The sequence below is a fragment of the Manis pentadactyla genome, chromosome 13 (assembly GCF_030020395.1).
Source record: "Manis pentadactyla isolate mManPen7 chromosome 13, mManPen7.hap1, whole genome shotgun sequence".
Classification (NCBI taxonomy): Eukaryota; Metazoa; Chordata; class Mammalia; order Pholidota; family Manidae; genus Manis; species Manis pentadactyla.
This window is the reverse complement of record NC_080031.1, coordinates 69,109,960-69,170,907: the sequence shown is the minus strand read 5'-3', so window position 1 is coordinate 69,170,907 and position 60,948 is coordinate 69,109,960. Positions and strand designations below refer to the sequence as shown.

Here is a 60,948-nt window from a genome sequence, read left to right as displayed (position 1 = left end):
ATTTAAGGACAAAAAATGGGGATGAAGGAGTGGGAATGGGCAGAGAACTTCCTCCACAAACATTAGTCCTCTCTAAGGAATATACTTTTCCTGGAGGACATTGTTTTAATCAAAAAGCACCTCATTGACAACTTACATGTGGTCTTTTAAGGATGCCATGTAGCAAGAACAAATCCTTGAATGTTCTTTTTTGTATCTGTCTCCAAAAGGGAAGAAAATGACAGAAAGTGGAATTTGCTAGACTCTGCTTAAAACCATTGCAATTTTGCTAACTGCCATTATAGTCTAGCTTAGTGATACCTCTTCTAAGAGCCTACCTCAGTGTGAGTGATATATAAATATACTGGAGAGGTATAAGATATGCTCATAGAATGATAGCACATTTAAGAGCTGGTTTGGGGAGCAGGGTGGGTGTCTCGGAACTAGTCATGTCCAAGAAGAATCTTGAGGATAGGTGAGTTCACCAATTCTTTTGAGTCTTTCAGAACAGTCCCGTAATGCAAGTGTTGTTCTTATTTCACGGATGATACAACACTTCAGCTTTGTGAGAATACATTACTCCCCCAAATTCATGCTCTTCCTACTATACAAGCATTTTACGTTTTTTTGTTTTAGCCTGCCTGTTCCTTTCACCAGATTACATACTTGTGAACCTATTCAGGACTGTTGTAATTATTCTTTCAGTTTTTTATATAACAAGCTATTTTTTGAATTCTGTAATATTTTGCTAGGCGAGTGTAGTATTCATGGCCACATTGTAGTGTTCAAGTATAATTTTTATAATCTTTGACTACTTTTATAACATAATTAACTTTGGTCCATTTAATAAATATTGTATACTGTTTAACTTACTACCAAAAATGTAAGAGAAATAGGATTTGGCTATAAGTAAATTTATAAATATTACATCATCTTTGATTTAGAGATTGAAACCACAATAAAATACAGATTCAGTCTAATTTTCCATTTAAAAATCAGTTAATTTGGTAATTTTTATGTTTTATTTACAAATAGGGTACATTGGAAGGTGCTAGGCTGCTGTTTACCAATGTTTACCAGAAACTTAGACATTTCAGAGGTTGGTAGCCTTAATTGCCAATAATTAAAAAGCTAACTCAGTTAAAATTAATCACTGTGCTTTCTTTTTTTCTGTGTTTTCTTTCTTAGCAGAGACTTTCTGCTGGCCTATATTATGAGCATATACGTCTGACATACAGACCTGGTGACAAAATCGCACATACTGGTGGCTTTGTCTCTCTCACAGTTCTGGTGGCTGGAAATCCAACATCAGCATGCCAGCAGGTTCGGTTCCCAGGAAAGGACCCACTTCCTGGCGTGCAGATTACCACCTGTGTCCTCACATGCTGGAGAGACAGAGAACTCTGGCATCTCTTCCTCTTATAAGGACATTCATCTTGTCATGTGGACCCATCCTCATGACCTCATCTAACCTAAGTACCACCCAAAGGCCCCACGTCCAGAAACCATCACACTGGGGGGTAGGGCTTCGGCTTCAGCATAGGGATTTGGGGGGTGGAGGTGCAAACCTACAGTCCACCCCAGCCCACTTAGAGAAGTCCTTTGGCTTGGATAGGAGGGGTCGTACGTCCTAACAGGGTGAGGGACTAGCAGGGCCAGCAGGACATGGACACCCAGAGCCCATTCTCTCCCAGGTGACACTGAATGCCTGGGACTCCATAAACTTCCTGCCTAAACAGCCTGTACCCACTTCCAGGACCTGCAAGGCCCTTTCCCCTTTGACCTCTCCCTGCTGAAGTACCACCGTGGGACTCCCCTCCCCATGAGGTGGCCAGCGGGTGGCGGTCTGGATTCGGAGGAAGAATGGTCGGAATTTTTAAAGTGCTGGCCGGGTGTCCACAGACATGGGCACAAGGGGGAATCTGGGAGAGAAGAGAGCTGGTTCTGGCCACGCCACCGTGTTCCGGCACCATGCTGAGAAGTGCAAGAATTCTACGGGCAACGCAGCCTCACCTTCCAGGTTATTAAGAAGGTACAGGTGTGAAGGTAAGAGATTAGAACATATTTAATTTTGATGATGAGGTAGATTTGTAACTTAAATATTTAGACATTGTGCCCTGGCTGTATTCTTCACAAGCCTTAGGAGTGGTTCTGTGAGTAACGCTTCTCATTAGTGTGTATTTTAATATTAGTAATTTTATGCACCTTTAACTAGTATTTAATGTAAATTAAACAGTATGTGACCGAGAATAAAAGCAACTGTGAACTGAGTACTGGTCAAAACTATCTCGGTGGCCGGCAGTGTTGAGCTGAATGATAAACCAACTGACTGAGCCATGAGCTTACTTGTCAGAAGTTCCGCTAATGGCCGTGGGGATTAATTTGATATCTACTAAATGTAACACAAATCGCCCCATTATGAAAGGAAAATATATACACGATAGTAATTTGAGTCCTTAATTTTAAAAAGTTTTCTTTCATCTCTGTTGGCTACTCCCGTGCTCTTATAGTCTGTCCCTCGGATGTATTTGTCATATGACCTGGAATTTGCACTCTTAGAAAAAGTTACACAAAGGTGATTAGCTTGACATTGCTTTTATTCTTCCTTTTCTTCACTGAGTTCTATCCATATTGCTGTAGGGTTGAGTTTATTGCTTCTGATTGCTGCATAGTGTTCACAGAGCACATGTATCCTCTTTAAGTAATCCATTCCCCTGGTGATGGGCATCTAGATGGCTTCTCTTTATTTTCACAAATAAAATATGAACATATCATATGTGCTCCTTACCAACCCATGTGAGAATTTATCCAAGGTCTTTACTGGTAGGGCTTAAGCAAAGTTACTACATGAAATATTGCTGGATTGTTTCCCAGAACTGTGGGACCTGATTTAACTTCTGTAAACAGCTTATGTGTGTTCTCATATATCTACATCTTCCCCAACACTTAATGTTATCTGCTTTTCAAAACTTTGCGATTCTGATGCAGGGGAGCAGCATCTCATTGTTTTAATTCATTGGTATCTATTTTGATCTACAGTGCTTTTCCCAATCATTATTGACATTAACAAGTAAGTGTTAACAAAATTATACTCTCCTTTTTCAGCCTTATGTTGTTTGTCTAACTTGTGTCTGTTCTTACAGGTTCTTGTTCTCAATGGATAGTTGAGATACGTCTTTTTTTTATGTGCAACTACTATGTGCCAGGTATGTATAAACTAATTTGACAGCTGCATAAAATAGAAAGTGCTGGTAGTAGAAGTGGTCATGGCATTGTGCTCAAAATATCATTCTGTTCCTTTTTCTGCCTTTATTCCTCCTCTTTCCCTTTTTAATTAACAATGAATTAGGTAATTAGTATACAGAGCAAGCAACATGGGTATTTCTTTCAGTTTTTACTTGTTTTTAAGCATCTGTTGAGCTTTGCCAGTAGAATATTCTGCAGATGAATTCCATAGGGAAAAGTGGAGTTGTAAGAGGAAAAAGAGTTAAAGATGTGGTGAAACAATTATGAGACAATGTTCCTTTAAGAAGAGAAAATGGTATTAAGGGGAAAATGTGTCTAGAACCAGGTCATTCACCTGTTTTGAGATACAAAGGCTGAGCAAGTTCCCCAGGGAAAGGTTTGATGTTGATCAGACAGCTTGATATGGTCAACTCTGGTTTTTATGTCCATACCATGGGCTTTTAATTTGGATAATAAATCTACATGGCTTTCTTTTCTGCTATTTGTCTTTTATACTGCTACTTAGTTGACTTTCAAGCTGTATTTTCCCCTACTAGCCAGGAAAAGTTCTGAGTGTGGGTAGAGAAAGGGGATTTCCGAATTCTGTGTGGTGGTGATCAATGTGTGGCTGGTCACAATCTTGAAATATGACTCTTCTGCAAGGCAAGACCTGATCTGGAGTTTGTGGAAGAAATCTTTTTTTTGAAAATTTGAAATTGTACTGCTGGGTGTTGACAGAACTACTTGACCTTGAGAACAAGGTCCCTACACTTGAAAGTATCGTCTCTTATTGCTAAAACTATTTTTGCAGTTGACGCAAATATCAATTTCACTTCTGGCCTCTCTTCTGTGCATTCCAGAAGTTCCAGCAAGTAGAACTTCACCTTGAGATGGAATTGTGTTCTCCATAAAAGCAAACCGAAGAGCCACACTGGGTAAAGGGCTTTGTGGCCTGAACTGGAATCCTGTCCATGCTAAGTTTGGTAGGTGATCTGCTGCTTTCTTATTGCTAAATGTTAGTTCTCCACCCACTGTGTCCCTTTTGACCAGTATGACAACATTGAAGGAGCCAGCAAAATCTAGAAATAGAAAAGCATTTATCTTAGGGTGGTGTTTGAAACTCTCTATGAGCTATTAATTTCCTAAGGTAACATCTACTTTTGCTTCTGTCTGCTAGCTGTCCTCACATGCAATCATCTTGCCTATCACTAGCTGAGAGAAAATAGGTATCAACCTCCAGCTTTTTTCTCAAAGCTCTGCTCATTAATAAACACTTCTAGAAAACAAACAAAAAATCAGCTTTAAGATGCAGAAAGGATCATCAGTATAGGCTCCTCTCAAATCCAGTTTAGGATCATCTGAATGAAGTAGGCAGGGAACCTCACATTGCCATCTAGTGGGAAACAGTTTCAAGTGGATGGGCCAAGGTTTCTCCTCGGCTGCTTACCTGTCCTGACCCCACCCTGTTAGCTGCTACAGGAGGTTAAGCCATTACATTCCTCCTTTAGTATGAATGTATTCATCACATATTTCCTTGAGGGGAGTTTTCCAGGGTGAAGGAGAGAGTGGGTAAAGCTTAGGACAAGAGAGGATGCCAGACACACTTCTCCTTGGGCCAGCACTTGACCTTATGTAACGGGGCCTCGTGCTCCAACTTGTTTTCTTTGATTCTTGCTGAAGGATTTGTGTGGTGGATTGTGACTTAGTGTTTTCAAATCCTGGATTCAAGTTTTACCTCCCACCTAATCTGTTGTTTCATCTTCTACAACATGAGAAGATTATTTTATCTCAGTGTGATGAAAGGTAATACTAAGTCCACAAAAATATTCCCTATTACTGCATTTAATACTAAGTCTACAAAAATATTCCCTAATACTGAATTTTTACTGAAGTTTCCCCTTGGCAATGGTAGGCTCTCCATCACAACGTGATGGAGACTGCCTCAGGATGCCGCATAGCCCTGGCCCCCCCTTGCTAGTGCTTTGATGTTTGATGTCTTAGAGAACTTTGTTGCTGTGGTTGCTGTGTGGACTGTGTGTGTTCTTAGAATAGCACTAGCATAATTCTATACCTCTTTAGATTACTTTACTTTTGCAAGCATTTTGTTAATAATGTGGGTTTGGAGAAATCTCATTTTCGTAACTATCTGATAAAACCAGAGGTGGTTAGCAGTAATTAGACTTCCCCAAATACCAACTTGCCTTAAGTCAAATTCACACCCAGTAGGTCTGAGTCTCTCCCTTGGCACAGTGTGGTCCAGGACCAGCAGCACCCAGGAGCTCATTAGAAATGCAGGCTCATGGGCCTTACCCAGATCACATATTTAGCAAGACGTTCATGTACGTGGACGTTCAAGAACACTGCCCCGTCAGACCTAACTCCTAGTTTTCAAAAGGGGTGAAGGTAAGAATTATTTGCTATGCTGTTCTTGTCACTTGCTCAGCTATGTAGACTGGCCAAAAGAAATACATTTATAGTCACCATATTAAGTTAAATAGAATGTATTAGATACCACCTTCATGTCAGACCTTATTTTAGGTGGGAGGGAAGCAAAAAGGAAGATATACATCATTTTAAAGCTGACACAGTATTACAATAAATGGCATGTAAGAGAGCATCGAACATTGCCCAGAGCAGGAAGACAGTGTCAGGCTTAAAAGCATGCATTCTAGAGAGAAATAGAAGCCTGCTCCAGGACTTACCTCTGAAAGAGTAATTTGTAGACACTGATCCCATTTGACCCCAAGAAAAAGAACATTTTCTTATATAATTAGGGTGTAATTATCAGAGTTAGGAACTTTAAACCAGGTTTGTTTTTTTGTAATCACAGTCCGTATTCAAATTTTGTCAGTTAAGGTGGAAACACAATGACCTTATTGTCTTTGGCTCTCTTGCAGGTGCTTCCATAGGCTGGACTTAACAGGAAGTGGACAAGCAAGGCAATCCAGATGATTTCATTCTTAGCGGTCAGCCTCTGGGAGGAGAGCAAATGGATATCAGTGGGATTAGAGGAAACAGAATTACCAAGTAAATAATTGCAGACAGCACTGCAAGCAGAGGGAGCAGTATGTACAGAGGCAGTGAGGTGTGAAAGACCAAAAATTGTTGAGAAGCAGTCTGGAGTGCATTGTTGTCAAACCAGCTAAGATTGGGTCATTGGTAGAAGGATTACATATCAAGCTCTGAGGCCTTTGGAATTGTTTTTTGGGCAGGGAGTAGTAACAGTTCAGGGCAGAGATGAAGAAAGATTTGCTAAATTAGTTGCAGAGAAAAAGGCAAGGTATTTGGGACATTTATTTAAAAAACGTGATAATGGCAGCTGCCAAATGGTGGGGGTTGAAAGGAAGGGAGCGACACACAGCAGCAATTCACCGGAGAATTCCGCTTTATTAGGGAAAGGTGCTGGGTTATATAGGAAGAGGCATGGGGTGATTGAGGTGTCACTTCTATGGGGCTGGTGGCTATTGGCTAGGTGCTGGGATTAGGGGGGCAAGGGGTGATTGGGGTTCAGATGGCGCTGGCGGGAACCGAGGACCCGGAAGAGAAGCAGGAAGTTCACCATCTTATGGGTGGGGGCCCTTCATTCCCCCCCTTTCTCCTCTATGGGGTTGTGGACGTTGCTTTCTCTCTGACTGCTTCCTGCTGAACGGGGGCAGAGAAGGGAGTGAGGGCTTGAGGACTGGGAGGAAAGGGTTGATAGGACTCCCCACAGTAAGGACGAGTAGATGTGGACTTCTTCAGGTTGGAAATCAATTAAGGTTCCCTGTAACCATAGGTCGAGGACTTGTTGATTCCAATGGTGCCAAGAGGATACGGGTGCCAGAAGCCAGGTGTCTGCGACCATTGTTTCCAGGAACAGTTTCCAGCGGGGAGAGGGGTCCATCTCAGCGTGTGGTGAGGAGGTTACGTGAGGGTGAGGGATCTTCTGTGGCTAAAAGCTGGTAGTTCCTGAGTAAAAGCTGGTTGAAAGTTTGATTAGAGATTTTACCGACTTGGGATTTGATAAACTTTATTATGCAAGGCAAGAAGAGACAGGCGAGGAGAATGATTATTATAGGGCCTGCAATGGGCCACAGCCAGGTGAGGAAGGGGTTTGTTAGTATTGAAGAGAATGGGTTGGAATTGGAAGCAGAGTGGAGGCTGGAGGCAAGGTTGGTGAGTTTGGTAATGTCAGTTTCTACAATGCCGGATTCGTTGATGTAATAGCAGCACTCCTCTCAAAGGAAGACGCAGGTGCCACTCTTTTTGGCTGTAAGCAGATCTAAGGCCCGCCGGTTTTGAAGGGTGACCTTAGCTAGCGAAGTGACTTGTCTTTGGAGAGAGGCCAGGGAAACGGCAGTGGATGTCAGGGCTCCCTCAAGTTTGGCATTGAGATCTTTAATTGCCCATTGAGAGTGACCCAAGGCTCCTCCCGAAAACCCTGCCCCAATGGCTGAGGTGGTCAAAGAGATACCGACCATGATGGGAAGGAAAGCAGCCCTTTTTGTGCGTGAGGGCAAGGGAGGTTGGAGCTCAAGAAATTCTGCCATGCTGTAAAGTGTAACCTGTGGGATTAGGGTGACGAGAATGCAGGGTATATTGGAGTTGGGAGGCAGTGAGTTGAAAAGACTGCCATTGCACCAAAATAAGTGACCTGGTTGCGTAAAAGTCTTAGAGCCGGAGGTAGGGGTGTAGATAGAGAGACAGTGAAGTGCACTGGAGGGGGGAGGGGTTGGGCCTACACAGTGGTGGATGGTGAGATTATCTGTGTATTCTGGTTCCCATAGGGGTATGTCTGCCAGGGGACAGAAGGGTTGTCCTTCTGCATGGAAGGAGTAGTTGGAAATATTAAGGGGCACGGCGGTCAGCAGTGGGCGCTATAGTGATGCGCACAAGAAACAATTGGTGGTGTTGAGGGTGTGGTTGAGAAAGATGGTGGTGTCTTGAATGAGCTGTAACCAAGAGTAGGAGCGGGGGTAAGAAGATGAAGAGGCGCCGTCAAGAGTTTGAACAATAACCTTTTCAGAATGTCCGATGTCTGATGCAACTTGAGAGATCTGGGAATGAGAGGGAACATACTCTCAAGAGATATGAAGGGTACCATGGGGAGGACCCCCCATAGTAAACTGAGGCTGTGACTCTGGTGGCCCATCGAGAGTCCCAGGGATCTGGGATTGATAAGGAGAATGAGCTGTTGGGATATTTTATGAAATGGTTGGAGGAGTAATACTGTGGGTACCGGGAGTTACCCATGTAGTGAATGGCTCAAGACCTGTAGGGACATCCCCCGTAGGTGTCTGGCCATCGCCTGCAATAGGCTTGTTTTTGGTCATAGAGGAAGCAGAGGTAGGGAGAATAAAGGTAGCTGCTAGTGAACACTTCGGTGGAGGGAGGAAAGTGGAGGTATAAAGGCTCGGAGCAGCCTTTCAGAGGGCAGTCTGATGTGGCAATGAGGGTAGTAACTTTTGTTTGATGCTGTGTGTAAGTGTCTGACTTTGAATCGCCATACAAAGGAGGCTGGGGTGGCGAGGAAGACAACAGGAATGAGGAAAAAAAGCGAGAGAGCAGTAAAGGAGGAAAAAGTCATGATTCGGGTATGGATGGCAAAGGGGGTGAAAGGGAGATGCGGAGTTTCAAGGGAGCAGAGGGATGAGGCGTGGTAGAGTAGACAGCGTCTTGGGCTGTATCCGAAGGACTCTGGATTGTGACCGATGGGTCTTGAGTATCCAGAGAAGGTGGGTCCTGGGTGTTTGGTTTAAACCTGGAGATATGAATCCAAGGGGTGACAGAGTTATCAGGCAGTAAGAGCTTGGCGGCTGAGGGGGTGCAGAGAATAACTGGGTGTGGACCTTCCCATTTTGGGGTGAGAGAGGGCCGATCCTCTGGCGGCTTATAAAACACTAGTTGGCCAGGCTGTAAGACAGGAGGATTTTGGGAGGTGGATGGATCAGGAAGGAGCCAATCCTGATATTTCCACAATTCGGTGCAGAGGAGAGAGAGTAGCGGAAGGGCCATATTGGGAGGAATCAGTCCTTTGTGGGAAGGGAGCCCTGGGGGTAGAATTGGGCGGCCGTACATGATCTCAAAGGGTGACAAGAAGGAAGGTTTCTTTGGGAGGGCCCGAATGCGGAGTAGAGCTAAGGGAAGTAGGCGAACCCAGTCAAGGTGTCGTTCTAGAGATAGTTTGGTCAGGATGTCTTTTAGAGTCCTATTGGCTCTTTCTACTTTTCCCGAAGCCTGTGGTCGACAAGGACAGTGTAGATGCCAAGGGAATGAGAGTGACTTGGAGAGGTTCTGCATAATTTGGGCAGTGAACTCAGGGCTGTTATCTGATTGGAGGGAAGTGGGCATCCCGAACCTAGGAAAGATCTGGGTGAGGAGGATAGAGGCAACTGCGGACGCTTGTTTGTTAGTGGTGGGGAAAGCCTCGACCCATCCTGAAAATGTATCTACCAACACGAGTAGGTATCTGGTGCGCCGTACAGGGGGCATGTTAGTGAAGTCTATTTGCCAATCTGCAGCGGGGACATTACCCCGTGCTTGATGAGCTGGGAAGGGTCGGGCCTTGAGGGGGGTATTAGGGTTAGTGCGTTGGCAAATGGTGCACCCGTGGGTGATTTGGTCAAGTAGGGTTTTGTCTTCAGGAGAGAGAGAAAAAAAGGATTGTAAAAAATGGATTAAGGATTGGGGGCTAGGATGGAACAGATCATGTAAGAGGTGGAAGAGAGACTCTCTGTCCTGGGAACAGAGGGTGTCTTATGATAAGGCTGAAACTGCAGGGGCAGACGGATCGCTGTCTGGTGCTTCTTCTGATAGGGCAATCGACCGGGCTACTCTGTCAGCTTTATTGTTACCTCTTGTAATGGGGGAGTCGTCCTTTTGATGTGATTTGCAGTGGACTATGCCCAGTCGGTGTGGGAGTTGTGAAGCCTCTAGAAGTTTAGTAATTAAGGCTGAATTAGTGATGGAATTCCCTTTTGTGGTGAGGAGGCCTCATTCTTTCCATACTGCCACGTGAGACAAGAGAATGTGGAATACGTATTTGGAGTCAGTGTACAGTGTGAGAGACGTGTCCCGGGCCAGAGTGCAAGCTCTGGTGGCTGCAATGAGTTTGGCCTGTTGATTGGTTGTACTGGGGGGTAGGGCTCGTGCCTCGATGACATCTTCGAGGGAGACTATTGCGTATCCTGTGTAATGGGTGCCCTCATGTTTAAAGGAGGACCCATTAGTAAACCAGATGAGGTCGAAGTGTGAGAGGGCTCCTTCGGAGATCGTGGAGTGGCACGGAAGGAAGTTGTGAAGGGCTTCCAGGCAATCATGTGAGGGAGTATGAGGAGAGTAGGGTAGAGGAAGAAGAGTGGCCGGATTCAGGGGCGGGCAGGGGAGGAAAGAAATGTCTGGATTTTGGAGGAAAGAGGACAGTAAGGTCAGGAGTCTGGAGGGAGGGAGAGTCTGTAAACTTTTGTAGGTTAAGAGGTCTTTTAGGTGATGTGGGTACAGAATGGTAAGGGGCACCCCGAATGTCAGTTTATGAGCTTCCTTCTGCAAGAGCTGTCCAGCGGCTAATGCCCGTAGGCAGGGGGCCCATCCCCGAACTGTGGGGTCTAATTGCTTGGAAAGATAAGCTACTGGGGCAAAGGATGGGCCATAATATTGGCCTAGGACTCCTAGAGCTTGACTGGACCTCTCATGAATATATAATGAGAAGGGCTTCGACAAATCAGGAAGATGGAGAGCTGGGGCTTCCACAAGGGCTCGACGGAGCTTAATGAATGAGTGTTGGAGTGAGGAGGATAATGGTTCTTCAGGGGGGCCCTTGCTGAGGTTGTATAGGGGTCTTGCCAACAGGGAGTAGTTAGGGATCCACGCTCTAAAATACCCAGCCAGGCCTAGAAAGGAAAGGATTTCTGTCTTGGTTTTGGGAACGGGCAGGTCAGAGAGGAGCCGTTTTCTGTCTAAGGTAATGGACTTTCTTTGTTGAGATAGAAGAAATCCGAGGTAAGTGACAGAAGGGGAAGAGATTTGAGCTTTGACAGGGGATACCCAGTAACCTCTGGAAGCTAGAAGGTTAAGTAGGGAGGCAGTGTCAAGTTGAGACTGTTCCCACGAGGGACTGCAGAGTAGAAGATCGTCCACGTATTGTAATAAGGTGGACTCAGAGTGATCATGATGAAACTGTTTGAGGTCTTGAGCTAGGACCTGTCCAAAAATATGGGGACTATCTCGGAAGCCTTGTGGCGAAAGTGTCCAAGTGAGTTGTTCAGAATGTCTTGTGTATGGGTCCGTCCAGGTAAAGGCAAAAAAATCTTGGGAGGAGGGGTCCAGAGGGATAGAAAAAAATGCGTCCTTGAGATCTAGGACTGAGAAGTGGGAGGCCGAGGCAGGGATCTGCGATAAAAGGGTGTATGGATTTGGGACTAAGGGATGGATAGGGACGATGGCCATGTTGATGAGGCGAAGGTCTTGGACGAGGCGGAAAGATCCGTTGGTTTTTTTAACAGCTAATATGGGGCTATTAAACGGGGAGTGAGTGGGTCTGAGGTAATTTTTGTTTAAAAGATCTTGAATGATGGGTTGAAGGCCTATGAGGGCTGAAGTGGTTAGGGGGTATTGGGCCTGACAGATATACTGAGAGGGGTCATGTAATTTGATAGAGGCAGGAGGACATAGAGCTACGGAGGGGCTTGCAATGTCCCAAACTTTGAGATTTACAGGGTGTATGAGGGCGGAACTGGAGCTTTCATTGGGTAGAGGGGGGTCGTTGGCTATGAGGGCCATCAGAAAGGGAGTACTGGGGGCTGTGGGAGTGGATATAGTTATGGAAACATGGAGGAGAGAAAGGATGTCCCGTCCTAGTAAGGGGATGGGACACTGGGGCATAACCAGGAAGGAGTGGGAGAAAGGTATGGGATTGTCTTGGATTGTGCATAAAAGGGGGGGGTTTAATGGGAAAATCTGTTTACCTCCTACCCCGACTATAGGAGTAGTGGCAGGTGTGGTAGGGCCCCGGTATTCCCACAAGACTGACTGAGAAGGTGGCTCCTGTATCTAGGAGGAAGGAGATGGGGCGACCATCTACTATTAAGGTAACCCTGGGCTCCTGTTTGGTGATGGAAATGGTCGGGTGAGAAGCCCCCGGGCCCCGTCAATTTTCTTCTGCCAGCCCCACTACAGCGGGCTTAGGATGGGGGTTGTTCGTCCAGCCTCCCCTTTGGGTGGCTGGGCAATCAGACCTCCAGTGGCCCTTTTTGTGGCATCTGGGGCAGGGTGTGGTAGGAGATCTGGGGGAGGGGCACACCCTTGACCAATGTCCTTCTTGTCCACACTTGAAACAAGCTCCTGGGGGGGGCTTGTTTGTAGAAGAGCGCCCAGGTTGTGGTTTTATCAGCTGGGCCAACATTTGGAAATTGGCCTGATCAGCCTTTTGTTTACGGCGTTCTTTCTCCTCCTCCCGGTTATGGAAGACTTTAAAGGCCACTGTTAGGATCTCAGTCTGTGGGGCAGCGGGGCCCTGTTCTAACTTTTTGAGTTTAGCTTTAATGTCGGGGTAGCTTTGAGCTAGGAAGTATGTCATAAGGACATGTCTCGCGTCAGGCGTTTCTGGGTCCAGGCTGGTAACTGTAATAGGGCTTGAGTGAGTCTGTCTAAGAACTTGGAGGGAGTCTCGTCCCTCCTTTGAATTATGTCTTGGAGCTTTTGGAAATTGACTACTTTACGAGCTGCCTTTTGCAGACCTGCTATTAAGCAGGAGGCGAAAATATCTCGAGAGCGGAGACCCACGGCGGTGTTATAATCCCAGTGTGGGTCTTGTTTGGGGACAGCGGTGGGGCGAGGGGGATAGGTGGGGTCAGTCCTGTGGGTTTCGGTGGTGTGCATTTGGGCGAAGTCCCAAACTTGTCTATGCTCTTCAGGAAGGAGGGTATTGGCCAGGAGCATGAAAATGTCATGATGTGTGAGGCTGTATGACTGGAGGGTCCATTGAAACTCCGTGATATATGTCGTGGGATCAGTGGAAAAGGAACCAAGGCATTTCTCAAGTTGGGCTAAATCTCCTAAGGAGAAAGGGACGTGAACGCGCACGATGCCTTTGGATCCTGCTACCTCCTGGGGGGGGGGGCGATAATTTTGGGAGGCCCTCGGGACTGAGTCTGAGGGGCACTGAAGGGTTCAGGCTCAGTCTGTGGGGGAGAAACAGGTGATGGGGGCAAAGACGGAGGAGGCTCCTGGAACTTAGTTAGAGGGGGGCTGAAAGGCTCAGGCTTGATCTGCAGGGGGGTGAGGTGGGGGAGGAGATGGTGGTGGAGGAAGGGGGAGGGGCTGTTGTAGGAGAGGAGGAGGAGGTGGCGGCCACGGCGGCAGAGGGCGTAGGGGTTGTAGGAGGGGGAGGGGCTGAAGGGGGACGCCTGTATGGCGGAGGTTCGTCGGCTGGGTCAAAGGTAATCGAGGAGGGACTGGGAGTGTGTTGAGGGGAGGGAGACGGTTTGCAGGCTAGAGGAACTTGGGGTGGGGAACAGGTGGTACAGAGGCTGGGATTTTGAGCTAGGAGGCGAAAAGCTTTGGTATAGGGAATCTCCTTCCAGTTTTTCAGGCGCTGGCAGTAGTTAAAGAGATCGCGAGTGATGTTAGGGTCAAGAGATCCCCCTGCGGGCCATTGGTTGTGATTGTCTAGAGGGCATGTCGGCCAATCTTGGGAGCAGTATTTATGGAGAAGTTTTGGTTTTATATCAGGCGTCAGGGAGAGGGTGGCTAGATGCTTGAGCAGGCATTCAAGAGGCGAACCTCCAGGGAGGGATGAGGAGGCTCCCATGGCTAAAGGACAGAGAAGGAGACAAACAGGGGAAGACGAACGGAGACCCTCGGACTGGGAGCAGACGGCACGGAGACAAAGGGCGTCCCCGATGATCCTTGGGGGTCTGTGGAAACTCGTATACGAGTCGGTTTCTTAGGAAGTGTGGGTCGTCTCCCAGACTTCTCTAAGAAGGCAGAGTGCCGGAGTCCGAGGTACCTGTACTAGGAGTTTTCAGCGGAAGGAATTTTCAGCAGAAGGACCGGAAGGGGGGTGGGGAAGGGAGCATTCTCATCTGCAAAGGAGTCACCTCGTTTATGGCTGTTGGAGGAGGGGCTGAGGGTCCTCCGCAGCCGTGAAGGCCTAAGGCGGGGAGAGCTCCCCCCTCGTCCCCGAGCATCAGGGCCTTGCCGTATGATCACAGTCAATGGCACTGCAATAGCTCGGGGAAGAGCGGCCCACTCTGGGGGAAAACTTACCCAAAAGCCAGAGAGGAGTGGTGAGTGTGAGGAGCCAGTGCCAGAAAAAGAGGACGAGGGCAAGCTGCTGCTGGTGTCGGGGGAAGACGGGGCCCAGTTGGGGTGTCCCGTCTCCCGGGTTTTGGCACCAATGAAAGGAAGGGAGCGACACACAGCAGCAATTCACCAGAGAATTCCGCTTTATTAGGAAAAGGTGCTGGGTTATATAGGAAGGGGCATGGGGTGATTGTGGTGTTACTTCTATGGGGCTGGTGGCTATTGGCTAGGTGCTGGGATTAGGGGGGCAAGGGGTGATTGGGGTTCAGATGGCGCCAGCGGGAACTGAGGACCCAGAAGAGAAGCAGGAATTTTGCCATCTTATGGGTGGGGGCCCTTCAGGGGTGGGGTGCCTTCCTGTTCTCATCAACTCTGTGAGACAGGTATTTTTCTCATTTTCTCAGTTTTAATTATAAGACATAAAAATTGCTTGGAGTTGCCAGTGGGGGCATACCAGGAGTTCTAACCAAAGCTCTTGGAAAATGGGAGAGAGAGGCAGATCTGGACTTGGGAGACATTCACCTTATCCATGTAAGAGTTGCAATCAACAATCAGGGTACTATTTTGTTGGTTCAGTATTTATTCAGGTTATTTTTATTGTTGGTATAATTGGCCTATCCAACATGGCAGGGCAGCTGGGAGATCACAGAGGCTGTGGTTCAGCATGGCAACAGCAGAAGACCCTGGAGCATCTTACTGAGAAGCAAAGGGTTTATGTCCTATATTAGGGAACTAAATGTAAATGGTATAAAATAAAATAATTTATAAAAACAAAACTGGATAAATCACAGATACATGCAGAAAAACAACATGCTACTGAACAACCAATGGGTCTAAAGAGACTGACACATTCACAAAAAGGAAAATGGAAGTACAACATACTAAAACTTATGGGGGTTGGGGAATGCATCAATAGCCATTCTAAGTAAGAGGAAGTAATAAAGATCAATGAAAGTAAGAGCTGACTCTTTGAAAAGACTTAAAACTGACAAACCTTTGGCTAGACTCCTCCAGAAAGAAAGGGCTCAAATAAAAGAGGGAGCATTATGACATGCAAGCAACTATATGTCAATAAATTTTCTCACAGAAATGAAAATAAGACTACCCACCTAAAAATGGCTGATGTTACCTTAAGGAGCCTGAAAAGAACAGGGATCCCTGAGAAGAAATAAATTTCTTGAAACATACAAGCTACTAACAACGAATCATGAAGAAATGAACTCTAAAGAGACCGGTTACTAATCAAGTACCAGACAGTTTCACAGCAAATTTTATTAAACATTCAAAGAATTATTAATATCACTCCTCAGAGGCAATACTTTCAGACTAATTTTGCAAGCCCTGCCTTACCCTAATACCAAACAAGGACACGAGAATTTATAGGCCAATATCCCTAATGAACACAGATACAAAAATCCTCAATATTAGCAAACAGGATAGAATGACACATTGAAAGGTTCATACACTAAGATCATTTCAATAGCTGCAAAAGAAGTATTTGACATAATTCAACAGCCATTTATGATAAAAACTCTCAACATTGTACTGGAAGTCCTAGTCAGAATAATTAAGCAAGTGAAAGAAAGGCATCCAAATTGGAAAGGAAAAAGTAAACTCTTTGCACATGACATGATATATATGTATATAGACATCCCTAAAGAGTCCACCAAAAATACTGTAAGAATAAAAGAATTCAGTAAAGTTACACACTAATAATAAATATCAGAAATTAGAAAATGATGCCACTTACAAGTACATCAAAAAGAATAAAATAACCTAGCAGTGAATTTAACCAAGGAGGTGAAAGACCTGTATATTGAAAACTATGAAATTGGTGAAATAAAGGGAAATATGTTCCATGTTTATGGATTGGAAAAATTATTAAAATATCCATACTACCCAAAGCAATCTACAAGCTCAGTGTAAGTCCTCTGAAAATTGCAATCACATTTTTTTCACAGAAATAGAGCAGTAAAATTTGTGCAGAACTAGAAAGGACCCTAAGTAATGAAAGCAATCATGAGAAAAAACAGCACAGCTGGAGGTATTATGCTTCCTGATTTCAAACTATATTGAAAAGCTCTAATAAGCAAAACAATATGGCATTGGCATTAAAACACACACAGGGATTACTGGAATAGAGAGCCCAGAAATAAACACAAGCATATATTGTCAATTAGTTTATAACATAAATCAAGAAAATATCAGGGGGAGAAGACAGTCTCTTTAATAAGTGCTGCTGGGAGAACTGGATAGCTGAATGCAAAAGAATGAAACTGACCGTTCTCTTACACCATACAAAAATAAACTCAAAGTGGGTTAAAGACTTAAATATAAGACTTGAAACCAAAAAAAACTCCTTGACATTGGTTTGATGACTCTTTGCATTTACTACCGAAAGCAAACACAGACAGCACAAGCAACAAAAAAAAGAAAAGCCACAAGTGGAACTATATCAATCTAAAAATCTGCAAAAGGAAGCCATTAATAAAATGAAAAGGCAGCCTACTGAATGGCAGAAAGTATTTGAAAATGAAATACCTAAGCACTTAAGACCCAAAATATATAAAGAACTCAGGCAGTTCAATTTTGCAAAAAAAAAAAAAAATCCAATTAAAAAATGTGCAGAGCATCTGAGTAGACATTTTTTTCCAAAGATGACACAGAAAGAGGGTCAACAGATACACAAAAAGATTTTAACATCGTTAAGCATCAGGGACATGCCAGTCTAAAACCACAATGAGATATCACCATGTGCCTGTTAGAATAACTCTCATTAAAAAGATGAGATAACCAGTGTCGGCGAGGATATGGAGAACAGGGAAGGAACCCTTGTGCACTGTTGGTAGGAATGTAAATCGGTGCAGCCACTCGGGAGGCTATTCAAAAATTATAAGTAAAAACCACCAGAGGGTCTAACAATTCCATTTACTTGGTATTTATCCACAGAAAATGAAAACACTAACTCAAAGAGATAAGTGCACCCCCCACGTTCATTACAGCCTTATTTTCAATAGCCAAGATAAGGAAACAACTTAAGGGTCCATTGATGGATGAATGAGCAAAGAAAATTGGTATTTATAGACACACCATGAACTATTACTCAGCCATAGAAAGAAAAAAATTTTGCGATTTTGTGACAACAGGGATGGCCCTTGAGGGCATCATGCTAAGTAAAATAAGTAAAACAGAGACAGACAGATGCTGTATAATCTAAAAAAAAAGGCCAAGCTCATAGATTTGGGGACCCGATTGGTGTTTGCCAGAGGCACGCTGTGGAGGGGGAGGGAGGTGAAGACGGGGGATGCTGTGGGCCAAATGGCTGGAGGAGGTCAAGAGCTTCAAACGTCCACTTGTAAAATAAATACATCATGAGGGCATAATATACAGCATGGTCACTATTCTTAATATTACTATGGTACATATTTTAAGTGATAAAGAATTAGATCTTAAAAGTTGCAAGAAAAAAATTAACACTATGTGTTGATAGATGTTAACTAGACTTAGGGGAATCATTTTTCAACACAGGCTTACCTAGTTTTATTATACTCCAGATAACAGCCTTTTTTTTTTTTTTCAACAAATTGAAGGTTTATAGCAACCCTACATTGATCAAGTCTGTTGGTGCCATTTTTCTAACACCATTTGCTCACTTTGTGTCTGGCTCACATTTTGTTAATTCTCACAATATTTTGCACCTTATTATTGTATTTGTTATGGTGATCAGTGACCTTTGATGTTACTACTGTGATTGTTTGGGGCACCATGAACTGCACCCATTTACTATGGCAAACTTAACTGTTAAGTGTTGTGGGTTTTCTGACTGTCCTGCTGTTTCCCATGTCTCTCCCTCTCATCCAGCCTCACTGTTTCCAGACACAACAATATTGAAATTAGGCCAATTAATAACCCTACAATGGCCTCTTAAGTGTTCAAGCAAAAGGAAGGGCTTCATGTCTCTGACTTTAAATCGAAAACTAGAAATGACTAAGCTTAGTGAGGAAGGCACGTCAAAGCTGAGAAGAGAGAAGCTGAAAGCTAGGCTTTTTACTCCAAACAGCGAAGTTGGGAAGGCAAAGGAAATTAAAAGGGAACATATGAATGATGAGAAAGGGAAACAACCTTAGTGCCGATATGGACAAGGTTTTAATGGTCTAGATAGAAGAGCAAGACAGCTCTTAAACTGGTTAAACATTTCCTTAAGCCAAAGCTTAATCCAGAGCAAGACCCTCTCTTCAACTCTTTGAAAGCTGAGAGGGGAAGAAGTTGCAGAGGAAAGGTTGGATGCTAGCAGTTTGGTTTGTGAGGCTTAAGGGAAGACCTTTCTCCATAACACAAGGTGAGGTAGCAAGTCCTTAAGAAAATCTAGGTAAGATAATTCAGGAGGGTGCCTATACTAAACAACAGATTTTCAGTGGAGATGAAACAGCCTTCTATAGGAAGGAGATTACAGTAGGACTTAAAGAGTTAGAAAAGTCAGTGCCTGGCTTCAAAGCTTCAAAGGACAGGCTGTCTCCCTTGCAAGGAGTTGATGCAGCTGGTGACTTGAAGTTGAAGCCAGTGCCATTCATCATTTTGGAAGTCTTAGGACACTTAAGAATTATGCTTAGTCTACTCTTTCTGAGCTCTGTAAGTGGAAAAAGCCTGGATGACTTTACAGCATGGTTTGCTGAGTATTTTAAACCCACTGGTGAGACCTAGTGCTCAGAAAAAAAGGTTCTTTTCAAAATATTACTGCTCATCGACCATTCGTCCAAGAGGTCTGTTGGAGGTACACAACGAGATTCATGTTGTTTTCATGCCTTTTGACCCAACATCCATTCTGCAGTCCATGGATCAAGGAGTCATTTCAATTTTCAAATCTCATTATTAAACAAGTCTAATGGTAAGGCTATAGCTGCCCTAGATAATGATCCCTCTAACGGATGTGGGAAAGTAAAATTGAAAACCTTCTGGAAAGGATTCACCATTCTAACTGCCTTCAAGAAAATTTGTAATGCGTAGGAAAAGGTCAAAATACCAACATAAGCAAAACAGAAAAGCAGTTTGGAAGAATTGATTCCAGCCCTCACAGATGACTTGGAGGAATTACAGACTTCAGTGGAGAGGTAACATCAGATACAGTAGAAACAGCAAGAGAACTAGAAGTGGAGCCTGAATATGTGGCTAAGTTGCTGCATCTCATGATCAAACTTTGATGAGGAGGTATTGCTTATGGTTGAGCATGGAAAATAGTTTCTTGAGATGGAATCTCCTCTTGGTGAAGATGCTGTGAAGACTTTTGGAATGACAGGAAGGAATTTAGAATATTACATAAATTTATCTGATAAAGCAGCAGCAGGATTTGACAAGATCGACTGGAAGAACTGTGGGCAGAATGCTATGAAACAACATTGCACGCTACAGAGAAATCAGTCGAGAAAGGCAGGGTCCATCATGCGGCCCACTTCATGGCTGTCATATTTTAAGCAACTGCCACAGCTGCTCCAACCTTTACCAGCCGCCACCCCAGTCAATCAGCGGCCATCAACATCGAAGCAACACCCTCCACCAGCAAAAAGACGACAGTTTGCTGAAAGTTCAGATGGTGGTGAGTATTTCTTTCGGCAATAAACTATTTTAAAATTGAATGCCTATACGTTTTTCAAGACATAATGCTACTGCACCCTTAATCAAGTCCAGTAGCATATAAACCCAACTTTTATATGCACTGGGACACCAAACAATTCATTTGACACACTTTCCTGTGGTTGTCTGGAATGAAACCTATGATTTCTCTGAGATGTGCCTGTATTATAAAAATATTGTATCATTATGTTATACACCTGAAACTAATATAATATTATGTGTCATTTATACCTCAGCAAAAATAAGAAAATAGATAGCTGCTCTGACAAGTTATTAGTCTCTAGGAACAATGCCTCCAGCTCATTACTGAAGGCATAGCTTGCCTTGAATGAAGCATACCTGATTTGTTCTAGACTCTGCCACTCTTTTATTTTATGACCTTTCAAATGCCACTCAACCTCTCCCTGGGAGTTAGGGCTTTTTGAGCTCTTGAACTAAGAATAGTATTTTCCAGTCAGAAAGTTATTTCAGCAAAATATTTCAAAGTTCTTGAGTTAGAAGGAATGGATGTTTAAAATGTCTCACACAAGATGGTGGCTAGATTTTGATCAAAATTCAAAGGTTCCTTACTTTAAATAGATCCTACATTAGTATTTCTTAATAACCTTAAGAACATGTATTATGTGTTTTTCATTTGGTGAACCTAGTCGAAAATATTTTGCATGTGGAATAGGAATCATTTCAGGAACTATGGAAACCACTAATCTACCATAATGCTTTCTATTGTGTTGGAAACATTTCTTTCTTTCTTTGGTTACTTGCATTTCTATTATGGTTGAGAGACAATAGATGATTTTATGTTTTATGGGAAAAACGCAGACTTCAGATATTTGACCTCAGATAATTGTGAATCATATTGAGGATGCATTGCCCATGTTTAGAAACTGTATTTTTAAACCACAAGAAAGTGTGGAATACACTCTATCCTGGGAGCTTTCCTTTAGTATCTATAATATCTCTTTGTGGATTTTTAATATATGCTATATATGGTTGTATTGTATATTATATCTCTTATTAACTCTAGTGCCATCACTAATGTTTTAATATATAACTGTATGTGCCTCAAGGGAGCAGTTTATGTGTTTTACTAGGAAGGAGCACACAAAAAATTCTCCCTGCTGTTCCCTTCTATCATAAATTAATATCCACTACCAGGGGACCTCTTATGATATAAAATTGTCATCCTGTGAGTGGTATAGATGAAATTACAGTGGAGGCAAGCTGAACAGTAACCAGAGAGTAAGATGGCACTTATTCAGCTGTATGTGGGACCCCTGGTGTCTTATATTAATTTATGATAAATAATTGACTAATTGCAAAGTTCAATAATCTGCTTTTTTTAGTCACAGTTATCTCTTAGTGTAAGTGCATTTTATATTCTAAAAATGTGGAATCATTTTTGCCAACTCTGGAGCACTCTCCGATCTCTGCAAGAGAAGGTTCTAGCCAGTGAGAGTGCCTGGAGGATGTATGCCTCCGAGTGACACTGTGGCCGGCCCTGCTTTTCATTTTGGCAGTTAAAGGAGTTATGAGAGAAGGAGATGGATCCATAGTGACGGGCCTGTGTGCTGTAGTGTGACGGTTGCCTGGCAACTCTACTGTAGAAAGTAAACATTGGACTTGTATCTGTATTAATCCCCTCTTGTTGTCAAGGTTTATAGGTATTTAATATATTAAGCTCAGGAAACACTTAAAAGCAATCTGGTTTTCTCCTTTGATGATCCTCTGCCGTTGTATAAGATTGCCGGATGCCACCGAAAAAGGGTCCTGGGGAGCCAGCAGTAGAGGATGCCATAACGAGATCTGGAGTATGTCTGAACATCTCTTAGAGGAGTCTGAGTCCGACCTTGCTGTCTCAGGTCCCTTACTTTTATCTCGTCCAAGGATGTATCTCTTCACTTAAAGAACATTTGTTAGATGTGCCTGTATACTTACTTATATAACCCGTACCAAATATAGGCTAGGGTACAAACGTGAGACAGACTGAACCTCTGACCTCCTACTGTGGGCTGAAGACTTTGTCATTCGTGCGCAGCACACCTGGGGAGCTCTGTGCTCACTTTTCACAATCAGGGCACACACCCGTCAGTATTAGGTATTCTCTTTACACTCTTCAGAGATAAAAGGAAGCTGTGGATTATTACACCCAATGTCTCATCTGTTACTCGTGGCTCTGACCCAAGCTTCCCTGGTCCCCCCATTCCCAAGGATGTTCCCTGACAGAGGTCATTACCCTGGTCTAGTGGGCCCTGTATCTTCATCCCTCTTCTCCTGCCTCGGCTTTACTTTGAGAGTCTTTACTCTTTCTGACTTCAATGTAGCTTACCTTCACCTCCATCACTGATTTTCCCTGTAAATCAGGGTCACACAGAAAAGCTGTGAGGGAAAGTAGTCTAAAAGATGGCATATTTTACTGACAAGAAAACTCTTCTTCAGGATGGGGACTGCCTCAAAATTCTAGAAATGGACAATGTCTCAAGATGAAATAAATGGCGTTTCAATACATAAGCTAATGATATGAACGATCACTTTTTATCATTCCAGGCTGTCGCAGGTGGGGACACTTGGCCATTAATCTTCAATAATGCCATTATTTTAGCCCGCTGAGAAAGTCAAAAAGTGCTCAGTGCTTTGACCCTTGTTATAATCATATGACTGGTGGGCCTTTTTAGTGGCCCCAACACACCCGTGACATCCATTAACAGGTTTTATCCCAGATCAGTACATCTGGTCATAAGTAACAAAGGGGTGCGAGAACAGAGCCGAATCAAAATGACCTCTCCCCCACCTCTGTCACTCACTCAGCACACTGTTCCCTGCCACAGCTCATCAGGAAGGACACATTTATTAGGTATGTGACTGAATCTGTCAGCATTTAACTGGGGGAGCCAAAGCAGCGTATTATGAAATAAAGACTCATTAGAGGAATGAGACCTTATGTAACTGTCACAGAAGCCAGAGAGGGAAGGATCGAGAAGGGAGACATAAAGGCTTGGCGAAAAGTCATCGAGCAGCAGTCCTGAAGCCCTGGGGCTGGTGGGCAAGTCCGAGTTTATGAGGAATCTGGGGAGCAGGCATGTCTCGTTGCGAGGTAGGGACATGAAGGGGAGCAGGCAAAGAGCCATCGCCCCTGGTGGCAACTGCTTCTGTAGGTATTCAGCCAAACACCTGGTGGCAAGCCTGGGTCTCACTGCTGGCCAGCAGTGCTGCCATTCATGAGAAAAAGCTGGGGAAAGAAGGACAAGCTGGCACCCACGGACTCCTGCGAATGGTTTGCACATTTAACCACAGGCACCTGCAGAGAATAACAGCTGCCACTTCACTTCTGTCTCCCCAGACTTATGCCATTGCTTAGCCTGGGACCATACAGGGATGAGGATTCAAGGACATATTCCTTCAGATGAACCAGGTTGATAAAGTGCCCGTCTTTATGTAGAGGTGAGTTAAGCCTTCTCCACACACCCCCATCACCCGCTCCTTGGCAGGTCCTTTAGGTGTGTGAAAGCCCAAATGTGGGTCCTCCAGCAGATGTTTGCCAGAGCCTTCTCATCCCCCAGCTACTGCACAGCCCCTTCAGATGGGTGACCAGTTAGCCTTTTCACGTCCACTTGAAAGTTAGTCACAAGTCCTACCATGCTAGTCATGAGGGACCAGAGATTATGCATTTATGCCTGTAAGTGCTCACTTTTGAGGGGTTTTACAGGGGCAGCAATCCAGTGGGAGGATGACAGTTGAAGGTTAAATATTCGTAGTGCTAGGAAATCAAAAGGAGATTGCTCACAGGAGGGAAGTCCACTGTGGGCCGGCACTGTGAGTGGGGGGCCTTGGAGAAGGGGCCACGAGGAAGCACTGAAGACTGGGCGGGACAGTGTAAGCTCGGTGCTAGCATCATAACGGAGGCGGCTGTGGCTCAGATGGTGCTGCTGGCAGGGGTTACATTAGCTCTGCACATGGAAAAATAATCATAAGGACTAAGATGGGAGTGACTCAGGAAGGAAATTTAGGACAAAGGTTATAAATGAGAAAAAGAATGAGATAGAAAAAATTCAGTAAAACATCAACATATATGCCTGAAAGTGGTTGTGTATTTTGGTAGGAACGAAGTTCTTCCTGTGTTTAAGACATTTGTCCTTAAATGATTAATATTGTTGGTTCACTCTCAGAATCAAGTTGTAGTACTGGATCAGCATAAAACTCCCTGGATCAGAATTACAATTAAAAAAAAATCCCCATAGCTTATTTACCAATTCAGGAAGATAAGCTTCAGAAATGACCCAACAGAATAAAGGAGGCCACGGGTTATCATGTGGTCAAAAGACTTGAAGTGGGTCAACCTTTGAGGATGACAGTTCCTTTCCCTAATAGCACTGCCTTAAGATCCATCCCAACTCTCATATTGTTTTAGATTTCTCCCTAAATTTACTATTCCTCTCTTTGTAATAAGGCCTGGATCACTTCCACAGTAGATTAGCCAACTGACTGCTATTCTCTATCAAAAAGCAGACTTGACAAATGCTCTTTTTCTCTGGCATAACTCAGTTTGGGTCATATCCACAGAGACACCACTGTGATGGACTGAATCATGTTCCCCTCCCTCTCCCGCCAGGTCACATGCTGAAGTCCTAACCCTCAGTCTCTCAGAATAAGACTGATGGACAGTATTTGGAGGCAGAGTCTTTAACTGGCACTTACATTTGAATGAGGTCATTAGGATAGGCTCCTAGTCCAACATGACTGGGGCCCTTATAAGAAAAGACTAAGGGTTTTGAGCAGGGGAAGATGGGGCAGCAGGAAGATCCTGAGTTCATGTCCTCCCACTGAGGCAATGACTCCATGTAATGCTCTTCCTCTGCAAACGACCTGAAGGCTGGCTGAACAGATCTCCTACAGACAGAAAGACATAAAGGGAAGGCCACACAGAGAAAAGAAGGCAGAGATGTGATCAGAAACCAAGCCCTCAGTGTGGCAACCTGCAAGTGGGAGGGATATCACAGGAACAGACAAGCACGAGGATCAAGACTCATACTGTTCACCCACTGACCTGTACCACGAAGCTAAGCCCCCACAAAGTCAGCCTTGAACACCAGCTGGGCATAATGTTGGGAAAACTGGAAGGCCGTGGGAGGCCAAGTCTCCACAGGGGGAGGGCTGCTGTGCTGTGTGAAGCAGTCTAGGACCCCCACAGAAGCAGTAGTCTGAAAAGCATCCGAATTATATACGAAGGAGATTCTGTGACTACCTTTGGAACATGTGCTGGAAGGACAAGGATCTATAGGAACTTTCCCCATGGCAGGGGATGCTGGAAGGTACAATTTCTCCTCCTCTTCTGAAGCTTAGCTGGCTAGGTGCTTACAGGAGCTAATTCTGACACTTGCCATCTAATGTGCTAGCACAGCTTCCCCACCCAACCTGCCTTACCTAGCAGGTGCCCATCCAAAGCAGCTCCAACCCCACCATGCCCAGTGGATACCGAACCTATGCCTTTGTTCACGAGAACAGACCTTGTGACAGTCTACCACAGTGGCTGGCCAGTGCGGGTGAGGTGAAACTGTGTGTGCTACCTGTTTAAATGGGAGTGGGGAGTGGCTTGGGCAGGTGCAGACCCAAGGGCTGTGGTAAAAGGGAGATTGTTTTGGAGGTAGAGAAGCTCCAAGAGTTTGAAGCTTCAGACACCCCATCCTCCCAGAGAAGACAGGCTCTTTGGGTTTGTCGTAAAGTACCTGCTGCATCAATAAAGCTCTTGGCTTATTAAAAAAAATGTTAGAATGGCTAATATTGAAGAGACAAGAAATAACAAGTGTTGGTGAGCATGCGGAGAAAAGGAAACCCTTTGCTCTGTTGGTGACATGTAAATTGGTGAAGCTACTATGGAAAACAGTATGGAGGAAATTAGAAAATATAAGTATGATATGACCTAGTCTTCCACTTCTGGTATTTGCTGAAAGAAAACAGAAACACTAACTTGAAAATAAATATTTATCCTTGTGTTTATTGCAGCACTATTTACAATAGCCAAGTTATGGAAACAACCTAAGTGTCCATCAGTAGATAATTGGTGTATATATATATATATTAAGATGTGGTACATGTATACAACAGAATATTTGACCATAAAAAGGAATAAAATTATGCCATTTGTGACAACATGGATGTACCTAGAGGGTATTATGATTATGTTAAGTGGGATAAGTCAGAGAAGGAACAATACCATCTGGTATCACTTACACGTGGAATCTAACTAATAAAGAAAACAAACAAGAAAACCAGAAGCAGTCTCAGTAATACAGAGAGCATGCTGGTGGTTGCCAGGGGGGTGATAGATGAAATAGTGAAGATGATTAAGAGGTAAAAACTTCAGTTATAAAATAAGTGACTCCTGGGGATGAAAAGTACAGCATGTGGAATAAAGTCAGTAAGATTGTAATAATTTTGTGAGGTGACAGATTGTAACTACACCTATGGTGAGCATTTTGTAATGTCTATAATTGTTGAATCACTATGTTGTACATTTGAAAGTAATGTATGTCAGCTGCATTTCAATTAAAAATTAACAAAAAATTGTAATCAGTAAATAGTAAAGCAGATTGCTCTCCCTTAAGTGGATGGGCCTCACCCAATCAGTTGAAGGCCCAAATAAAACAAAACGTTGGCCTTCCCTCAAATAGAGGGGGTCTCCTCCTGTCTGACAGTCTAATCTGGGTTGTCACTTTTTTCCTTCCTTTGGATATTATCTAAAGATTAGCTTTTCTTGGGTCTGAAACCTACAGGCCTCAGACTAGATCTTATGCCATCAGCCCTCCTGGTTCTCAGACCTTCAGACTCAGATCAGAACTATACCATTAGCTCTTCTGGATCCCCAGTATGTTAACAGGAGATATTCGGACTTCTCTGCTTTCATAATCTTTTGAATCAATTCCTTACAATAAGTCATATACATGCGTTTATATATACATACATGCACACACACATACACACAGGTACATATATATATCATCTCCATCCTGTTGGTTCTGTTCCTCTGAAGAACCTAGTGACTAACACATTAGTATTAAAAGATGTCAAATGCTGTGGCTTAAGGCCCCTGTGATGGCAACGCTACCATTTTATCCTCTGAGATGAACCAATGAATTGCAAAGCCAAAAGTTCTATCATATTTCTCCTTAAAATAAGAAGACCAGAGAGAGGGTATGATGATCAGTATCAGAGTAGGGTGGTTTAGTAAAACATTCAGGAAATTTAGAGCCAGTTTTATGTCTGAAACTCCTCTCTGTGCAACTTAATTATGCTTGTGTGATGTAACTATTAAAACCTGTTTTCTCACTTGTCAAACATGGGTATCAGCTGATCGTGCTCCTGTTCAAGATGACAAGATGAACATAGGAAGATCCTGAACTCACCTCCTCCTATGGACACACTGAATTTCCTCTGGGGGAAAAAAAAAACAAAAAAACGAGCGGCATGACTTCTGCCAATGGGCAAATGAGAAATGCACATCAGAGCAGGTAAGAGATGCTGAGACACAATCTTACCCTAAATATCACCCCTAGTATGTGACTCAAAACTGGGAGAGAACTCAAAACACCAAGCTTCCTAAGGAGCAAAGGGTCTGAACCCCACAACTGGTACCCCAGCTTTAAAGACCTCACCTCAGAGGTGAGCCCCACAAACAGGTAGCATTGAAAAGCAACAGGATTTGCATTTAGAAGACCCACAGAGCTATGGAGAATTCAGAAACTGTTCTGAAGGTGCTTATGTCCTTGGATTTACCCACCCCAGAGGCCGCAGACCAAAAGACACCCCGATGTTCTGTGAAAGAGGCTTATTGGCTTATCTTAAAGCATTGGCCTAATGGGTAGGTATCTATTTAACCCACATCTAACAGCCTACAGAAATACTCTCTGGGGGAGAGAGCCCAGCGGGCTCACACACTTCCACACTGCTTCTGCCTCATTCCAGCTCACCAGTTTGTCCTGGAGAGGAGCTCCTAACCCATCTGGCCTTCTGATTTTTGTGGCAACAGCCCAGAAAACCCCTATAAGTTGTCTAGCTTTGCTGGCCAGTAGGGTTTATTCTTGGAGGTCCCACAAGAACATAATAGAGAGTTTTCAACTGGCCACCCCCACCCCCCCAAGGCATAGCAATAGGTAGGAAACAGAAATGCCCTGTCTTTCCATGAAAAAGACCTATTAGCTTATCTTCATTGCTGTGGCCTAAGAGGCAGGCTTCTAAATAAACATACATCTGAGGGCGGACTGTAATCCTCTTCACAGACCTCAGAAGGCAGGTGCTATCTGTGTGTACTGTCTTCATGCTCTCTCTCTGCCATGCTGCAGAGAGCCAGGATCTGGTGGGAGGCTTACACAGGTCTGATGTCCCAGTCTGTACATCTGGTGCTGTGGTTTCTATGACCGCTGCCCAGGGAACACCCTTTGGGTGCCTGGCTCTGGTAGCCAGCAGGGTTTGCATTTGTGGGTCCCACAGGTGTGTAACAAATGGAAAAACAGTTCTTGGCAGGCTCCCACCTCCAGGGCACAACCTGAAGAGTAGACTAAAACACACCTCTAGTGTTTGTGTGAAAGGGGCCTCTCTGTTTACCCTTGTGCTGTGGCCTAAAGTACAGGCTTTTGTTTGGCACACATCTAAGGGCCTACTGAGATGCTGTCCAGGGACAGAGGGATGCCGTCTTTGCATCACCTCCTGCCTCACACAGGTCACTGGTATCTTCCAGAAAGCCTGTACACTTGTCTGGCACCCCAGTTTTTGCAGCTGCCACCGAGGGAACACTTTTAGATTGCTGGACTCTTGTGGCCAGCAGGGCTTACGCTGTGGACCCTCAGAGCTGTAGGTATTTGCATACTTTAAAACTGCTTCCTGTGGGTTTGGCTTCCAATCAGACTGACACTAGGTGCACACTGAGATCCCCCCCCCCCCGGGACACTGGCACGTCTTGGCACACCCTCAACTACTTGGAGCCACTAAAACCGAAATGGATCCTTGGACACTACAAAGCTTTGAGAGGCCAGCAAGAGTCAGGGCAGGGCTGAACCACAAGACTCACCTCCTACACAGGCCACTCCTTCAAAACTGGGGTAGGTGCTCATTCATGTATTGCATATACCCAACAGAGAGTCAGACAAAAGGAAGAAACAGAGAAATAAGTTCTGAATGAGGAAACAAGGTAAAACCTCAGAAAAAAATTCGTGCAAAATAGAGACAAATGATTGACCTGTTAAAGAGTTCAAGATAATGGACATAATGATGCTCATTAAATTCAGGAGAAGAATGGATGAACACAGTGAGAACTGAGAAAAGATAAGATGTCTGTACCAACAGAAGTTACTGAGCTGAAGAATACGGTAATTGAAAAATACCGGAGATGGTTTCAATAGCAGACTCGATGAAGCAGAAGAGAGCTTATGTGAACTCGAACATAGGATGGTGGACGTTAATCACAGCAGCAAAAAGAAGAATGAAAAAAGTGAAGAGAGCTTACAGGATGTATGGGACATCAAGCAGACCAACATTCATATTATAGAGAGATTCCAATTGGAGAAGCAAGGGAAAAAGGAAGAAAACTTATTTGAAGAAATAATGGCTGGAAATTTCCCTAAACTGGGGAAGGAAACAAACTTCCAGATCCAGGAAGCCCAGAGTTTAAGATATGTTGAACTCAAAGAGACCCACACCAAGACAAATTTATAAATAAAGTGTAAAAGTTTAAAGACAAGGAGAGAATCTCAAAAGCAGCAAAAGAAAAACAGCTGGTTTTGTATAGGGGTACCCCCTTAGGACTACTTGCAGACTTGTCCAGTGGAAAATGTGCAGTCCAGAAGGGAGTAGCACAATACACTCAAAATGCTAAATGAAAAAAAAAAAAAAACAACTTCCACCAAAAATCATCTGCCCAGAAAGTCATCTTTAAAGTTGAAGAAGAGATAATGGAGTTTACTAGACAAGCAAAAGCCAAGCGTTCATCAACGTTAACAGCCTTAGATGAAGTATTACAGAGATTGCTTTAACCTGAAATGAAAGGATACTAATTAGTAAGAGGAAAACAAATGAAAGCATAAATCATACTGGTACAGGTAAATATATACCAAAATTGAGAATAATCTGATACTGTAAAAGTGCTAATTTAATCACGTAAAGATACCGTGAAGCTTAAAGACAAAAGTAGTAAAGTAACTACAATAATTTGCTACAGGAAGCACAAGATAAAAAGACGTCAATTATGACACCAGAAACAAAATGGGAGGTGGGAAATGCAGAGCTTAAGAATGTATATATTCAAAATAAGTTATCAACTTCAAATGTTTTAAATATAAGTTGTTTTCTGTAAGCCTCATGATAACCCCAAATCAGAAACCTATAATAGATTTAGAAAAGATAAAGAAATCTAAGCATATCACTAAAGAAAATCACCAAACCACAAAGGGTAAAACAAAAGAGGAAAAAAGGAATGGAAGGACCACAAAACAGCCAGGGGGGAAAAAAATAAAAGAAAGAAAATGGCAAATAAGCACATAGCTATCACACTTACTTTAAAGATAAATGGACTAAATTCTCCAATCAAAAGACACAGAGTGGCTGAATGGATTTAAAAAACAAGACACATCTATATGCTGCCTACAAGAGACTCATTTCACTTTTAAGGACACAGGCTGAAAGCAAGAATATGGAAAAAGCTTTTTCATGAAAATGGAAACCAAAAGAAAGCTGGGGTAGCTGTACTTATATCAGATAAAACAGACTTTAAAATAAAGACTGTAATAAGTGACAAAGACACTACATAATGATAAAGGGAACAGTCAGAAGATGTAACATTTGTTAATTTGTATGTACCCAACATAGGAGTACCTAAATATATGAAACAAATATTAACAGACATAAAGGAAGAAATTGACATCAATAGCATAATAGTTGGGGACCGTCACCAATGGTTAGATCATTAGTAATGGATAGAAAATCAGTAAAGAAACATTGGTTTCAAATGACGCATTAAACCAGATGGACTCAGAGATATACAGGATATTCCATACAAAATTCCATACACATTCATCTCAAATATGCATGGAATCTTGCCCAGGATGGAGCACATGTTAAGCCACCAAACAAGTCTTAATAAATTTAAGAAGACTGAAACCATGTCAAGCATCTTTTCAAACACAATGGTATATGATCAGAAATAAATTACAAGAAAGAAAACTGGAAAAATTCTTAAATATGTTGAAGAAAATAACCTGCTATTGTACAACCAATGGGTTAAGAGAAAAAAATCTAAGAGACATAAAAAAATACCTTGACAGAAGTGAAAATGGAAATATAACATACCAAAATTTATGAAATGCAGCAAAATTAGATCTAAGAGGGAAGTTCATAGCAATGAATACCCATCAAGGAATAAGAAAAGTATCAGATGAAATACCTAACTTTACACCTCAGTGAACTAGAAAAAGAAAAACAAATGAAGCCAAAAGGTAGTAGAAGGAAGGAAATGGTAAGGAACAGAGTGAAATGAGAAAGGAAAAAAAAGAATAGAAAAAAGTCAGTGAAATTAAGAGCTGTTTTTTTTTGACAGATAAAATTGACAAACCACTAGCTAGAATCACCAAGAGAAAAAGAGGTCTTAAATAAAATCAGAAATGAAAGAGGAATTGTTACAGCTGATACCATAGAAATACAAAGAATCATGACTATGTGGGTATATTACATAGGCCAGCAGATTGGAGAACCCAGAACAAATGGGTTAATTCCTGGACACATACAACCATCCAAGACTGAATCATGAAGAGATAGAAAATATGAATAGAACAACTACTAGTGAGGAGATTAAATCATTAATCACAAACTTCTCAATAAATAAGTTCCCAAGACCTTGATTGTAATCTACATTACAAAGCTATAGTAATCAAAACAGTAAGGTGTCATCCTTAAAAACAGACATATAGATCAATGGAACATAATTTAGAGCCCAGAAATATATCTTCACATATATGGTCAACTGATATTTGACAAGGGAGCCCAGATAATCAATGGGGAAGATAGTCTCTTCAATAAATGGTCCTGGGAAATCTGAGTCCCTATATTAAAATTCTCACAAAAACTAACTTCATAAAGATTAAAATGTATGACCTGAAACCATAAAACTTATAGAAGAAAACAAGGAGAAAATTCCTTGACATTGGTCTTGGGGATGACTTTTTGGATTTGATACCAAAAGTAAAGGCAATCAATAAAAGCAAAAATTACAGGTAGTAATGCATCAAAGTACAAACCTGCACTGTAAAGGACACCATCAACAGAATGAAAAGGCAACCTACTGAATGGGAGAAAATATCTGGAAACCATGCATCTAAAATATAGAAAAAACTCATTTAACTCAACAGCAGAAAACAAAACAAAAACACAAACAATTCAATTAGAAAATAGTCAAAAGAGCTGAATAGACATGTTCCCAAAGAAGACAAACATGACCAACAGGTTCCACAAAAGGATGAGCGCCATCACTAATCATCAGGGAAATGCAAATAAAAACTGCAGTGAGAGATTGCCTCACACCTTTTAGAATGACTGTCATCGAAAAAAATAAGAGTTGACAAGTGTAACTCTTGGGGGAGGAATATTTTCCCAGCCTGGGGAAAACTACCTTTGACTCCAAATCAGTCAAATAGAGAAATAAAGTGGAGAAACCCATTTAATGCTTCCAAGAGGTTGCCCACTTCTCGCCCATGTCTCTCGTGACCTGGCTGCAGAAAAATCCCCCCACCGCCACCAACCTCTCAGGTCCAGATATGCCCTCACTCCCCCTTGTAAACACCTATTGATATGGAGATGGACTAAGGCCAGGCAAGAGATTCTAGAAATATTGGAATTTTACCCCAATGAGGATGTGGAGAAAATGGAAACTTATGCACTGTAGGTGGAAATATAAATGGTATAGCCACTCTTATAAACAATATGGAGATCCCTCAAAACACTAAAAATAAAACTACTATATGATCCAGCAATTCTACTTCTGGGTATTTAATAAAAACAAAAACACTAACTTGAAAAGATATACACCCACATGTATATTGCAGCATTATTTACCACAGTCGTGATATAGAAGCAAGCTGTGTCCATCGGTACATAAATGGGTAAAGAAAATGTGCTATATATACACAATGGAATATTATGCTGTGTAAAAATGAAGGAAATCTTGCCATCTGCAACAACATGGATGGACCTCAAGGGCATTATGCTAAGTGAAAAATACATCAGACAGATAAAGTCAAGTATCAGGATATTTGTAAGTAGAATATCCTTACGTGTAGAATCTAAAACAAAAAAATGGAGCTCATAGATACAGAGGATTTTACTAGTTTCCAGAGGCAGCGGATGGGGAGTGCATGAAATATATGTAGGAGGTCAAAGGTACAAACTTCAAGTTATGAAATAAATAAGACATGGAGGTATAATGTATTGCATGGACATGATGTCCACAGTTAATAATACTGTATTGCATATTTGAAAGTTGCTGAGAGTGTAAGTCTTAAAAGTTCTCATTACAAAAAATTTGTAATTAGGTATGGTCACAGATGTTAGCTAGAGTTATTGTTGTGATCATTTTGCAACATATACAAATATTTTGCTGTAAACCTGAAACTGACAGTGTTCTATGCCAATCATATATCAATAAAAATTATAAAAAAAACTGATCTGACAGAAAACAAATAAAGTAATGTTGATAAAAGTACTTTGTAAACGGTAAAGCACCTAACAAATATTATTTATTAATATGAGTAAGTGACAACCAAAAATACTGCATGGTGACATCAGAGATAAGGACTCTATTGTGGTCTAAGAGGCCTCAGGAAATATTTATTGATTGATGACCATTAGATGGTCACAGTGGACTCACAATATGAAGTTGTGACAGCGCTGTAGAATCTTGCAGATTCAAAAAATGCAGAAATCTGTACAAGGAATGATTGCCTAAATTTCTAGCCAGTATCTGAAGCTCTGTGACTATAAATTGGCCCATTAATAAATGACAGCTCGGGACGAGTCATAGGTTGAGGAAAATGGTGCCCCCAGTTCAGTTCACTGCTTGTAACAAAAGCCTCAGTTAAAAATAGAGCTAAGCTACTCCAGAGGATATTCTGGCAGAAATACTCCTCTCCCTTTTTTAGAAATGTGTGATATGTGATAGTGATATAAATGTAGGGTGGGGGAAGAGGGGAGACCCTTCATGTCCACTTCTCGCTCTCAGAAAGGCTCACCTGAGAGAACTGTGTTATTAGGAAAAGTAAACCACTAACCATTGCTTTGACCACAGAGGCCGGAGATGTTTGTGTTTGTTTCAAGAAATCAAGTCCAGAGTTGAGGTCTGGTATTTTCCTCGTGACTGCTGAAGGGGAGGGATTTGGCTTCTGGCAGAACAGAAAGCTGAGCTGACAGCAAAGCTTTCCTTTCAAGCTGTCCAGAGAACACGTTTCTAATCTGAAATTCAAATACTTGACAACAGAGAGTCTGTGAGCGGGGCTTTGAACAGGAAATCGCTTCACGGTTTTAGCATAATGAATCAGGCAGTTAGATTAAATCCATTTAGTAGGAAAAGAATGCTTTCACATGCTTTCTGAAAGAAAAGAGGTGTCTGTGGGGGAACCTTAATTTCCCAAATTTCTCAGGATTTATAAAGACAAATGCTCCATGTAAATTTTATCTTGTGTAAAAAGGATGTAAGAAGCCCTCCTTGCCCAGTATGCTTTTTAATGTCAGAGAAACCAAAGGCGATGAGTAAAGGTTGGGAGGGTCCGGCTCTTCTCTGTGTCCTGTACATACCCTGACAATAGTGGATGCATTTTAAATCTGAAACCCTGTCTTAGTTCCTGGCAGCGATGAGTCCAGTGGACACAGTATTGCGCTCTTTTAGGGAACGGGAGAGATGGGGAGGCCAACAGCAAGCTCGGCCAGACGAGGCAGATGAAGAGCTGTGCCATCCAAATGACAGGCTCTCCACAGTCCTGGGCATTGTGCCCACAATCCTGAACATGGAAGCAAGCTACTCCATGGCTGGGTTTGTGACCAGAGAGGGGGCAGCGAGCCTGTCGGCGTGGGCAGGGGGAAGACTGCTATTAGCAGAAGGGAAGGGACATGGAACAAGGCTGACCTTGAGGGAGTCTGTAGACAGACATGGCTCGGAGTGGAGGGAACTAGAGAAAATGAAAAAGAAGAGCAAGAGCAGTCGTAGCATAAACGAGGGAGACAAGGACCCTGGGAGAGGAAAGGGTTGTCTTGTTCTGGGAAGGTCCGCCAGGGGGCGCTGAGTGGCGACCAGGGACAGCAGCCTTCCTGAGCAGCGCTGAGGACAGACGCAGTCGTGCGGGGCACCGCCTCAGGGCCCGGGCGCAAGACCGCTAAGGGACAGCATTCTGCATAATCACCAGAGCAGACAAATACATAACCAGGTCTGACATCTTTGCATTCACAACTTGCTAGGTAATCTACCCAAACCGTTTCCTGCTCCCCACCGCTCCGGAACCAAGATGTAAATAAATATGGTTTCTTTTTAGTCATTGTTTCCAACTTTCCTATCCGGAACAGTGGAGTCCTTCCAGTTGGCATGCTGATGAAGACTCTGACAGATTACATTACAAAAAGATGTTTTCAAAAGAATTCAGGTGTGCCAAGCATCTAATTTATGTTTACAGTTAAAAAATAAATAAAAACATCTGTGTCCCAATTTCCTTCTTGGAGGGGGATTGGAGACCTTGGCATGTGTACAGATTGGCTGTATGAACACCTACCGGAGTGGATGCATGATGAGTCAAGCTAAGAAATATTGATGTTTTAAATGCATTAGAACAGTTCTGAACTGGGATAGTAATGATCACCCCAGGAGCAGAATATGAATATTTAATGGACACTGTGCCTCATAGGTAGTGAAATTCCTTCACGATAGTACTTCAGCCCAAGGAGTGAGGGATGGGCAGAGAGAGGAGTTTCATAGTCAGGTAGCCTGCGTTTATCTGGGTAGAGCAAGACAGAATCCCAAAATTCAGCCTGCTGCCAGGCAATGAGCTTCCCTTCAGAATAACGTTCTGGATGGAGTCTGGGGGAAGGAGGTGCCTAGAAAAGGGCTGTTCGGACAAGGGGGCAAGCACTGCAGTGGGTCCTCTCTCTGGCTTACTGCAGAAGACCAGATCCCCTCAACTGGGGCAAAGTCCTTACTCTGTGAGGAGAGAGAGAGAGGATATAAAATGCTAAGTGTGTCCAGGAGAGCTAGAGAGAGTCAAATTCACGTCATAGAAAGGGCTGATGGGGGAGCTTTATTGTGGGGTGGAGAGAAAGCTCCAAGGGGTGCTTCTCAAATACAGGTTCTCGCATATGCTGAGGATATCTCTGTGGACCCCTGATCATTTTGTGAGCCCCAGCTCCAGGCCAGGTGAACAGGGCTGCGAGGAGCAAGGAGCCCTGTGAGAAGACAGAGAGCACCGAGGGGGCGGGGCCTGGAAGCACCAGCGACAGCAGAGGGCCCCTTTCATTTGTCACCCTAAGTCCTTGTTAGGCTAGAGGAGGGAGAAGGGGTAGGGATCCCCCTGGGAGGGGGTTAGCCTAAAGGGACCTGGTAAAAGTCCAACATTTCTTTCAGATTTGGTGGTTCAGGAATTTATTTGCAATTCCAGTGGATGCTCATGTTTACTTTGTTATAAAAATGATTTAAAATGACTTACTAACATGCTCATCTGAGCTTCAAGAAGAGGTGCCATGCTTATTGTGTGGAGACACCTGGCTCCCTGCGCATGCGCTGTGGCCAAGCTGAGGAACAGCGGGCTGGCGTCAGCTCCTACACCATCATCACAAAGCAAGCTGCTAAAAGCCCAGCGCTGACTGTCATTTTCTTACTCAATTCTACCTCAAAATAACAGAACAGGCAAAGTAATCTAAGGAGAGAATCCTTCCCTTCCTACAGCCCTACAATGCTGCCTTTAAAAAATTAACTGGAAGGAAAACTTGGTAACATGACTTCCATTTTTGTTCCTCCCCCAACTACTAGTGATCTGGGAATGATTCCTCCCGCCCCACCCCCCAACTAGTATGTAAAATATAGTTAGAAACAAATAGCTAATAAGACACAGAAAGTGATTGCAAATGCAAATTTACCCCATCCAAAGATAACTGAGGTTATCGTTCTCTTCTCACCCCTCCAGAGACAAATTCTAAGTATCAGCATAGGTACAGGGCAAGCCTTCTAAGTGAAGGACTGCGGAAAACCCTCCAGTATTTGCATGTCTGTTCGATGAGCCTTTTTCCTGCTGGGTTCTGCCAGGTGGTCCCTGAGCATGTGGGCTGCTCAGCTGTCTCGGGCTCATGTGACTGACCCCTACTTGGAGGGCAGATGGGGCTCTTCCAACATTGGAACAAATCGTTCCCCTTTGGAAGTGAAAACAAAACGTACCACAATCAGGAGTCAGGAGAAACATTAGCCATCTATTTGTGTCATTTCACTAGTGTTCATGAAACTTTCTAATGAAATAGCTAATATGTAATGTTCACATTTGAGCAATAGTCGACACTGCGTCTTCCCTTCCTTCATTATTTTCTTCAATTATAAAACAGGCAGAAAACTATTGATTCTCAGCCATAATCTTGAGTCCATCATGCAGTCAGGATAGGGCAACAGCCTCAAACACCCTTACTGTGTGTACTATCTTCATATCACCTGTACATATTTATTTTTCTTTATAAAAGAAAACAAAACATAACAGTTTTGTTTTCTTAGGCTTGTTCTAAGCAAAAAATATCTATGAAGTTATAGTTTTGATGTGCTGTTCTGTTTCTACATGTATTAAAACAAGTGTACAACTATTAAAGTATGAGATAAAAAGCATTTTCCATCTGCCACCTCACTCATCTTGTGAAACCATAGTAACACACACAAAACAGGTGACACTGGATTGTGTCACAGCCAGTAGTGTGTAGTATGGGACTGAACACAGGGGGAAGTGGGTAGGGTGGCCTATATTCTGCAGGAGGTAGCAACTCCCAGGGGTGAAGTTGAGTATTAAGTTCCAAGGAGGAGGATTTTGGGCCACAGGCAGGTCAGGAAGAGAGGGAACTGGGCCTTCTTTTGGAATTCCTGAGGGAGGCTGGGGGCTGAGGAAGCGCACTGCTGAATTCATAGGTATGCGGGGCTGGCGTTGAAGCGCTATAGTCCAACCTTTCTCCTATTCATCGAATGGCTGCTGCAGGGATGGAGAAAGATAATGATTGCTTTTGCTGGATGAAGCAGAAAGTGTCTACAAAAAGAGCAGAACATGCCACTTGGACATAAGGATTTGGGGACATAGCCCCCCAGTATGCCACTTCTACATCAAGATTATTTTGAGCAGAAGGCAGTTGCGAAGCAGCAGATGCAAGAAAACCTCTTTGCCCTCTCCCTATTTGCCTAAAAGCAACACATAAATTTGTAAAGGTGTTCCCCCTGCACCCCCATCCTGTGCCCCATCCCTCACCACCAGGACAGAAGCTAATCACTGGAGATGATTTTAGACCTTTATCAGCCCAGAGAAGTCTAGGTAACAAATCTTGCTAAAAACCAACATTCATCTACCATTATTTCCCCCCATGTATTTCCCTTTCCATAATTTGCTGCCCCTAGCTCAAAAGGCCTTTTCCTTTATATTGTCACTTTTCTAAACATTTTTTTCCTGTTGTTATTAATAATTCTACATTATTTTCTCCTTGCCACTACTACTGGAATAGAATGAGATTGTTTGATTAAAAAATGGGTGTCTTTTTTTTTTTTTCTTGGGCAAGCCAGTACCATATCAAGGGCTGGGTAAATGATTCCTGTTTTTGTGCCTGCAGTCCAGGGCATGGAAAAAAGACAGGTGTTTTCCAGGGAGAAGAGTACGGACCCGGCAAAAGTGCCCAGCTGAAGTGTGACGTTGCCTGAAAGGGCCTGGGCAGCTGGCTCACATGTGGCCAGCAAGGCTGCAGCTGCCATGGTGCTGACTGCACGGGGAGCACGCGCACATCACAGCCAAAGTGACCCCGGGGGCGCCGGGAGGTGGGCTGCTCTAGGGCAGTGTTTCAGCCAGGACCATTTTCAGCCACATTCCCCTTGGAGTCTGAGTATCGCTTGGGAAAATGACAGAAAAGATGACATAGGGTGTGTGTGTGTGTGCTCAAGGGCCATGTATTTCTGCTGTTGCTAGTTAGTTCTGCAAATCACTAAGTAGAGCAAAGTTGTACGACTGTTTGGATGGAGTGTTATCTAAGGGCCTGACACAGTGCCCCCAGGACACTGCTCTATTACTATTACAGCTGCTGCCAAGTATAAAAAGAGGGACACTTCTATCTTGCTTACTATGCATAGGCCACGCTTCTGAGTTCTTGACCTACAGAAATTCATTTAATCCTAACCATAAATTATCTTTAGTATATCCCCATTTTACCAGGGGAGAAACTAAGCCTACGGTGGCTAATTTGCCCAAGGTCATGCAGCTGATGCAAGGGAGCGCCTTTGAGAGGCCAGGCACCCTGGTCTCAGTCTGTGCCCAGAACTCCTATGCCATTCTGCTTTGCTTACTAAATATCAGGTGGCTGGAGGGGTAGGGGAGACGGTGAGCAGAGGCCTCTAGGACATACTGAGCTTGAGGTGTGTGTAAGCCTATATGGGAGCAGAACCTCAGTGGCGCTTACTCCCCTAGTCATGCCTGAAAGATGAGGGATCTCCTTTCCCCCTTCACTCACACCTAAAATGAATAAAGGAAGATTCAGCTCGGGATTGTCTTTAGAGTGTTTGTGGAAAATGTTACCAGGTTCCTTTTAACAACAAATCCTGTGTGGACAAATACTATGTTTCCTAACATTAATGTTGATCTTTAAGGCATCAGTAGTAAATCGGTGAATTAATGGTTTTGTGTGTTTTAGAACAAGATATAAGTAATTTGATGCTTCATCTGTTTTCCTGGTTCAGTCTGCTGATAGAAATCCATGCAGAATGGTTAAGGTCCTTGAAATAGGATATGTGCATGTAAACTTTTTGCATTTATAATTGGGTTGGCATTCATTTTAATTTTCAAACAGTTGTCACAATGAGATCTTCAAATTAAACCTCTAGGCCAGTATTTGGATATTTAAATGTTAAAAGCATCACATGGCCTGATCGTTCTTGTTTTAGTGGGATTGAGGAAATATTTTTTTGAAATATAACCCCTAGTGTATTGCCTAGTTGCTAAGCTACAGAGTTCTGGAATCATATATAACCAATGTTGGAAATCCACGTGCAGGTTATGTGACCTGAGGCAAATTACTTAACCTCTCTGTGCCTCTCTGTCTTGTGTAAGTGGTCTAATATTATCTCAGGATCTCTGTGTAATTGGCTCTTAGTACAGTGCCTGATACACTGGAGATGTTCAATAAATTTTATGTAGAATGAATAATAAAAACACATTGTGCAATGTTCAATTATATTACAATAAGAATTTCATTCAGTAGAAATATTTGTATTACAAAAAGATCTGGCTCCAGTTCTTTCACACAATGCAAGCTCACTGGCTGTTACATTTGTATTTTAATTACCTGATGGATAATCACCTGGTGCATCTTCCTTCTGACATACTGTATGTAAAACAATCCCCACTGAAAAAAGCAAGCAAATAATCTGAGTATATCTCCCCCACAGTAAGCCCAACTGTGGCTTGAAAATAGCCTCTCAGGAATAAACATAATTTTTTCTTAGCTGTTTCACTCCTACAGTCATCTAATAACTTGGAAGCAGATTAATCCATTAAAAGGTGTACTCCTAGAGTTTAGTAATTGCCAGGAAAGTCTAATCAGATAGCGACTGCTACAGAAGAGCCTTCAAGAAATACTATAATTAAAACATAAAGGTTATGCAAAAGTAGCAAATCAATAGAGACAGTAAACACAGTTTATCAACAGTCCTGAGAACCTCTTTTCAATTCTAAAATGTAAATGGACTTGGGATAGAGTACGAAGCTAGGATGACAGATAGGGTCCCAGGAATGGTTTAATTAACTCCAGTTTCCTGTGTGTTAAAGGTCGCCTCAGCCCACTGGCTCATGTAACAAACCCTCTTAGGATTTCGGTAGCCAGTGTCTGATACGAAGAGCAGGCAACCTTCCTTTCTTACAGGGTTACATTTTGCCCTCCTCCTCTGGAGGCCTGATCAAAACACAGCCCTCTGTTTTTTTCTATAAACATGCAGATATTTTTAATTTCAGCACAAATGGTTTGACTTTGTAATCAAGATAAAAGAAACACACACATACACATACACACACACACACATACACACAGTCTAATGAGAAGAGTCTGTTAGGAAGAATAGTGTAATTAAAATTATATATTAAAATTCACATGTACAGTGTATAGAATTTTACAAAACAAAACTGTGGCAGCTCTCCAGGTGATTCATTTACTGTTTTAATTCTTCTATAATGCAAGCTCTTTTATAATTAGCTGCGGAATTGTGTCATTTGGTTAGTTCAACCTGATGAAAAGGATAAGGAATATTTGCTATGAATGGATATTGAAACCTTCGTCTCTGAGCAGCCCTAGTAGAGAATAGTTCCTTCACTGTTCTTAGCTAGCCATTTGAGATGGAGAATATCTGGTACTTAGCTTGTACTTGTGAATTACCAAAAACTAAAGATGAGAGTAAGCTTCACTCGAAGAATTACAGTACTAAAAAGAAAGCATCACTGTGAGGACCAAGAGTGAGTTAAAAGAAAAACACTTTTTCCAACCTGGGAGAATTAGGTTTCACACAATCAACTTCATCATTAGTAAATAAAGGAGTTACTTAACCTCTGCCTTTGTAGAAGTTCTTGATATTTTGCTTAGTAAAGGTCAACAAACCTATTACAGCTTATTTATTCACTTTGTTAAAAGGTTATTCTTTAAGATTGTGATATAGAAACACATAATACATAATCTTTGTTAATAAAGCTCTGTTTACTCCACCATTTAAAGGGGCTGGTTATTATGTGGGACTCATTAGCACCAGGAACAAGTGACTTTTTCCTGTGGACCCCACGGGAAAGATTATCAAGATGTTGGTAAAGGACTCATTTTCTTTAAATTAGAAATCACCAAGGTGTCCTGCCTGGGCAGAGGATATTAAAAGCCATCTTATTGCAAGATGAGCTGGGGTAAGTGCATCGCTTAGGTTTTGAAATGAAATGTTGAAAATGCTAAGCACTTGTGATTAAAAAATTTTCTCTCTCCCAACACTTAGGGTTTCATCCTGAAGCAGGAATCTAAGCTTGTCCTTTTAAACAATGATTTAGAGAAAGAAATGTAACACCCCCTGCTTGCAACATCCATTTTTTAGTAAATCTATACTTTCTCTGCCCTCCGCCATGTTATCAGTCATCCACATCCCAGAGGAAATACTTCAGGCTTGGGGTTAAATTAAGGTCCTATCTCTAGTGATTGTCTAGAAAGCTGTCTATATTCTCGAACAAACTTATCTGCATTCTATACAGCCATAAATGTTTCCTGCCAAGCAGAGATGCTGGGTTTTTTCCCTCCACTGATGTCAGTGGTAAGATTACTACTTGCCAGTAGAAAATTGAAAGTCACAATTACATTTCATTATAAATTGCAAATAGGTTGAACTTCCATCAGCCTAGTTCTGTGATGCCAAAGCAACAGGAGACATGGGTGCCCCATATTCTTACTTCAAAAAATAGATCTAGTAAAATAATATCTGAAGCAATACTACCTCACACTCTGACAGTTCGGTGATGCTTTTTCTGCTCATTTGGGGGGTAAGTACAGCATCTGAAAAGACCATTGTTTTATAACTTGCTGCTTAAGAAATAAAAAACTGAAAAATGCATGCAACGTAAATCAGAATATTTTCTTTTTGAATTGTCTCAGACATCAGGATTCGTCAAGGTCAGATAGCTAAACTTTCTGAAGAAAACGAGAAACATGTAACACACATACATATTCTTTTCTTCTCACTTAAACCAAACCCATTTATACGCACTTTGCTGATAAATACTGTAAAATACATTTGTTTTCATCATGTTTAGTGAAAGAAATAACAACCAGTATGATCAAGAGTGAAACAAAGCCCAGTTTAAAAAGTGAGAGGTTCCAAAATATTTTGTTATAATGTGACTGAGCTAAGGCCTAGAGGAAGACACCCCAGAGAAATACCACAGTCAGATGAGGGCAATTTATCCTAAGCCACCAGCAAACCATAGCACAGCTGGAGAGAGGGGAGGGACACATTATTTTGTATGTTTAGCTGCCAAATTCATCAATCCATCCATTCAATAAATATACACTGGATACTTACTATGTACCAGGCACAGTTCTAGGCCCCGGGATCTAGGAATTAACATAACAAAGTCCATGTCCTCATAGAGCTTATATTCTAGTGGGAGAAGACAGATAAGCAAACACATAGTTAAATATACACCTCATGATGGATAGTTCTGGGGTGGAAAATGGGGTAGAGAAGGGCACACTGTTTTGTATAGGGAGCTCAGGAAAGGTCTCACAAGGGGACATTCAAGCAGAGATCTGAAGGGAGTGGGGGGATAGGCCATGTGGACATATGGAGGAAGAGCCCTGCAAACAGAGACAATGGCAAGCATAAAGGCCCTGGGGTGAGTGCTCAGAAGACAAGAGAAGGCAGTGGATGGATTAGGGGAGAAGGTGGTGGTGGGTATGAGATCCCCTGTGGGTGTGCCTGGGGTAGATCATGTAGCACTTTGAAGGCCATTGTGAGTACTTTGAGCTCTATCAACAGAAGAGTGTTATGGCCTGATGAAAAGTTTTAGAGCATGGCCACACTGTGTGCAGAACAGCAGGAAGGGAAGAAGGGGAAGGAGGGTTAGGGGACCCCATAAATCATCTAGAGAAGAGATGATTGTGGCTTGGACCACGATACTGACAAGGGAGGAGGCAAGAAGTTGTCGAACTTTAGATACATTTTGAAGGAGTCTGAAGAATTTACTGTCAGACTGAGGCAGTGTTGAGAGAAAGACGACTCCAAGGTTTTTGCTTGGCAAAACTGGAAAAATGCAATTGCCATTTATAGAGATGAGGATGACTTTCAGAGAGGCAAGATTATAGAGGAGGAAGTGTTGGGGTAAGAGCATGACAGTGGTCTTAGGTTTGAGATGCCTATGTGACAGCCAAGTGGAGATGCCAAGTGGAGAACTGGATATATGAGCTGGGAATTTAGGGAGGAGGTCCAGGCTGGAGACACAAATTTAAAGTCATCCAAACATAGATAGTACTTAAATCCAAGAGACTGGATGAGCTCACCCAAGAAGTGGATGTAGACAGAGGAGAATTCTGAATGCTGAACCTAGTTACTCTGTCCTTGTCACAAAAGATTACAAGGAAGACAGTCATAGTGAAAGGGAGGATGGGTCAAATGTGTTTGGAAAGTAGCAACAAAGAAAACTGAGAAAGATGGCTGGTGAGACAAGGAAGATCATCAAAGAAAGACCTGTCCCAGAAGCCAAATGGCAATGTTTCACGGAAGAGGTAATGCTTTATGTCAATGCTGCTGAAAGAGACAGTAGAACAAAGAAATGATTATTTGGTTGGTCTCTAAGAAAGTCACTAGTGATCTTGACAAGAGTAAGATTAGTGGACTGATGAGGATGAAAGCCTGACATGAGTGCATTTAAGACTCAACAGAAGGAAAGGAACCAGAAAATGTCTTGTAGGAGCTTTACTGCCAAGAGAAATAGAAAAATGGGTCAGCCCCTGGAGAAGGGTCTGGGTAGGGTTATTTTAAGATGTGAGATGTTACAGTACATTTGTATGTAGGTGAAAATGATCTAGGAGTATGGGACGCATTGATGATACATGATGAGTCAGAGAAGATAATGTCCTCCAAGTATATTAGGTAAGCACTGACATCTATTTGTAAATTCCACTCCTTGGACTGTACATCCCTTGTGGTTCTACAAGTTCTTTCAACCCTATGTGGTCAAAAGAAATGGGTTGGGGGTTGGACTAGTTGACTTCAAAGATCCCTAACTAGCTGGCCCTATGATTGTCTATGTTCACAAATCTCTGATGTTCAAAAATAGGGGTAATGGTAAACTGTGTAAAGGAGAAACATGAATATATCAAAAGCATCAAAAGTTCAGCTCTCCTACTTTTTGCTGATAAAATCATTTTCAAGTGAGAAAGATAGATGGTAGGGTTGGTCTTGCATTAAAAACATATGTGAATATTTCGGATCATTTACCTTTGTGTAGTGTTGGTTCATATTGAGTTCAGAACCCTGAAGACATGAAGAAAGAAATTTTTCCATGGCATCACTGTAAGTTTTGTTTCATGATATCTTTGTGAGATTGATATGGTCCAACGTTGCTAACAGTATTTTAATGAACAGCATTTTAGGGACCAATGTACTGTCCTATCATGAATACCACAAAATAAATGAAGTCCCACTCTATTTACCTCCCCACTCCACCTCTGAATATCTAACCCACACTTGAAGTTATGGCCCATTTTTGTGACCATCTTTTGAGGCCATCTGATGTAATACATTACCCTTGCAGTCTATTCCGCATTAAGATTATACACTCTTAAAAGTTTCTTTTATAGTTCTGGATAAGTGTGTGTGTGTGTGTGTGTGAACTCAACTAGACAATAGACTTAAAAGCAAGACTAATTTTCTGTAGTTATGTACCACAATGACCCAGCACTTGATTCTATATAGCCTATACTTTCTAGAAATTCTAGTTAGGCCCTTTCATGTTGCTAGAAAATAGATAAGATTGCATTACCTTAACTGAAAGGTAATTATGTAAGGATACACAGGAAAGTTAAGGAAAACAAGTAACTTCCATTGTTATGCCCTAGGTGTTTTGAGACTGCAATGCTGTTCAAGAAATAGAACATGGGTTAAAAACGTTAAATCCCCATCAAACGTATAATGCTATTGACTCCTCAGGAGCAAACATGTGTTGCCCTGATCTTTTGGTGACTTTATCTTTGTTTTTGTTATTTGCAACAAAAGCTTCTCTGGTTTTGCAGCTTGTGCTCCTGCACGGTTGTTCCGCCTGGGAGAATATTTACTTAATTGTGTATTTTGGCCTCTGAGTCTTCTAACAGCTATCCATTCTCCCCAAGACAAAGGCAATGACAGATTCAGGCATTTCCCTGCGTTTCCAGCTACATCACTGGCTGCTGCTTTGTGGACTCATTTTCAGATTCAAAATCTTCCTGGTCATTGAAAGTTGTGGTTTCATGGATATCATGTGGCATTCCTTCTCATTTTCTGCTATACTGTCCCCTAGGCGATTTCATTCAGCCACATTCTTGGTTTTGACTAGTATCTATACCCCTACGATTTCACCTGCTTAACAGCTTCTCCTCCTTCAGAGATATCAGCTCAAATGTCACTTTCTTTAAGAAGCCACATTTGACCCGCCCTCCCTTTCACTGTGACTGTCTTCCTCATAATCTTTTGTGACAAGGACAGAATTTGACGTATGCATAGGGTACTTTGACTATAATCTATTTCTCTCACTGAACTGTAAGATTCATGAGGGGAGATCTTCTGTCTGAGGTAAGCATTGTGTCACCAGCTCCTTGCAGAGCATTGGCACTTAGTGGGAGCTCAAAAATTAATGAAATTGTGAATGAATCAGGCTATAATTTAGATTTTCCCCAGGAATGGAATTCTTGTGCTAAACAATCTCACAGGCAGGCCCCCCATGTCTGATCTGTCAGTAGTGATAGTGGAGTTGAATGGAACCAAATAAGAATCTTTTCTATCCATGTTATTTGGAGAGGGTTTTGGGGAGTGGGAGACCTGTATGCTAATTTCCAATACATTATAGTATCTGTATTCAGAGCTTAACAATGTCCAATTTTTTTTCTTATAGGATTGAATCAGCAACTTAAAGTGTAATATATATTCATCATTGTGACTCCCAGGTAATACGCGCCTGGGAGATCAATGTATGTAGTGACTCACTATGCCTTATAAATGTTTTTTGACAAGATACACCAGGATAAATGTCATGGAAAAAACACGCAAGATAGAATATACTTTTGTGTGTGTTTTGATTTTCAGAATTTGGAGTTGCTTAATATGAAAAGGTGTTTATTTTGTTTTTGTTTGTTTTTGGTTAAAGATGTTAGACTTGAGGAAGGAAGTCAATAGTCTAAGATTTAATAACCTTTTATTTAGAGCTGCAAATAATCTTTTCCCAGATCACTACTTTTTGGTTTTCAAACTGGATTTTAACACTCTATTTTTTAATCAAGATAATTATTTAAATTTTTTATTGCTTTTGTTTTTAACTCTATCAGCATTTATGAATTTATTTGAAAACTATTTAGTAATAAATTAATAACTATAACTAATGCATAGTTAATAATTAGAAATAACTCTTTATCTGGGATTGGTGTGCTCTGTTATTGGTTTAGCTTTTTTCTCAAAGTCATTTATTTTTCCTCAAAACTTTCTGGAGTCCCTTAGTTAAATGTACTACATTACATCCAAAAGAAGAAGAAGGAGAAGAAAAATAGTGCAAATCCAAATGCAACTAAGCAATTTTATAGAAGTGAATAATGTTACTCCTGTTACTTAAAAAAAAAAAAGGATTGTTGACAAATCTGAAGCAATATATGCTGTACTTGGCAGGAGTGAATTAAGGCTGAATCTATTATTTTCTATTTTTATACAAGAATAATGACTTTATTAAATGACATTATTAAGAATTAAACAGAGAAAATTATATAAAGTGAAATTTTAAATCAACCAAAAGACAACCACTCCATATTACCAATGGAGTAATTTGATGAGCATGGATATCCATAAATAAGAGGATATTAAATGGAGAGAATTTTATGAAAACTGTATACTATGTTAATTTTAAAATCCCTTCATGAGATTTAATGAAAAACATGAAAATAATAAATGTAAATTAATTGCTGAATCACAAGTATGTTTCATTTCAAGAAAAAAAGATTCTGAAAAACCTGAAGGTTGGAGTTCCATTCAAAAGTCAAATTCTTAAATGTTAAACAGTATTTATCTATGATCTACTATTAAAGATGCTGACATGTGGACATTAGCACATTAAAACTCCCTCCTCCCACCTTACTTTCTGGTTTTTGATGGTTCTGAATAGTATAATGTCAAGTTTCATAATATGTATATTATATTCTATAATCATATTTCCCCATCTTAAAGTCTTAATTCTGTATTTCCCCATTTTTATGTATCAATTTCTCTAAACTTAAGTTAAAAAAAAAAACTATTTTATATTTAAGTATTTTTTTAATGACTGCCTTGTGAATGGTTATCTACTGAATTTTTGGATCCACTCCATTTTGGAATGCCTATTTTATACACATTCAGTCAAAGTCCATCAGGGGAATGGATGACCAGTCCAGGTCCTTCGAGAAGGGTGGGGTTTGATGGGTGGAGTGAGAGGTTTATTTACTAAATTGTGAGGCAGGCTGGAGAAGTGCCAGTCAGAAAAACTGACATTCAGGAAATCAGGAAGGACAAAAATCTCAGGAACCCATCACTGATGACCTCAGTGGCCACCGGCCCCAAACGGGGGATTTCCAGGAGGATGCCTGGAGGCTACTATGTGCCAAAGCTTACAGTCCTTGACTGTTGCTAACACCAAGCCATGGTCCTTCTGTATCTTTTCTGCCTTCTAAATCCTGTGCAAGTTCCTTTCATTGGCAGGACCCAATCTGGAACTTTGCTGGCTAGGATTAGAGAAAACAGTATTCCCGTCTTTCTACTTGGCAATATGGCAGGAGGTGAGAGAGTAGGGACATAAAAGGGATAAAATTATGCCTGCTACCAATGGACAATCTGGATAATACCTTGACTTAATATTCTGGAGGTACATACTTTTTCTATGACCACTGGCATTGAGTATAGCTAGGAAGCCTGATTAATTTCTTCCTAACCATACCCCTTTTAAAAACTTAGATACCAAAGAACTATTTGATTTATTTTTGAAGTTCAATGTCATTCAGAATCTTGCTATTTCTGCCACATTATATGATTCCCAAGTGTCTAATTTCCCTATAAAAAAGAGTATTATTTTCTCAGCCCTTTATGACTTGCATAGATCAATGGAATGTGAGGGGACATGTGATAGTAGATGGAGGATAAATGTGTCTAACATTTCTTAGGTATTACTTACCAGAATTTATAGAAATACTGCAAAAACCAAAGGTCCACTTCTAAATTTCTATTCTAAGGCAGCACTCAATTATGAGCACAGAGGTGTACACAGGTGTTTAGTGTAACATTGTTCATTTGTAACAGTGGATCATTGGGAATAATGAAATCTTTATTAATAGGGTAATGGCTAAATGAATTATGGGAACATCAAGAACCCAGATACTATGTACTATGTTGGAGTAGGTCTTTATTCATTAATTCTGAAATATCTTCAAACCATACTGCTAAATTAAAATCAAGTGGCAGAAAATAATGCACAGTAAAATTCCATGTATGGAAGACCAGACATATAGTATGTATCACATACCTAGGAAAAAGTCAGAAAATAAATTTCACAATGCTAAATATGGTTACTTCTGGAGTGGTGATGTCTTTGGAGATTGAGAATAGGGTAGGAAAGATACCTTACTCTATGTACTTCTGTATTGTTAGTTATTTTTACAGTGGTAAAGTATTCAAGTGCTATTAATAAATCAATCATGAATAACCCTTAACCACTGTTTTGATAGGTGAGGTGGGAAGAGATGAGTGAAAAAGACCAAGGGAAACAATCATTTATTGAGTAAATATGTGGCATTTCTGGGTCAGGCATTCCACTTAGTCATGTCCAGGGCAGTCTCTGCGATAAGGCAGAGTAATCCCCATGTTAGAGGTGAGGAAACCGAGGTTCAGTGACCTTTAGTGCCTTAACCCAGTATCACAATATTGGCAAACACTAGAGCCAAGATCACCGGGGTGTTTTGCACCTAGACATTCTTTGACTTTGACTTACTCATTTTTCACAAAGAGGTATTCTTATATTGTCTGGGCTCAGCAGAAATTAAACCTTTTTATGTGAACTAAACTTGGAAGTATGAATCAAGAGAGTTTGATATTTTAATAATAGATCTCCTACATGATCATAAAGGTTATTTAAAAATTACCAATGGGAAAATTAGCTAGTCCAGAGAATATCCCAAGAGAATTTTATGAAGTTCTTCTAATTTTAGCTGTTTTATTAACTTGGGTCCATCTAATGAAAACAAATTATTCCTCTTTGTACTCAGCTATTTAATATTGAGCTGGGATTTTCAGAAAGAATAAGTTCATAGCATTGTTATCTGCTCAAAATAACTGCATAAAATCACACCAAGAACACTAACTAATGATACTAAACTATATAGATAATATAAATGGAAGCATCCTAGTCTATTTGATAACTATTAAGGAATGGCTTCTAGTAATTGGCAAAAAGGCTTTACTAGTTCTCCTTAGTTACTAGAGTACATTGACCAATATAATCATTTTTTAATCTTAGAAACTTAAATAGGAATAAAGGCCTTGCTATTGGTATGTGGGCAGAAGGGACAATAAATAAGAGGATGCAATGTCTAAACTCCCACTCCTGGCTGTACACGGTAACACTTTCCAGGTTCTGGAATTCATCCCTTCAGGAGGGAAGTATTAGGGTAGATAAGGGAGTAATGTTTCTCCTAGAAACTAGCCAGAAATGTCAACCACACCTGACTCAGTTTGATTAGAACTTGAATTTTTCATTATCCCTCTCCCCACTCAACTCCCTATAGCTACTCATTGGCCCCAATTTCCATGCACTAGAGAAAGGCGACTACTGCTCTTCTCTGATCCAATGCTACTGTATCAAACTTAGGAGATTCATTGATCTCTATGGCTTATAGCCTCCTAAGTCCCAGTCATAGAAAAGGGGAGTTGAACTGTTTGGCTGAACTCTTTCACGTTACTTAGAGTGGAAAAGTAGTAATCAAAATTAGCCTCTAGCTGCAACAGGTTGATCGGTAACAAGCTCTTCTTGCGTGCACGTTCAGCTACAACATTCTCACTGTCTGAGCCCTGGCACTGGGTGTGTTCCCATGAGAGCAAAAGCAGAGCAACATTTTGAAGGAAAATCACTGGTACATAGGCTGTCACCTATTTTATCTTTTTCATTTGAATCCTCAAGGTCAGATAATAAATGACAGGACTTTAATGAAAACTGCATTCCTGAGTTACGTACATAAACGTCTAGGAAATAGTTTGAATTGGTCAAGTTGAATAGAGAGTCATGTAGAATCTTCAAAGATGGCCCTGAGAAGATTTTAGAGATTGTGTAATTCTCCATTTTACAGACAGGGATGCAGTGTCCCAGAAGATGAAGTAAATTGTGCAAGGCCAAATTGGATAATTAGACGCACACTGAAGTTTTATTTTTCTGCTTCCTAATCTAACTCTGTTCCTAAGTCACATAATGAATCACCAGAAGAATCCGATGACATTGAATGGACATTTTGAACTTGGGAAAGTGTATTTGCCAAGTAAATATGTTGTGCTGAGTGGATGAAATAATGGATGCATATCAGAATCGTGCAATTTTTTAATATATAAAATATTTAAGTGTCCTTGGATATTTGTGTTGTAAACTGACACAGGTTTTTAATTTCTTGTGTAAGAATTTGGCACTATCTATCATTCTATATATGTGTACTTCTTAATATTAAGTATGTTATTAGTGTCATAAAGGTGCAGGAAGATAAAAAAAATGGGCAGGCCCAGATATCTTTCCAGCTTTTCTTCATATTTTTCTCCATCTTCTTTTTTCCCTCTCAGATCATGGAGGAATGGGAGCAGTTATGGCAGAGAGACCTCAGGTGGGTTCAGCAACCAGCAAAGTTTAGTGAATGTCTAAGATATCATTTTTTAAAAGGAGCATTTACTGTTAAACTGAAAACATTCTTTGCTGTTATGACTTAAGACAATTCCTTTTTACCAAGAAAGATATTGGGGCCATTTGGAAGACATTAATTGGATAACACAAACCCCAAGGATGGCTTGGCATCAATAGTTTTGACACTATCCTGACATTTGTCAAGACTCTTCCACTAAAATCACAGGTTTTCTGCATGGCTTTTGATTAATATTATATTATATGATATTTGTGTACAGTTTTGAGAAACTCTGGTCTTTTCCAATAAAATTTGAGAGGATTAGGAATAGTTGATGAAAACTTGAGAGCAATGACTAAATGTAATGCCTGGCCAAAAGCCATTTTGACATGATTAAATTTTGAAGCTATAACATAATAACCAAATTTAAAAAGGTAAGATACTATTACAGACCATATAATTTGGTGTATATCATTGGATTAGAGGTCAGAATTTAATGTATGACAAAGGGGTAATCTTTATTTCTATGTGACATATTTACTTCTTTAAGGAACAATGATGTAAATGTATTATACTAAAAAACTTTAAAAATAATCACAATATTTACTTTTATGTAGGTCATTGAGAAAAAATATTCTGTTCTTGGCATGGTAATATTCCACGTATTTTTTTCATTCTAATTTTCATACATTTGCCATGATATAGGTGTGGTATTTCTCCCACTAGTTCATCTCCTTGTGAGACATTGTGATTTATTTTTTCACTTGATGCAAATGAACATTTTCATGAATAGTTTGCATGATTAAAAGTGAAACATGCTGCTTAAACTTCCTTATCAACTAAGTGGTGTATGCTGCCAACAGTCTTGGAAAGCATAAATATTTGTAGAAAATCTTGACAAAAGGAGAAAAGTCTAAATGTTGTTTGGTAGAAATATGGTACAATGATTTATCCATTAAAGAGCCATCGACTTAATGCTAGCAGTTTTGCATTATTTAGTTTCTTAATATACAGTTTTAATCAGTCAGAAAACTCCAGTAGCCATTTCCACTTCTTTAAAATGATAAAAAGTTTAAAGAATTGTCTTTTATAATCTGCTTAACTGAGAAAATTTAGACACATTAACATCAGTTTCACTTAAAAAATTCAGTTTTCAAATGAAAGGCTGATTGCAATAATTGACATTAAGTGCTGTTTTGAGTAGCAAACCAGTGACTTCTTAATTGACATTAAACAGGAAAAGTTTGTGAAATGATATTAAATTAACATTTATATCAAATTAGTAAAAAATAGTTTGGAGGATGAGAAAAGAACTTCCCACTAGTGGGAATTTCCATTAATAGGGTTGATATTAAATGAACTTGATAGTAGGCAAGGGGGAAAAGATGTCTGGCTGCCTGGAAATGAAAGTCAGTGAGCAGAGAAGAAACTGCTAGAAACAGCATCAGCTTCAAGAGAGATGACGTGAGTTTTATTAGTAAAGTGGTTAAAGAAATAGCATGAACTGCTTAGTAAAGAAGAAGAACAGGTCAGGTGAATGGTCCAGAGAAAATTTATTTTATAAACCATACCTTTCAGATGCTGATTATCATTACAGATTTGAAAAAACCTCATTTACAGAAAGGTTCCTTCATTAAGGAACAGAAATGGGATATTATTTTCAGTATTTAACAGAATGATTTTAACAACTAGTTAGTTTTGTGATATTTGTTTTATCAGGTTTTCTTTTATGAGCATAAGGCTAAAAAATAAAGTCTTAGATGTTTGTTGACTAAAGCATTAAATTATTGGACTATTTAATCTGCTTACAGAGTCATTCCCTAAATGTCCTTAGGTGGTAGAAAATGAAGAGAAAAATTAACAGAAAAGGTAGGAAGAACTATGTTTTACCGATGATCATCCAACTGCTGTGCTTTATTATAAAGAGTCAGTCCAAATTGTTTTCGCAGATCTCATACAATTATGCTTTAAAATGCTCATTTCCTATTAACAGCATGAGGATTATCAGATGATAAAATGTTACAGACAGACTGTCCCAATGATGGATAGTTTTGGTACACTGCTCTTTTCCAAAAATAGAAACTTCAAATACCAGATACTTGTTTTGATAAGACTCAGCTAATTAGATACACCCCCCTAATTTGTCTTCTAGAGTTAATGACATAAGCAGTCACGAACAGGAGAAAAAGCTTTTTTTGGTGGTTTTGGCAAAGGCATCATCAGCCATTTCCTGAGGTGTCTGTACCAGCAGAGTGAGCTGGGACGCACAGCACCCAGTCGCTGGTTTTGATGGCACAAATTCCTGAGATATATGGGCAGCGGTGGTCCCCACTGCATTGGCTCAGTGGTATGTTTGGACTGTAACTCTGGCTGTCTGGCTTCCCTCAGTTCCGAGCTAGGCTGCCCAGTACTCTCAGCGAGTCCATGGCCTGCCTAATAAAGTTGCAATAATTTCCTTTTCTCTTGAATAAGTCTGAATTACTCTCTGTTGGTTGCAGTAAGAACCCTGACTGATATAAGTAACTTGCATTGAATTATATGGGACTATAACATATAGTGGGTATTCAATAAATATTTGTCAAGTGCATCAAAAAATGGGAATATGACTCTTGAATCTCAAATGCAAATTTACCTTCTCTTGACACCAGTGTCTCTGCTGATAAATGAAATGTCTCGAGGAAATGTGTAAGCTGTCTCTGCAATACTTTGACCAATGACAGGCAGCTCTGAGGGTTCTCAGCAAGAATGGCATGGAAAACTGTAGTCACAGTCATGCAAGGAGATATCACCTTGTAACTTTTCTGATCTACATTGCGGGGAGGTGGACAAAAGCAAATGTGGGGGCAACAGAATTTGTTACATTTCATGGCACATCATCTCAGTGTCAAACAATGCATTTTTACAAGTGAGTTTAGTAGCTCTGCTTTAGAAAAATGCTTAACCTCCTAGACTTAAATTCTACATTGTCAAAGGCAAATACAGTGCAGAGACAATTAACTATTAGCAATGACATGCCTATAGTAGAGAGTTTTCATTTACTTGTCCTGTCTTTCATGGTTTGCATTGCCATAAGCAACATGTCACTAAAATACCACCTCGTATTATATATTGACCACTGTATTTTCTGCTTCAAATACAGTTTTTCTCAGCCTGGCCATTTCATCCTCTTTCTCTACTTTACATTATTAAAAAAAAAAAAAGCCAAAACACTACAGTTTTAATAGCTGTTTCTCTGGTTAATTTTAGTTACTGTTCCTAAATGGAAAGAAGCTTGTCTTCTGAGTTTCTTGCACTGTTGGGCATGTGATGACTCGATCAGAGTCCGAATTACTCCCTATTGGTTGCAATAAGAACCCTGACTGATATAAGTAACTTGCATTTAATTATATGGAACTATAACACCTAGTTATATTAGTATCAGAGATACTAATACCTCATTCAGAACATGTTTGCTCATTACTGATGCATCTCTTGTTTTGACGAAATACCATTTTCATCATGCTATCAAGTAGTCAATCTGAACATGGGACAGTATCGAGATTGCTACCAAAGACCTCAGAATAAACTTGGGAAGCTAGTAGCCAATGACCCAATCATTAGAATATATCAAATTTGTGCTGTAGATTGTAGCTATGGGTTTAAAGAAAGAAGTCAAGGAGTATTAGAGACTCAAGAGTTGACATCAGAGTGGGAATAAGCCCCATATCAAGCAGAGGCCAGGCTGTGGAGGTGTGGAATTGGGTGGGGTAGACTTTTGAAAGGTGGAGATGTTTGATTCTTCAAAATTTCAATATATTTCTCCTGCATTTCTCCCCATATTGGGTAAAAGGAAGGTCTTAACTTGGCTGGTTTCTCCAATTATAAAATTAGCATAGAAAGAATTGGGATTTCAGATTTTATCTGGCCCCAATCATGCATAGAGGATCATGGAAATTGAATAGTTCGGGGCTTTTTTGGGTAACATTCACTCAGTTCTGCATAGTCTGATTTTATAGAAGAAAATGGAACTGAAGAAAATACTTGGACTTCCAGGAAACAATGCAGATCTCCCAGGAGCCCATGATTAGAATGGATGCAATACAGCACCCGGGGATGTTAAGTGTCAGTTCCACAGAGCTGCAGCTGCGAGTGGGTTTAATTTGACAGCTAGGAGGTTGTCTTCCAGCCACTTCCCACTGGAAAGGTCAGCCAATCACAGTAATTAGGAATCCTTTTGTATTAGCCTTGTTCAACTTGGAAAGACCAGTAAATAGTTACAACTCCAAAGGTACAGTTCTTACATAGAGACTATCAATCTTGACCGGGATTTTTACAAAACAGAAATCATTTTCAGGTTTTGAGTCCTAAGCATGTTTATCCTCACTTGCTCTATGGAGATTGGTTTTACAATGATGGTTGTGATATTCACTGTTAACAAAAAGTAAGCTTCTGAAAGGCAGACAATCGACAATGGCTTAATCATGTTAAATACATGAACACTCAGAGATTACAATACTTGGCGAAAGCTGTAGCATTACAGAGGCTGTTTTGGAAAATGTACAGTGAATCTTACTTTCCCATCAGCATCTGCCTAAATGATGGCAATTCTTTGCTAAAAGCAATTTTCTGGTAAGTTTATGTGTGTATGTGTGTCTATCTAAAACAGAAATTGCAAGATTTTCTTTTGCAGCAAAAAAATAGGCAGCCGTTTGAAAACCTGAATAGTTATAGATTGAGGGATGATACAAGGGGTGGCGGAGGCCGGAGGAATCCCTGATAGGCCAACTCAGGGCCTTTGCGCCTTGCTCTCCACTTAACCCAGATACTCCTCCTTGTTACCCTCTCGCATCTTCCGTTTATCTGCCTCGTTTGGGCACTACGTAATGCACTACGTGTTCTCCTTAATCAGTGTCTCTCAGAGTGCGGTCAGGAGTGCTTGTTCTGTCCACTGTTCACTCCCAGCCCTAGAAGGGCCTAGACACACAAGAGGAGCTCAGGAAATTGTGACACAGAGAAGATGGAGAAGCTGCACGTTTTCCCTTTGACAGCTGTCTTGTGAAAAATACTCAAGTCTCTATTGTATCTATACACAGAGTGGAAGTAGATGCGTGAATGTCTAGGCAGAGGTTTTAACAGTCTGTGTCTGAAGCCACAGGAACCAGGGGGAGGTTGATGGGCCTGCTGAGAAAGCAACAACTGCATGACATTCCCGGGATGAGAGGAGCTGTTTGGATTATGAAGTGAAAGGTGAAATAGCAGACCGCAGTCTGAGAGTGCTGAGAACTTCCAGAGACTGATGGAGTGGAGCAGAATTCCTTCCCGGAGAGCTTGTCCCTGGTGTCGCCTCTGCCTGTCTCCTCCGCTGGCCTCCCAGAGCTGTGGCCTTGATTGCCAAGAGCTCTTCTCTGCTGAGGTTTCTGAATCTCTATATATTCGACCCCTTTGCTTCCGCCATTCATAGCACAGTCTCCATGCCAATGGTGTATTCTAGTTCCACCATTTGAAAGTAGATTTTGTGATTTTTTTCCCATCTTTTTTAGTTTCAATTCTGATATTCCTAGGAAAGTACTCTGACTGGCTCAAATTGGCCCAATTGGCTACCTGTGGGAAGGTAAGCTCTGGTCAATGGACAGAGTCACACAGTATTGACATTAGGATGATAAAATAATTTATCATCCAGGTTGGGTGCTAAAATAATTAAGTTATCTAGTTTTTGAAATATTGTTTGTTGAACAAATACCTATTTACCCACAAACTGGTTTTATTGCAATGGCACTCCCTTAACAATAATCTTAATCAAAACTATCCACAGAAAATAACTGTTCTTTCCAAACGATTAAAATGACTTAGGTCTACCATAAAGCAAAAAAGAAAATAAATTCTTTACAGCAATTAACTGAACATTAAGAAATGACCACATGGCTTTAGGACCTAGTCATGGTGGGTACTCAGTAAATATTTGATGCAGACAGGGATGAAGGGCACTTGAGAATTTCAATGAGTGTTTATTCCTCTGAGATGCTAACAGGAAAAATTCAACAACTGTTCTCAAATCCTGTATTTGAGGAAGTCTGGATTCCAGCACCAACTCAACTGTTATGTCTACCCTGAGAATTTGCCAGCATTTCGGAAATCTTGGAGGAGAGACGCCTCTCTGAAACGCTGCCTGTAGCCAACCCAGGGAGGCAGGGCTTCTTCACACCATAGCTAAAAATGTTTCTTTTGCTTCCAGTGCTTCTCCCAGAATTTCCATCCCACAAACCACTGGGTTAACTAACCATCCCAAATGGTCAGTTGCCACCACATGCCCTGCTTAGGAATTTTGTTTGAAGAGTGCCCCACTGGAATCTATTTTCTTCTTTAATGATGATCTCAAACAATGCTATTTTAGATTTGTCTCCTCGATAGTTTGTACCCATGAAGATCTTGCATTTATTAACTTCCAAAGCAGGTCTTCAATAGGTTTTATATTTTTTCCTTCCCCCAAAATGACCGGGATAATTATCCTTCATACATATTCATGTACTCTAACAATTCCTTAGCTGTGTCTAGCTCTAAAATATCTTTCTATAGAATATATTTTAATATGTTCTCTATAGCTTTTAATTTTTTATAAGTTGCTTGCAATTTTTTCAAAGATATATTTTAATGGTTAATGAATTTGAAATCGCTGGCAGCTTTATTGACTCTTTTTAATAGGCCACAATATTTCTAGTTGAGAAAATATTCTCTCCTTAGGTCCTGAAGTAAAGAAAGAAAATTTTGCAAAACAAGGGGTATCAAGTTAGATATTTTTGTTTCTATTTTTTTGTCTTAAATGTGAAAATATTTCAGATGAAACACTTTTACAGGTCCTGTCTTTCTGCTTCCATTCAAAGTATCTTACCCCAAGAAATGATTCTAAAAGGTAAAATTCAATAAATAAAGGTATCCCTATGATTTATTGAATGTTCTTTCAAATTTAGATGCCAAAGAATGATGGGCCTTCTTAATTTGATTCCATTCTAGTACAGAATATAAATTTATTCAATTAAAGATAGATCAAAATAATCTTCCTATTATTGTATTAAAATAAAGAGAGTTGGGGAAGGAGACCAGATTCTTCACACACACAAAAGTCAGTGTCATGAAACATAAAGAAGAGCTGTGAAGATGTTCCAGATGAAAGGAAATGAGAGACCCGAGCACAGACAACCAAATGTAACATATGACCCTAGAGAGTGGATCCTGTCCTGGGTGAGGAGAATGTCCTAAAGAACATTCATAGATCAATTGACAAAGTCAGAACATGACAGTAGATTAAGGTATTATACCAATATAAATTTATAAAATTAATAACTGTCCTGTAGTTGTGCAAGAGAATATCCCTAATCTTAGGAAACATACACTGTGATATTTAGGGCAAAGGGCTGTGGTGTAGGTAACATACCCTCAAATGGTTCAAGAAAAAGAGGGGCAAGGGAGAGAGTGAGTGATAAAGCCTATGGGGCAAAATGTTAACAATAAGTGAATTGTGGGGAAAGGTATATGGGTGTTCTTGTAACAGTTTTATGTTAGCAACTTTCTATATGTTTGAAATTATTTTCAAATTAGAAAATATTTTAGTACCATAAAGATATTCCACAACGTAATTCCAGCACTTTACATTTAGATCTCGCACACTAACTGGGCTCTCATCATACCAGTTTTCAGTTTCTTTTTTGCTTTTGTAGAGATCATTTTCAATTCTGGTCATCTTTCTGATCCAGTCATGTGCTCAGTGTTGAGAAATCTGCTCATGTCTGTGCCTCTCACGTGCTTTTGGATGGGGCCATGGCAGAAGTCAGAGTGTGAAGGGGAAGACACCAAACCCATCTTGGCTTATTATAATGCAACTCTTGATAATGATACCTCATTAACAGCGGGAAATAGTCCCTCTGAACAAGAGTTATGAACAAGAACTGTGTCCAACAAACTAGCTGTATGGATACTGTGATTAACCAGGAGCCTTCATGAAATCCTTGTGGCTAGAACCAAAGGGGACGAATTCCTAGGTCAGGGCTGATGGTCAAACAATTCCCAAACAATTTCACTGTAGGCGATGCAGGTGGCAGGGAAGGAACGGAAGGTCAGAACATCAATGCTAACCAGTTCCACTTGAGAAGAGAGTCTCAAAATAGAGTTACACTATTTTGACAGTTGAGGGTCAGTAGAGCTTGATATTTGAAACATGTGCTGGCAGTTCATATGCATTCTTCTTAGAAGAAGTAAAAATATTATGTTTGCACTGTCAGAAAGAGATGAAAGATGACAATTTATAGTTTGCTGTTACCACTGGTGTAATTCCTTCATATTTCGATCTCAGTGACATTTGTTTCATTCCTTCTCTTCCTGTGAAGCTGTGCAAGCTAAATAAGCTGTCAGGTGTCAAATGTAAGAAAGTCCTTGTTTTCTTCTGGAGAGGTGTAAGATTACTTAGAAATATGCCCTCAATTATACACCATACAGTGGTATGGACTGGCCCTCAATTACGGTTAAAAACAGTGCCTTAACATAAACTTCATTCCCTGTCAAGGAAGGGAATTTTTAGATAGCTGTATCCTAGTAGGTGCAGCTTTTCTGTCTTGGGTGATGTCACTTGTCTACTAAGAATAGGTAGCTCTGAAACAGAAAAGTTGTGTATTTCTGTTTCTCACTCGCAGGATGACTAGTATCAGTGCCTTCTCCCCTCCTTCCTCCTGTGTTATTTTCATCATTTCTAGAGCTTTCTCTGTGCCATGTGGTGCAGTAAGTGTTTGACATATTTTTTCTCCCTGTATCCTTATTCTAACCCTGAAAGGTAGGTATCACTCAAGTTTATTAGATGGAAAAAAGGACACTGAGTGGTGAAACATTTGCTTACTTCAAAGCCACTTAATGAGAACATAGTGTTGGCGGAATCAAGAACTGATTTAAAGTTGGTCTGACTCCAAATCCTAAGCTCAAAGCCACGATATA

General features: G+C 41.2%; 1 protein-coding gene and 1 long non-coding RNA gene across 2 annotated transcripts; both read left to right on the top strand.

Moving 5' to 3' along the window:
* The first annotated feature begins 1,226 nt into the window (after nt 1-1,226).
* Nucleotides 1,227-6,516, top strand: LOC130680329 (uncharacterized). Its single transcript, XR_008993283.1, has 5 exons — nt 1,227-1,302; nt 1,674-2,025; nt 3,123-3,185; nt 4,065-4,187; nt 6,102-6,516. It is a non-coding gene; the product is annotated as an uncharacterized LOC130680329 (long non-coding RNA).
* An 11,590-nt stretch (nt 6,517-18,106) lies between these two features.
* Nucleotides 18,107-54,465, top strand: LOC130680328 (tigger transposable element-derived protein 1-like). The gene is made up of 3 exons (XM_057490653.1): nt 18,107-20,074; nt 51,938-51,978; nt 54,146-54,465. The coding sequence occupies exons 1-3, from the start codon at nt 19,729-19,731 to the stop codon at nt 54,149-54,151; spliced, it is 393 nt and encodes a 130-aa protein (XP_057346636.1). The 5' UTR covers nt 18,107-19,728; the 3' UTR covers nt 54,152-54,465.
* Nucleotides 54,466-60,948: the final 6,483 nt, after the last annotated feature.

What these genes read in the sequence shown, in the direction of transcription:
- LOC130680328 (XM_057490653.1), top strand. Translation starts at nt 19,729, where the DNA reads ATGGAATCTCCTCTTGGTGAAGATGCTGTGAAGACTTTTGGAATGACA. An exon ending in TGCTGAAAGTTCAGATGGTG is followed by an intron (nt 20,075 to 51,937) that starts GTGAGTATTTCT and finishes TTTCCCTCTCAG; the next exon opens with ATCATGGAGGAATGGGAGCA.